Source organism: Musca domestica, unplaced genomic scaffold, assembly GCF_030504385.1.
Source record: "Musca domestica strain aabys unplaced genomic scaffold, Musca_domestica.polishedcontigs.V.1.1 38, whole genome shotgun sequence".
Taxonomy (NCBI): domain Eukaryota; kingdom Metazoa; phylum Arthropoda; class Insecta; order Diptera; family Muscidae; genus Musca; species Musca domestica.
The window spans coordinates 1379654-1440601 of record NW_026712324.1 but is presented as its reverse complement, the minus strand read 5'-3'; the positions used below and the strand labels follow the sequence as shown (position 1 = coordinate 1440601).

At 34.9% G+C, this 60948-nt stretch overlaps 2 protein-coding genes across 3 annotated transcripts; one reads left to right on the top strand and one right to left on the bottom strand.

Moving 5' to 3' along the window:
• Window positions 1-5700: 5700 nt before the first annotated feature.
• On the bottom strand, window positions 5701-8346 carry LOC131804076 (uncharacterized). The gene is made up of 6 exons (XM_059126387.1): window positions 7578-8346; window positions 7380-7520; window positions 7108-7320; window positions 6686-7036; window positions 6473-6632; window positions 5701-6406 (listed from the first exon to the last, which is right to left on the bottom strand). The coding sequence occupies exons 2-6, from the start codon at window positions 7497-7499 to the stop codon at window positions 5934-5936; spliced, it is 1317 nt and encodes a 438-aa protein (XP_058982370.1). The 5' UTR covers window positions 7500-7520; window positions 7578-8346; the 3' UTR covers window positions 5701-5933.
• A 9326-nt stretch (window positions 8347-17672) lies between these two features.
• On the top strand, window positions 17673-50546 carry LOC101896058 (ras-related and estrogen-regulated growth inhibitor). 2 transcript variants are annotated; one of them, XM_005180744.3, is made up of 4 exons: window positions 17677-18912; window positions 39013-39069; window positions 39742-39815; window positions 50058-50542. In XM_005180744.3, the coding sequence occupies exons 1-4, from the start codon at window positions 18825-18827 to the stop codon at window positions 50460-50462; spliced, it is 624 nt and encodes a 207-aa protein (XP_005180801.1). In that variant the 5' UTR covers window positions 17677-18824; the 3' UTR covers window positions 50463-50542. The 2 variants fall into 2 exon arrangements, with proteins under 2 accessions (XP_019891348.1, XP_005180801.1); XM_020035789.2 differs by lacking the exon at window positions 39013-39069 and having other exon boundaries at window positions 17673-18912; window positions 50058-50546.
• Window positions 50547-60948: the final 10402 nt, after the last annotated feature.

The window sequence follows — 60948 nt, the reverse complement described above, 5'->3', positions numbered from 1 at the left end:
AGGAAGGACGACCCACCATCGAAACAATTTCCTCCCCTGCAAAACAATGGGAAACAAACAAATTTTAATTGTAGACATGAATATGTAAATGCAAATATATTTGAATTGATGTCGATATGTATGCACATATTTGTTGTCTAGCGTCAGAGGTAAAATGCAAAATGAACTAAGTAGATTTTTAATAAATTATTTATTATAATATGTCTAAGCTCTCATCAAAACAAAACTCTCCGGAATAGCAATCATTTTGAAGTATCCTTCCAAATTATGAAAAAATTAAGTTATCCTCTTCTGCATTTCATCAGGTATTCCAATTCATTTTGTTTTCTATATTTAAATACATTTTTGTGTGCTTTAGTTGTCTTCGTTTCATTTTCATTGATTTCATTAACATTTTTTTCTTTAATCTTTTTTTAAATATCAATTTTAATTTTCAATATTGCCCCGATATGGAGAAAAGTCCGAAATTGATATTTAAATTTCAAAATTATTGTTAAAATAAATATTTTGAAAATAGTGGATAATGACCATATAATCTTTATGTGGCTAGAATGGCAATGGAAAGTGAAATAATCTAAAACAAAATATCGAAATACATCCTCCCAAAATAGATTTTAATGTCCTTTTCTACCATTATATTTTTAAATATTCGATTATTAATTATTTCTCAACGTTTTATTTGTTCTTGTAGTTGTAAATATAACTCAAGTGGTGGGTGGGTCTGTTTGACAAATGTCCAGTCATAAATTATTTTTCCATGGACAAACTACTTCAGTCCATCAGGTGGCCCCTGATAATTGTTGGAAATTTGTTATTGGCGTCGGTTGATATGGCAACAAATTGATAGTTTTTAATCAATTTTCTATTTGCTAGAAAATTATGAAGATTTATTAACTAAGGAGGAGAAATAATATTTGTTGGAAATTAACAAATTCGGAAAACATTCATACTTTTTTTTCAGAATGACATTTTTAACTCCTCTCTAGAACATTTTTTCTTAAATAATGTAGAAGGTCCGACAAAAAAAAAACTTGGTTTTGAAAATCGAATGAACCTTTAGTATCAAAATGTATATTATGTCTGCAGAATATTTGATTATTTTAGTTACATTATTCGCCGTTTTTTTTTTTGTTCGTTTCGCATTTGAATATTGTAATGGCTTATGACAAAGGTTGTCTATGCAGCTCCACTTTCCCGTATAGACCCTCATGTAACGGCTACATTCGGTATATTTAAGATTTTAACAGAATTTTTAACGCATATTATTTTTTTGAAAATCGCCAAATTTTTTCCAAATGGTGGAGGGTATTCAAAGTTCGGCCCGGCCGAGTTTACAGCTTTTTTACTTGTTTATTATACCTTCCACTATATTATGGAGGGTATATTAAGTTTGCCATTCCGTTTGTTATTATTTTATATTTTATTTTAGACCTCACAAAATATATACAGGGTGAGATAAAAAACTGCAACACAGCCAAACGCCATAATTTTTACATTTTTTTTTAATTTTATTGAATGAATGCAAAAAATGTCGGAAATAGCATCAAATTTTAGAATAAGTTTAGATATGTTCGAATCGGTCACATTTGGCACGAATTATGGCCTTCAAACGGCCAATGAAACCGCCACACACTGCCCTAATGTTGCTCTGCGGTATTTTGGCCCATTCCCGGCGAAGTGCTTGCTTGAGTTGATCGATACTTTGGTATTTTTTAGTGTCAACCTTGCTTTCCAAAATACTCCGGACACAATAGTCCAACGGATTGGTATCTGGAGATTTTTGTGGCCATTGTGCACTGGAAATGAAGCGAGGAACCTCATTTTGTAAACATTCTTTTGTGGCGCGTGCTGAGTGCGATGCTGCTGAGTCCTGTTGGAATGTCTAAGGTCTGCGGCCAAAATGTTTGCGTGTCCAAGGCTTTAATACATCCTCCAGAATATTTTCGCTATAATATTCGGCATTTATTCTGATGCCACGGTCGATTAATACGAGCGGAGAGTGACCATCGGCTGTTGTGGCAGCCCACACTATCACCATGGCCGGCGCTTGAGTTCTGGTGGCCAACCGAAGGTGCACATTTTCAGCTGACCTCATTGGCAAGTAAATACGATCGTTTTTTTGTTTACAAACTGCTGGACAACGAATGTTTTCTCATCGGAGAAAACCAAATTCTGCAGTTCACCACTTTCGGCCAAGCGAAGTAACTATTTTGCTCTTTTGAGTCTATTTTCTTTTTGTTGTGGTGTAAGTTCTTGCCCTTTTTGGAATTTCAATGGCTATACCCAGAGCTAATTTTTCAATATTCGCCGAATGAAATATTGCGATATTTTCAGCTCACGAGCCATTTTTCGGCAACTGCGACGCGGGTTTCGATCAATTTGCTTTCTTACTTTTCGAATCATTTCTGCTGATGTTGCTGTTTTCTTCCGTCCACTTCCTTGACGTCGGGCTACGCTACCAGTATCACGGTAACCCAGCGATGGTACGAGACACAAAAGATTTATTCACATTTAAATGCTGGAGTGCTCTAACGATAGCCACTTGTGGTCTTCCAGCCACGCTTGAATTCCATCACGGATAACTTTTTTTCTGGAAAATTCTCAGTGCTTTTGTACGCTTGTAAACAATATAATGAGCTCTCACTAGAATAATTTTAACAGCTATCGAACGAGTTGCTTAGAAATGACAGCTGTCTGAAGTTGGTTGAAGTTTTTTCATCTCACCCAGTATAGATAGATTAATTCCTGGCGTTTAGGCAAGATTCAGACTTTTGATGTCTTACATATAGTAGAATTTCATTATAAATAATTTTGTGAAATATATTGACTTGAAACTTTCTGATTAAGAAAAAAAGTATCATAAAGATCTCTATGGTCACTAAATAATCCTCGTATTGTTATCTAAGTAACTTGCAAGGACTATAAAGTGTCACAGTAAAAAATTCCAAGGATTCTTAATCCGAAAATTTCAAGAAATGTGGAAAAAGGAAGGATCTCTTGTCCCTCTGTTTGCAATAATTTGCGTTCTAAAATTTTAAAAATGCCGATACACGTGCATTCATATTTTATACACCCAGAGAAAAAATGACAACATCCGTGTATGAAATGACCACATCCGTGTATGATAGTGTATCAACCACGTTTGGTGTCAAAATGAGCACGCTGTTGTCATTTTGACACCGAGATTTTGGCAACGATTTCAACAACAGATGTGCATGAAATGAGCACATACGTGGTCATTTCGAGCACGCCCCGTTGTCAGATTGTCAACGCTTCGTTGTCAGATCGTCAACGCTTCGTTGTCAGATTGTCAACGCTCCGTTGTCGGATTGTCAACGCCCGTTGTCAGATTGAAATCAATGGTGGTCATTTTTTGATATCCGTTCCTTTTCCATTTTATACCCTTAGTAGAAGAAACGACATTTTTTGAAAAGTATTTTATTGAACGAAACCAATTACATAAATTCAATATAAATACATATTTGATTTAACAAAACAATTCGAATTACATATATTCAATGTATAGAAACAAATTAAATTAACTTAAATCTGAAATAAACTTTTCCATTATTCATAGGATATAAGTGAAATGGGTAAGTAATAAAATCTAAAATTGGTATTAAAAAAATTGTATCCTCATTCAGAGAACCAACTTCATACGATTGTAAATGGTAATCAAAGTTTTTAACTTTTACTTGGTTACATAAAATGTAAACATTTTCATTTTCAATTATTAAATGTTTAATTTTGAAAAGTTCAATTGCGGCATTATTTGTTGCTAAATAATAGTTTTTTTTATACCTAGTTCCCTTAAAAAAATGTCATCAGACACTTTGCAATTTTGGTAATTTAAAACTGGCTTACTTTTTTTGTAACAATATTCCTCTTTTGCCAAATCTTCGATGGTATGCGTATTAATGATAACATTTGGTTCTAAGTTATCTTCGTGTTTTAATAAAAAATTGGAAAATTTCAATCCAGACTTAATAGATAATGAACGACAGGGATTTACTCTTGATGTAGTATTTCCTAAATAGGCTTTTGCTTCCTTGTGTTTAGCTTCGAATCTCATGCTCCAGAGATATTTAAGGGGACCACATTTTCGGATAGCTGTGGGATAGTGGACAAGAAAGTGGTGTTTCGGTTTTAACGAACCGTATAATGTTATATAAAGTGAATGGTGATCTCTAATTAATTCTTCCAATTTTATTAAATCGTCTTCTATATAACTTGGTCTTAAAAGTAAATCGATTATTTGTAATAATATTATAAAAACTTTCCAGTGATCGTTGGAGAAAGGAATTAAATCGCCTACCATTAAAGGTAAAAAATTAGTAAAACACATAGTTTCACTAGCTGTCATTTTTAAGTTATAGTTTTTCAATCTACATAAATCTAGTGGTCCAGATTTATTTCCCACTTCAATTTCTCCAAATTGGAATAAAGATTTTCTGCTGTTAATACAATCTAACGTAACAATATTTTCTTGAATCAGCCCGAGAATTACATTAGACATATCGTAGACACATATGCCCTCGAAAATGTCATGCATAATATCAAAACAAAAATTTTCAGTGACGTTAAAATTTGGTAAAGATTCGAAGATACACTTGTTTTTAATACCTGTTTCTTGAAAATTATTTTCCAATACATTTGAGTTGTAATTCTCTTGGTTTCTTAAACTATCTAAATGCTGAATTGCGTCGAATTGCATTTGGGACTTTTTTCTTCTACATACCCGGCAAAATCTTTTAGAGTTAAATGATTGCACGTAGCCTAAAATACTATTAACTGCTAAATTATCTCCAATAATTACACCTAAAATAAAATGCACCTTCTGAACACTTTGTTGAACACAAATTTCAACCCCTTCTTCTAGAATTTTTAACTCTTCTACAAGATTGTGAAATGAAACTTCATTTCCACGTTCTTTTAAATCCTTTGATGGTATAAACGCAGCAGTTAATATATAATCAAGTTTTGACAACAAGTGCTGTGGCATTGAAGGAAAGCTAATATAACAACCACATATGGAAAATGTATGGGTTCCAAGAGGATTATTAATTTGAAAATCATCCATGTAAAGGACATAGGGAATAACTAAATTGTACTGATATTTTAATAATTTAGTTTTATATAACTCACCGTTTGTAAAATTTTGTAAAACAGGTGAATTTAGGAATTTTTTGGAGTTTTCTAATGTCAAATCTAAGAGATTTGGAATTTTAAAAAGGGCACTTATCATGAATTTCAGTGGCATTATATAAATATTGGATAACTTTGGACCTAAACTGGGATTTCCGCTGATAACAATTTCCGAGACTTGATTGCTAATTACATAAACCTTTGGATCATCATAAAAGTTTAGTTCTTTTAAAATTTTTAAAAGTCTATATTCCGTTCTAGTTTCTTCGAAAGGATTTTTACAAAAGTTTAGTAAGTACCTTAAGTCTTCATAATTTGGATGATCAGTTATATATTTTTCAATTGTACATGAAATGGATGAAAGCAGAATTGAAACAGAATGTTGTATTTCTATAACATGATTTCTAGGCATATAGCTTTGACCATGTAATTGTAAAGACAGATATAAGGTTTTCTTTTTCAAAACATTTAAATCCTTTTCTATTGTATTGTTGTTAATAACAGTTTCACTGTTTGTATAATCATTTTCTTTTGATGATGACATTTCAACTGGCACATTAATGGCTTTAACCATTGGTGGAGCTTTTGTGTGATTCTTGTGAAGTTTTTCTAAATGAATTCTGAATGACGTAAATTTTGTAAATGTTTGCTTACAGTTGTCCTGAACGCATTGTACTTTTAAAAATTTAGTGGACATTAAATGGTCTGTTTTCAAATGAGCTATTAAAAGATTTGCCTTATCAAAATGCTTACGGCAACGAAAGCAAATATACATTTTGAATTGTACTTTAATTATTGTTGCAGAAATTAATAAGTGAAGTCAAATTAACTGATTTTATATCATATACAGTATTAATTTCATAAAAATATTTTTGGATAAAAATCCATGGAATTTGGCAGGCATTTGGATATTTTAAAGAAAGTGCATGAAAAATTTTAAAACATGTATCTAAACATTCGAGGAACGATTGAAATTTTAACAAATTGTGGTTAAAAAAAACATAAAAACCTTTTATATTGAAATCGGACAAACCCTCCACAATTATAAATGGCTGTATAGTTAATCCAGCATTGTAATACTTTTCAGTGACTGTATCAATTTGCCTTTTATAATCGTTAATTGTCGGTAGTCGCAGTACGAAACTTTCCTGCGAATCAGCTATTGTTACTTTTTTTCGTAATTTACCGTTTCCACATTTAAACCTAGCAGGTGATGGTAAAACTGAATTCAACAGTATTGCGTATATATAATCTTGAGCATCTGCAACCGAAATATAAAATAAATATTACTTTTAATGTTTATGATAAATCAGGAATTAAAATTTACCTATGCTGCTTGCCGTCAAAACATTTGCGAAGAGTTGTTTGCAATGTTCGTTATGAATATTTTTCCCATAATAATTGTAAATTTTTTTCTTAAATTGGTCCCATTTAGAAAGTAGAAGATTGCCTTTCTGTGGATACATAATATCGAAATCAATGTTGACCTAAAACGAAACATTAGTATCCATATACAAATAAATAGCTCATGGCTACTTACCAATTCTGAAGCTCTTGCATCGGACAACTTCGTCCATTCAAGGAGAAATGTATGGCTACTTAAATTTTTTATATCTCTTTGCCGTATGTTAAAAGATCTTTTCCATTTTTCGCAGATCGATCCCCAATCATTACATTCTCTTAGTAAGGAAGCTTTCAATGAATTTTCAACTGATTCATCAATTTCGGGAACATCTTTGTTACAAAAATTAGGAGATGTGTGAGTTGCTGCTTTGCTTGTGCTAGGCTCGGAAATCAAAAGCTTTATTCTTTTGGACTTCTTGTTTCTATACTTGGCATAAAGTTTTCCGCTTGCGTTGTTCTTTCCTTTTCTTGAAATGTAATAATAATCCTAAAAATAAAGACATATTATAAGTTAAGAAACTACATAATCAGATACGTTGTTTATATTGTTAATCTTACCCTCATTTCGTTTTCAAGAGGAAAAACGGAACAAATTTCATCCAATATGCGCATATAGTCTTGAGTGTAAAGAGTAACATTGTTGGTTAAAATATCTTCAATAATTATATTAATTATATCATCTCTTTGCTCGTCACTTAATTTCTTATTAACGCTACTACATTCAAGCGCTAGTTTCCCCTTCGAGGTATGTGTTAACAATTCCGTTAGATCCTATATTAAATAAAAAAACTACATTAACTATGCTTACACAAATATTACTCTTACCTTACCTCTGACAAAATTCCTTTGGCTTTTGAGCAGTTCGAACCTGTAGTGTCGGGAGTACCAGGAGTACTTGCAGGTGTCTCGTTGCGTTTCCACCATTCACCTATTTTAGATGGAACTGACATAGTTTCGTCATCAATCCCGAGCTATTGTTATGACAATATTAATACTGAGTTCAACTCTGTAAAACAAATAATACGTACCTTTCGTTTTTTCCAAGCAAAGAGCTTTTCTCTGAATTCAACACGCAGTCCCAATGGTGGCACTGCTTCCTTTAAATCTTCTTTTTTCAAGTACTGCAAGCTGCGAAATGTTACATGTGATGCTAAAAGAACAAAAAAGAAAATTCTTTGTTAATTACACTGATTAACTGAAAAATTCATTTTTATTTACTTACCTTTTAATTGTTCAAAAAGCGACTCCATATTTATTCCTTTTAAGAACTCCCTTAACATATAATCGTCCTCATTGTTTTCCGCATCTTGACTGCTGCAATGGTTTGTATCGCGAACCACAACAATATTGCCATCGATTTCTAACAACTCACCAATGATATTTTGAGGATCTTGCGAATTATTATTCATTTTCAATAAATTTTTTGCACAATGCGTCCTTTCTCTTTCAATAACACGGAAAAAATGGTAAATATGCAGCCGATTGCACACGAGTAAAAAAAATGACAACGGTGGTGCATGATTCATACACGGTAGTTGCTAAAATGGCAACGATCGTGTACGATTCATGCACGTCGGTGTACAAAGTAACAACGGTGGTGCATCATTATGCAGGTGGTGGTGCATAATTCATACACGACCGGTGTCATATTGACAACGACCGTGTGTGAATCATGCACCACCGTTGTCATTTTTTACTCGTGTGTAATCGGCTGCAATTACCAATATTACAAATGGACAAATTAAGCACGGCTGTTGTTGGTACCGAAAGTTGACCACGTCTCGGTGTCAATTTGAGCACGTTCGTGCACAATTCACCAAAAATATAACAACGGGTCGTTGCGAAAATGACAACATACGTGCTTGATTTCGCAACGGGATTTTTCCCTCAGTGTACCCTCCACCATAAATAGTATGGTGGGTATATTAAGTCCGTCATTTCGTTTGTAACTCATCGAATTAATCATTTTAGACATAACAAACCACATATATTCTTGATCAGCGTAAAATTCTAAGACGATTTAGCCCTGTCTGTCCGTCTGTTGTAATCACGCTAGAGCCAAATCGAATAAATATAGGAATCTAAAATTTTGCACCGATCTGTCTTTTGTATGCAGATTTGTTAAGTTGGAAAATGGGCTATATCGGTCCACGATATCGTAACTTTTTTTATATATGGAGGGTATATTAGCTTTATCATCCCATTTGTAACTCCTCGAAATATTCATAATAGACCCTGCAAAGTAAAATTCGACGACCTAGCGATGTCCTTCTGTCCTTTCGATCAAATCGAACAAATTTTGCATATATGTATAGTTTGCCAGTAGGCAGGTTAAGTTCGTAAATGGGCCATGTCGGTTTACGTTTTCGTATAGCCACCACATAACTGTACCTCCCGATATTCTGTATTTTTACGATATTAGCGACATTATTTAGCGGAATCGTTTCAAATTTCGTATTGGAAGATCTTAATGGGTACTACAACGTACGGCAAAAAATGTTGTATGCAGGTTCACGTCTTCGGTATAACGGTACCTCCCTATAGTCGGTATTTTGATGATTTCAGCAACATTATTTACCGGAATCGTTTTAAATTTCGTATTGGAAGATCTTTATGAGTACTACAACCTATGGCAAAAAATTTCGTATGCGAAGACATGAACCTTCGTATAGCCCCCATATAACGGTACCTCCCGATACTCGGTATTTTCATGATATTAGTGACATTATTCACCGGAATTGTAACAAATTTCGTATTTAAAGTTCGGAATGGGTACAACAGCCTTTAACAAAAAATTTCTTATGCAGGTTAACGTTTTCGTGTATCCCCATATAATAGTAACATCCGATATTCGATATTTTACTGATTTTAGCAACATTATTCACTGGAACTGTTTTAAATGACAAAAATTTTCGTTCACGTCCCCATATAACCCCATTAAGTGGTAGTTTTCGATTTTTTTATTTGTTTATCTCTAATTTCCTAATCTTCTGCATTTTTCCTGTAAGTATTACAGTAAATATTTTTTATAGCACAGTGTAATGTTAGTGTTCACTCCCCCCACGTTTTGTAGGATATTGATTTTATTTCGTATTTTGTTACCTATTCAATTGGAATTCCAACCTACCTTAAATTTCGAAAACTTAATAATGATAAATATTGTACTTTTTAAAATAAATAAAAACTCAAATTGTTTTATATCATTTACACAATTTCATCATTGGAGAGAAAACACCCGCCGAGATTGCTCACGAATTATTAACGTGAAAAATCATACAGCGGATCATAAAGAAATCATTTAATTGTCAATAAATAGTGAAATTTTCCACATTAGTTTGGGATACGAGAAAAAAAATAATAATAATTTGAGTATTTTAATAAAAAATTATAAGGAAATAATATATATTATAATTGAGGTTCTTTTAAAATTGGCGAATTTTACATATCAGAGAAAAAACTTAATACAACAGTGGGACCATATTTGGTACCTTTAATTTATTTTTCCAAAAACTATTTTATTGTATCAATGACCTAGCCATATACAGGGTGAGATGAAAAAACTGCAACCAACTACAGATTGCTGTCAATTCGATGGTTCGAAAAGTAAAGAAGCGACTTGATCGAAACCCGCGTCGCAGTGGCGGAAAAATGACTCGTGAGCTGAACGTATCGCAATATTCCATTCGGCAAATATTTAAAAATAAGCTCGGGATAAAGCCATTGAAAACCCAAAAAGTGCAAGAACTTACACCGCAGTAGAAAGAAAATAGACTCAAAAGAGCTAAAGAGTTGCTTGGCTTGGTCGCAATTTGTGAACTGCCGAATATGGTTTTCTCCGATCTCCGATGGGAAAACATTCGTTGTCCAGCAGTTTGTACAAAAAAAAAAAAAAAAAAACGGATGTTCGTGTTTACTTGCCAAAGAGATCAGCTGAAAATGTGCATCTTCGATTGGCCACCAGAACTCTAGCGCCGGCCATGGTGATGGCGTGGGCTGCTATAACAGCCGATGGGTCTCCGCTCGTACTAATCGACCGTGGCATCAGAATAAATGCCGAATATTATCGCGAAAATATTCTGTAGAGTGTATTAAAGCCTTTGGCATGCAAACATTTTGGCCGCAGACCTGGGACATTCCAACAGGACTCAGCAGCATCGCACTCAGCACGCGCCACCCAAGAAATTAGGTTCCTCGCTACATTTCCAGCCCACAATGGCCACCAAAACCTCCGGATACCAATCCGTTGGACTATTGTGTCTGGAGTATTTTGGAAAACAAGGTTGGCACTAAAAAATTCCAAAGTGTCGATCACCTCAAGCAATCGCTTCGCCGGGCATGGGCCAAAGTGCCGCAGAGCAAGAGTCGGGCAGCATGTGACGGTTTCATTGGTCGTTTGAAGGCCATAATTCGTGCCAAAGGTAACCAATTCGAACAAATCTAAACTTATTCTAAAATTTTGAAAATAAGTATGCCAAATTTGATCGAAATAGGTTCACATATAGCTATAGCTCCCATATATATTGTTCATCCGATTTGTTATTTTAGTCCTCCGCAGCCGTACTATGCACTCTGTAACAACAATATTTGGGGACATATATCAAATACAGCTCAGAAATACATTTCCTAAATTTTATCGAGATCGGTTCAGATTTGGATATAGCTCCCATACATAACTTTGTCCGATTTAACTTTTATTGTGCACCAAACGTGTAATATTTGTCCAAATGGGATGGAATTTGGCACTTACGACCGAATTGAGTCTAGAAGCTAGAATGTCAAATTTGATCGAAATCGGTTCAGATATAGCTATAGCTCCCATATATATTGTTCATCCGATTTGTTATCTTTGTTATCCGCTGCCGCAATATGAACTCTGTAACAACGATATTCAGGGAAATAAAGGGTGATTTTTTTGAGGTTTGGATTTTCATGCATTAGTATTTGACAGATCACGTGGGATTTCAGACATGGTGTCAAAGAGAAAGATGCTCAGTATGATTTGACATTTCATCATGAATAGACTTACTAACGAGAAAAGTTGGCAGAAAATCTGCTTTTTTATCGACAAATTTTGTTCAGCGATGAGGCTCATTTCTGGTTGAATGGCTACGTAAATAAGCAAAATTGCCGCATTTGGAGTGAAGAGCAACCAGAAGCCGTTCAAGAACTGCCCATGCATCCCGAAAAATGCACTGTTTGGTGTGGTTTGTACGCTGGTGGAATCATTGGACGGTATTTTTTCAAAGATGCTGTTGGACGCAACGTAACGGTGAATGGCGATCGCTATCGTTCGATGCTAACAAACTTTTTGTTGCCAAAAATGGAAGAACTGAACTTGGTTGACATGTGGTTTCAACAAGATGGCGCTACATGCCACACAGCTCGCGATTCTATGGCCATTTTGAGGGAAAACTTCGGAGAACAATTCATCTCAAGAAATGGACCGGTAAGTTGGCCACCAAGATCAAGCGATTTGACGCCTTTAGACTATTTTTGTGGGGATACGTCAAGTCTAAAGTCTACAGAAATAAGCCAGCAACTATTCCAGCTTTGGAAGACAACATTTCCGAAGAAATTCGGGCTATTCCGGCCGAAATGCTCGAAAAAGTTGCCCAAAATTGGACTTTCCGAATGGACCACCTAAGACGTAGCCGCGGTCAACATTTAAATGAAATTATCTTCAAAAAGTAAATGTCATGGACCAATCTAACGTTCCAAATAAAGAACCGATGAGATTTTGCAAATTTTATGCGTTTTTTAAAAAAAAAAAGTTATCACTCTTTATATCAAATACAGCTCAGAAATATATTTGCCAAATATTATCGAGATTGGTTCAGATTTGGATATAGCTCCCCCATATAAATTCGTCCGATTTACCTTTTATTGTACATCAAACGTCTAATATTTGTCCAAATGGGATGAAATTTGGCACTTACGACCGCATTGAGTCTTGAAGCTAGTACGTCAAATTCGGTGAAGATCGGTTCAGATATAGCTATAGCTCCCATATATATTGTTCATCCGATTTGTTATATTTGTTACCCACAGCCGTGATATGCACTCTGTAACAACGATATTCAGGGAAATATATCAAATACAGCTCAAAAATATCTTTGCCAAATTTTATCGAGATCGGTTCCGATTTGGATATAGCTCCCATATATATTTTTATCCGATTTCAAATTAATTGTGCACCAAATGGGCAAAACAAGTCCGAATTTAAAAGGTACAAATGCTTCGGCATATTTAGTCCTTTGTACTTTAAATTCTAATTATAATCATAGCGTGTATGATTGAATTCTCGCCATAAAAACTTTTAATTGTTATGCGGAACTCTACTAAATTAGCAGTAGTGGTGTAGGGTATCATAAAGTCGGTCCCGCCCGACTTTAAGACTTTCTTTACTTGTTTTTACCTGATTTAGTACGTTTTTACAGGAATCTTCTTTACATACCATTTTATTTTATTTTCTAATACAAATTTTTTAGTACTTTCTTTCCAATATTTATATCTTTTGATTGCACAAAAATTCCCATGTTGGCAGCCCTAGTCGGAAAAAATGTAAACAATTTCTAGCAAGTACCAAGATCTCTCTCTTAACAAACGTGAGAGAGAACCTGTGTCAATAAAAATATGCTAATACCACGAAATGTATCTGTGTGCGTGTGTTTTGAGAACGAAAATTCTCAACATAAAATATGTTGTAAATGAAATGTTTATTTATTTGTTATTCGAAATGCATTCACCACTGCCTTGTAAATTCTCATAAATTGCCCGATTTGCAATTCAAAAAATGATGGAATGCGAGAAATGAAATAAAAGAGAATGTCGGCCCCAACAAGACAGATAGATACATAGATATATTCATCAGATACGGTGTGAGATAAACACGATTTGCATTCTCTTAAAACGTAAATCTATTTTTAATGGATTTTATATTGAAAATAGCTGAAATGATAAAACAGCGCAGCGAATAACAACAGCAAAAAAACAATGATAGCAACAACGAGGAAAAACACAGTATCGCGAAACGAGACTTTTTACGATCTTCGCTTAAATGAAATTAAAACCAGAAAAGAAAGTCTTAAAGTCGGGCGGGGCCGATTTTATGATACCCTACACCACTTTGCTAATTTAGTAGAGCTCCACATAACAATTAAAAGTTTTTATGGGAAAATTCAATCATACAAGCTGTGATTATAATTATAATTTAAAGTTCAAAAGACTAAATATGCCGAAGCATTTGCATCTCTTAAATTCGGACTTGTATTGCCCATTTGGTGCACAATTAATTTGAAATCGGATAAAAGTCATATATAGGAGCTATACCCAAATCTGAACCGATCTTGATAAAATTTGACAAACATATTTCTGAGCTGTATTTGATATATTTTCCTGAATGTCGTTGTTACGGAGTGCATATTACGGCTGTGGGTAACAAATATAACAAACAGTATAGAACAGTATATATGGGAGCTATAGCTATATCTGAACCGATCTTCACCAAATTTGACATAATAGCTTCCAGACTCAATTCGGTCGTAAGTGCCAAATTCCATCCCATTCGGACAAATATTAGACGTTTGGTGCACAATAAAAGGTAAATCGGACGAAGTTATATATGGGAGCTATATCCAAATATGAACCGATCTCGATAAAATTTAGCAAATGTATTTCTGAGTTGTATTTGATATATTTCCCCAAATATTGTTGTTACAGAGTGCATATTACGGCAGCGGAGGACAAAAATAACAAATCGGATGAACAATATATATGGGAGCTATAGCTATATCTGAACCGATTTCGATCAAATTTAGCATACTTATTTGGCTGTATGTGCAAAATTCCATACTATTCGGGCTGATATTGGACGAAGATATATATGGGAGCTATATCTAAATTTTTACCGATTATCTCCAATTTCAATAGGGTTCGTCCTTGGTCCAAACAAATGATTTGTGCAAAATTTCATCAGGATAGGGCGATAAATCCGATCTGTACTTTGTTTACAAAAATGGTGTACTTAGTGTGCGAAATGTCCTAAATGGTACTAAATTTGGTTCAGTTTGGTTTGGGGTTGAACGGATGAAGCTAAAATTTTGTATTTGGGTCCCTGTTGGTGATTGATTTGTGGTAAAGAGGTGGTTTCGGAAATGTGTACAACAAGTGCACGAAAATAACTAAATAGTACTGTATTTGGTACAATTTGATATTGGGTGAACAGAAAGTGCTTGAAATCTGAAATTTAGTATTAAAGATGCTTTTTATGTATATCCTGAACATATGGAGATGACTTCGAAAATGTGTTCTATAATTGGCCGTAATATTGTACTATTGGTATAGGTTGAAGGAATAGTGATGACATCCTGAAATTTGTTATGGATGTCACTGTTGGTGTCTGTTGATTAGAAATGGAGGTGGTGTTGGAAATATGTACTAAACTTGCTCGAAAAGTACCAAGTTGTACTAAATTGGTTATTGGACACTAGATGGTACTAAATTGGGTATTGAAGGGATAGACCTGGATTCCCGAAATTTGACATAGATGGAGGTAATTCTGCAAATACGTACCATATTTGTACGAAAAGTACTAAATTATATAAAATTTGGTATCTGGTGAAGAGATATGGCTGAAATGAAATTGAAGTCTCTGTTGGTATCTGGAATTTAGATGTGGTGGTTTTCAAAATGTGTACTTTAATTGTACGAAAAATACTAGTGCTACTAAATTAGGTACTGCATAAAGGGATAGAGGTAAAATTCTAATATTTGAAATTTAAATAACTAAAGTCCTGAAATTTGGTATGGATGTCACTATTGGTATCTGGAATTAAGAAACCTATTTCGCTTTCTTTGAGCGTTTTGCTTTTCCAAAGAAATGTTCCGATCTCTACCATCTTTATAACATATCTTGTGTCGATGGAAATAATGAGATGTACCAAGTTTGGAGTGGAATCGAAGGTTAATTTTGGTTTTAAGAGCTTTGTGAATATTCAAAATTTTGATCCTTTTTGGGAGGGGAGGTATCAGAAGGAGTGAACCGATGTATCCCATATTTAAAGCAGATCTTGTGTTAGTAGAAATAATGGGATGTGGGAAATATAAAGAGAACCGTATGCATATTTCGGATTTTATGACCGTTTTGGTTATTCAAAACGTTAACCCTTTGTGGGGGGAGGTACCAGAAGGAATTATCCGAGTTTAATAATCTTTATAACAGATTATATGTTTATAGAAATATTGAGATGTGCCAAGTCTGAATTGGAATCGAATGATAAATTCGCGTTTTATGAGCTTCATGGATATCCAAAATGTTGCGCATTTGTAGGGGAGGTACCAGAAGAAGTGGACCGATATATTCCATCTTTACACCCGACATCAAAAAAATAAAAATAAAAAAATAAATGCCGAATATTATCGCGAAAATATTCTGGATGGCGTATTAAAGCCTTGGGCACTCAAACATTTTGGCCGCAGACCTTGGACATTCCAACAGGATTCAGCACCATCGTACTCAGCACGCGCCACCCAAGAATGGTTACAAAATAAGGTACCTCGCTTCATTTCCAGCGCACCAAAATGGCCACCAATATCTCCGGATACCAATCCGTTGGATAATTGTGTAGTATTTTGGAATGCAAGGTTGGCACTAAAAAATACCAAAGTGTCGATCACCTCAAGCAAGCGCTTCGCCGGGAATGGATCAAAATACCGCAGAGCAACATTTGGGCGGCGTGTGACGGTTTCATTGGGCATTTGTAGGCCATAATTAGTGCCAAAGGTGACCAATTCGAACAAATCTAAACTTATTCTAAAATTTGATCCTATTTCCGAAATTTTTTGCTTTCCTTCAATAAAATTTAGAAAAAATGTAAAAATTATGGCGTTTGATTTTGTTGCGGATTTTTTTTATCTCACCCTGTAGGTCCACGATATCGTATAGCCCACATTCAACGGTACCCCCCGATATCCGATATTTTGAGGATTTTAGTCACCGGAGTTATTTCAAATTTCGTACCAACAACAAAAATTGCTTATGCAGGCCCACGACTCCGTATAGCCTCCATATAGTGGTACATCCCAATATTCGGCATTTTGGTGATTTTAAATTGCTTATTTAGAGTTCGTAATGGGAGCTACAGTCTATGACAGAAAATTGTCTATGCAGGTCCAGGCCCCATATATCTGTACCACTCAATATTCGGTATTTTGAAGATTTTAGCTACATTATTCACCGGATTTTTTTAAAGTTTCGTATTTGAATATTGTAATGATTTATGACAAAAGTTGCCTATGCAGGTTCGCGTCGTCGGGTATATTCGGTATTTATAAGATTTGAACAGAATTTTTGGCGAATGTTATTTTTTCTGAAAATTTCCAAATTCGTTCCAAATGTATATATATATATATATTATTTTTTCTAAAATCTTATCAATATACGGATTTATATATTATATATATATATTTTTTTTAAATCCGTATATTGATTTACTTAAAAAATCCTCAAATTATTTTAGTTACAAAAAAAAATAATTCTCAAAAATCTACGTATTGATATAGTTTGAAATATTATTTTTTTGTTAAAAAAAAATAATTTTTAGAAAATATTTTAAAAAAATAAACACCTTTCTTTAAAGCATTTTTTAGTATTAATTTTATTTGAGTTCAAAAGATTTCGATTTCATGCCACTGTGCCTTGTTCTAGCCACCTAAAGAGCAACTACAATGGAAATCAATGTTGTTTTCTTTTGCTGCCGATCCAATTGGTACCTTTGGCGAGCGAACTGAGTCTATGAGTGGGTATGTGTGTGATTTTCATAAAACGTTTTTTTCTTAAATAAAATATCTTCAACGATCAGTTTTAGTACAAATCTGCAAACGGTGAAATACAAACACAACACAGAGAAGAATAGCGTTGTTTCAAATACGAATTTCTTTTCGAGTGGAAAAAATAAGAAAAATATTGGAATTGAATTTTTATGGAATTGAAGAAAACGGGTTTTTAGAAAAATTAGAAAAATATATAAAAAGTTTTTAATTAAAAAAAATTAAATAAAAGAAATAAAAATTTTGAAAAAAAAAACAGAAAAAAAATAAAAAATTGTTTAAAAAAAAATCCATTGTTAGCCATTTCCAAACTAATTGTTGTCAAAAACTATTTAAACAAAAATCAATTAAAAATTTGGAAAATTTGTTTGTGAAAATATTTGAAAATTGTGTTTTCAGAAAAAAAGAAAAACATCAACATCTCAAAAAAACGAAGATGAATTGAAAATTGTTCAATTGTCGCCACCTTCTTCACGTTTTCGTTTGCTCTGTCTGTCCATCTCGCTGTCTGTCTGGCATTCACATTTTGTCGGCCTGCCATTTTTTCCACAACATATTTTGACATTGAAAATTTTGAAACAAAAGACTGAAAAAATAGAAAAGAAAAAACCCCATCCCCATCAGTGTTGTGTTTTCAATTCGATGGCATTTATTTTAAATGGTTTTCTGTTTTTTTTTTGCTTCTGTGTCGTCTTCCCGATACCAAGATCCATGAGTTCGTAGCCAGTAGCCGGGGTGTTGGTGGCGGTACATTTTAAGTGTCGGAAAGTGTCAGTGTGCGTGTCTGCATTTGTTTTCCCAACAAAAATAAAAAAAAAACAATTAAAATTATTTAACAACGATTTTGAAATGTTATTTTTTGTTGTTTGGCAAGCATCAGCTGTAGTTAAAGAAAAGTTGTTTTTCATAAACAAATAACAAAACGAATTGATAAATAAAATATCTCCAAGTGTTTACAAACAATAAAATCATAAAAAATTCCAAAAAAAAAAAGGAAAAACAAATTAATTTCCTCAAAACTAGCAGGGAGTTTTGGAAAAGTGCGTGCCATAATCTAACTTATCATTCAGGAAAATACCTAGCCACAGAATATTCAAAATATTCAGCCGGAACATATCTACCACAAACGTCTCAATTTTGGCTAGTTGGGCTGCTTTGCTGGCTGGCACACACACACCAAATAACTAAATTAAAATAAATAATCCCCAACCAATAAACAAAATAAAATTTGAACATATTTCGCATAGTTTTCTACCGCATTTATTACTGGCAGCTATCTCCCACTTCGTCTACACCTCCCCCTCGCCGTTGCCAAAAAACAAAAAAATAATCCAAACACAGATAAAATCAACAACAGCAAAAACAAGAGTAGCCACAACAACATCATCAAAATCGAATAATTTTCATTCCTCACCCGCCGCCGCCGCCATCCTGCCGCCACAACAACAATGACGACCCGTGGCATTCGACGCAAGAAATCCACTTTAACCGAATTGAAAATTGCGGTCGTTGGAGCGCCTGGTGTTGGCAAAAGCGGTATGTATCGTCGTTCTTGTTGTAGAATTGTTATTTTTGTTGTTTTTCCTTCTTTGATTTTATGATGGACCTGCCATAGGTGTACAATAATGACCGACAGAAACACATGACATGGCGTTCCGCAATGGCCCATGTGTGGACCACCCCTATTCGAAATATCATTTGATTTGATTAACATGAAAAATTATCTCTTCTCACATGACATTGAAATTCCAGTATGGATTTGAAAATATTTTTTTAAAACTTAAAACTTCAAAACGTGAACATTTTTTTAAATACTCTGATAGAGAACTCTCAGAGTTATAAGCATGGATATTTAGAAAATTTCTTCAAAGAAAATTATACATATTTTTTAAAGACGGTACAAGGTGGTCAGGATCATTTGTTAGTAACAGGCAAAAGGAAACGAGATAGACCCACAGGTCCTTAAGATGATCTGAATAAAATCGCATTCTGATTAGATTCATGCATGTCAGTCCGTCCGCCCGTCTGTCCATGTATTTTTGTAAACAAAGTACAAGTCGCATTTATGGCCCAATCCAGATGGAATTTTGCACAAATCATTTGTTTCGCCCAAGGACGAACCCTATTGAAATTGGAGATAATCGGTTAAAATTTAGATATAGCTCCCATATATATCACCGTCCGATTTGCCTTAATTGTGCACCAAACGTCTAATATCAGTCCGAATAGTATGGAATTTTGCACGTACGATCAGATTGGACCTGAAAATAAATATGCCAAATTTGATCGAAATCGGTTCAGATATAGCTATAGCTCCCATATATATTGTTCATTCGATTTGTTATGTTTGTCCTCCGCAGCCGTAACATGCACTCTGTAACAACAATATTTGTGGAAATATATTAAATACAGCCCAGAAATACCTTTTCTAAATTTTATCGGGATCGGGTCATATTTGGATATAGCTCCCATACATAACCTCGTCCGATTTACCTTTTATTGTGCACCAAACGTCTAATATCAGTCCGAATAGTATGGAATTTTGCACGTACGATCAGATTGAACCTGAAAATAATTATGCCAAATCGAAATCGGTTCAGATATAGCTATAGCACCCATATATATTGTTCATCCGATTTGTTATTTTTGTCCTCCGCAGCCGTAATATGCACTCTGTAACAACAATATTTGGGGAAATATGTCAAATACCGCCCAAAATTACATTTGCCAAATTTTATAGAGATCGGTTCAGATTTGGATATAGCTCCCATATATAACTTCGTCCGATTTACCTTATATTGTGCACCAAACGTCTAATATTTGTCCAAATGGGATGGAATTTGGCACTTACGACCGAATTTCTAGTCTAGAAGCTAGTACGTCAAATTTCATGAAGATCGGTTCAGATATAGCTATAGCTTCCATATATATTGTTCATCTGATTTGTTATATTTGTTCCCCACAACCGTAATATGCACTCCGTAACAACGATATTCAGGGAAATATATCAAATATAGGTCAGAAATATATTTGCCAAATTTTATCAATCGCTTCAGATTTCGATATAGCTTTCATAATGTTTAGATTATAAATCAAAAATTCTTTCAAATGTTTCATTTTGAAGTTTATCGAGGAAGATATTAGTAACATCATTAAACAATGTAGCCACATAACATTTTTCCATATGTATATCCTAAAAGCGAACAGTGAACTCAATTCCTTTAACCAATACGAAATTTACTAACATTAGGTACGCACACCCAAAACAATTTACATCACTCCATCCTAGACACCAAATTTGGTACTATATAGCACTTTTTGTACAATTTTAGTACGCATGTCCAAAACCACCACCACATATCAACATCAGATACCTAAAGGTACCTCAAAAATCAAATTTCGGAATTTCAGCTCTATCCCTTTACCAAATACCCAATAAAGTGCCATTTAGTACTTTTCGTACAATTATGGTGCACGTTTCCAAAAACACCCCCACACCTCAATTTCAGGTACCAATAGAGACCTCAATTTCAGATTCGAGGATTTCAGCTGCATTCCTTCACCCAATTCCAAATTTAGTACAATTTCGTACTTTTCGTAGAATTATAGTTCTCATTTCCAAAACTACCTCTATATCTCAATTCTAGATACCAACAAAGGCCCCAATATCTAATTCGAGGATTTCAGCTCTGTCCTTTCACCCAATACCCGATTCAGTACCATTTAGTGCTTTTTGTACATAGATAGGACGTATTTTCAAAAACACTTCCATATCTTAACCACAGACATCAACCAAAGCATCAATATCAAATTTAAGGATTTCAGTATTTTTTTTTCACCCAACACCAAATTTAGTACTATTTAGTATTTTACAATTATATTATACATTTTCAAAACCACCTTCATATCTTAACCACAGGCACCAATAGTGACATCCATATCATATTTCGGAAATTTAGATCTTATCTTCAGCCAATACCAAATTTAGTACTATTTAGTACTTTTCTTACAAATATAGGACGTATTTCCAAAACCCACCTATATATCTCAATTCCAGATACCGACAGAGATCTTAATATAAAATTTGAGGATTCCACCCTTATTCTCTCACTCAATACCAAATTTAGTACCATTTAGTACTTTTTTATTACCATTTAGTACTATCTCTATTCCAGATACCAGCAGAAATCACAACATCAAATTTGAGGATTCTAGCCTTACCCTAAATATGAGCAGCCACCCTAATAACAAATTTCACATTTCATATGTCCACCCAAATCAAAATTGTACCAAATTTAGTACCATTTAGTACTTTTCGTGCACATAAGTATAAATTTCGAAAATTTCCTCCATATCGCAATATCAAATCGGTTCTAACCATTCACATGATACGATGTGGTACATTTTAGTACTTTTCGTAAACCCTTTTATACATCTATTATACATCCTATTTGTGACCCTCACAAATGATACCATATTTAGTACCTTTTTTCTAACACGAATTTCCAAAAACTCTGCCTTATCTGATCTCTTCGGACGAAGAGTGACACTCACCCGAAATTTAAAGATTCTAGCTTCAGCTAGCTTATTAATATAGATTAATTTTCCCCCCGAACAAAATATGTTTCGAAGCCACTCTTGGGCTTTTTTTGGTCGCTGAAAGTGTACTCTTACAATCTCGATTATGGATCAATCAGCAACTCTCATGACTATAAACATAGGTTTAAAAAATTAACAAGTAAAGAGGATTTTAAATTAGGCTAGGCCGAAATTTGCATACCCTCCAATACTATGTTCATCCAAGTAAAATCTTCAAAATACCCAAAATCTATACCTAATCGTGGACCAATATAGTCCGTTTTAAATACCAATTAGCCTGTATATATTATAAACCTTTCAGCCAAATTTCTAAGCTCTCGATTAAAAAATCTGGCCTCTATCGTGATCTCAACAGACGGATATCGCCAAATCGCCTTTTAATTTTATTCTGATCAGAAATATATATATACTTTTTTAAATTTTGTAAGACTCTAAGTTTATAACTCCTGAGAAAATATTTTCGAAAAATCAGCGTTTGAAGCTCTGCAGTTATCTGGCAAACTATTTAAAAAAATCTTTGTGTTCTATAGTCATAAAAAATATTTTTAAAAAATTCGCGTTTGTGTGTCTGCTGGACTCTAAATTCCTAAAATCCGCATTTGTGCTTTTTTCAAAAACCATAATTGGAATTTAAATACTTCTTCAGAAAATGTTTGAAATTGAAGTCATATAAAAAGTCAAATGTAGTGCTCCAAATGGTCTAACTTTCCCAACTATTGACAATTCCACATGTCTTGGTTTTTGGATTGATGTTTAAATGACCACAGAAACCAAAAAAACACCAAGGCATATGTTTTTTTATTAATCGCTTAATAATATTAATAATTTTAATGTGTTGTTTATTAGGGTGTCCCGTACAAGATTTTCCTCTAAATACCATAAACTAATATTTTGATCTTATAAATTCTTCACAACATTTGATAATTAGGACACCCTATTGAATACGGCTCTGCCCTGCCACAAGAAAGAATGTTTGATGCCTGTGATTTGTGTCCATCATTTTCGCCAAGGCAATGAAAATTGTATTTTTCCCAATCATTTTCTTTTTTTAATATGTTTAATGACTTTTCGACAAATGTCTTTGATAACCGCAACACCCACATTTGTGTGTTTTGCCAAATGTATGGAAAATATGTTTCTATTAATTAAATTAAAGGTAATAGGTTTGAGAATTTTAACAAATGAGGCCGAGCGAAAATCGTGAATTTTCAAAAATGATTTTTTATGAAATTGAATCATTTAATGAATAAAAAAAATCATATATACATAATTGTTTATTTGTTTTAGGAATATTTCTCATGTACCAGTCCTGTAATTGTCGTAGATTTTTCAAAATGTATTATTTTACAAAAATCTCATTAACTTTTGGAGGTATAGTTTGGAGGCAGTTTTGAAGATATAGTTGAGGTATAGACCATCAGAAAAACAAGAGTGAATTTTTAATATTTTTTTCCATGGATTTGCCTAGCCGACAAACCGGGACTTTTTAAGAATATTTTGTAACCGGATCAATATACCTTTTTCAAAAAAATATTTTTTTAAGGATTTTTCAATTTTTGAAAGTGGATTTTTTAAAAATATTTTTTTAAAGACATCAGTGTTATCAAAGTGGGTTTTCAAAGAACAGTTTTCCAATAATTTTTCATCAAACCTGGATTTCTTTAAGGAATATTTTTTCAAGGACCACCAGTTCTACCAAACGTGGATTTTTAAGGAATATTTTTAGAAGAACCATCAGACCTATGTTACGAAATTTATACATTTTTTCAAACAATATTTTCCCGAGGATTTTTTTTTAAGCCAATGAACCTGGATTTTTTTTGAAAATATTTTTTTGGCTGCAAATCACGATTTTTAAAAAATATTTGTTCACGAACATCAGAGCAACAAACGTATATTTTAAAAAAATATTTTCCAAGGAATTTTATGGCCAACAACCCAGATTTTGTTTAGAATAGTTTGTCACCGGACCTACATACCCATAAAACGTGTATTTTTTGAATATTTTTTCAAGGGCTACAATAATTTTTAAAGTATACATTTTCAAGGACAATAGGAGCTACAGACGTGGTTTTTTAATTTTTTTTTAAAGACCATCAGAGTTGCCAATGTGTATTTTTAAAGAATATTTTTCCAAGAACCAACAGATCTACTAAATGTGGATTTTTAAGGCATATTTTTAGAAGGGCCATCAGAGCTATATTATGGGTTTTGTACGTATTTTACAAGGACCAACAAAGCCACCGAAAGTAGATTTGTAGAGAATATTATCCCCAAGGGTTTTTAAACCCAACGAACATGCATTTTTTAATAATATTGTTAAGGGCTAACAGACCCACCCATTGTAAATTTTAAGAATATTTGTTCTAGGACCAATAAAGCCAAAATCATGAATTATTTTAATAAATTTTCTTTACGTACCCTCTTAGCCACACACGTGGATTTTTAAAGCATAATTTTTTCCAGGGCAATCAAAACCAAATCCCAGGGCTTTTAAAGAATATTATTTTACTACCAGGACCACAAACCACGATTTTTAAAGAATAAAGAATGGATTAAAAAAAAATATATTCCAAGGATTTTTATGGCCAACAACCCAGATCTTTTTCAGAATATTTTGTCACCGGTCCAACATACCCACAGAACGTGAAGTTTTTTCTTAATATTTTTAATGACTACCAAAGCTACAATAATTTTTGAAATATACTTTTGCAAGTCCCGTTAGCGCTACAAACGATTTTTTGAAAATATTTTTTTACAATGACCATCAGAGGATTTGACCGAAGAGGATTTATAAAAAAATTTTTTCAAGCATTATCCATTAAACCAGTATTTTTTCCATAGAATGTGTATTTTTGGAGAATATTTTTTCAAGGACTGACCGAACTACCATAATTTTTGAATTATACTTGATCAAGTACCATCAGAACTAAAAACGTGGATTTATTGAAAATATTTTTTTAAAAGACCATCGGAGTTACCATAGTTGATTTTGAAAGAACATTTTTCCAAACAACGAATTTAAAAAAAAATATTTTCACAAGGATTTTGACGGCTAACTAAAGTGTATTTTTAAAAAAATATTTTCACAGGGACTTTTGGGCCCAAGCACTCAGATATTTTTAGATATTCGGCCCACTCCATCAAGTACCTCCCCCATAAAGGGTCAACATTTTAATAAATTATAACTCTCATCAAATGTGATGAAATAGTCAGATTGTCTTCAAATTACACACGTCCCATTATTTCTACTACCACAAGATCTGCTGTGAAGATGGAATATATCGGTTCACTCCTTCTGGTACCTCCACCACAAAGGTTAAAAATGTTGAATATTCATGAAGCTCATGAAATACGAAATTAACATCCGATTCCATTCAGACTTGGTTCATCTCAATATTTCCATCAAAACAAGATCTGTTTTAAAGATGGTAGATTGGCTCATCTCAATATTTCTATCAACACAAGATCTATTAAAACTAGGGAGGAGATCGGATTTTTCCTTTTGCTACCTCCCCCACAAAGAGTCAATGTTTTGATTAACCAAAAAAATATATATAAAATTCGAAATAAGCATCCAGTTCTCTTCATATATTGAACATCCCTTTATTTCTACTAACACAAGGTCTGGGATGAAGATGGGATATATCGGTCCACTCCTTCTGGTACCTTCCCTAGAAGGGGTCAACATTTTGAATATCCATGATTCCATTCAAAATTCGAACATCTGAATTTTTCTATCAACTCTGTTGGCAGAGATCGGACTTTTCCTGCTGGTACCTGCTTCACCAAGGATCAAAGTTTTGATTAACCAAAACGATCATCAATTCCGAAATAAGCATCCGGTTCACTTCATCTGGTGTGAGGTTGCGATATATCGGTCTACTTTTTCTGGCACCTTCCCACAAAGGTTCAAAATTTTGAATATCCATAAAGCTCATAAAACGCGAAATTAACCTCCAATCTCATTCAGGCTTGGTACATCGCAATATATCTATCAGCACAAGATATCTTATAAATATAGTAGAGATCGGAACATTCCTTCTGGCACCTCCCACACATAGGATTCAAGATTTTGAAAACCAAAACGCTCAAAAAAAGCGAAATAAGCATCCAAATCTCTTCAACTTTCACGCGTAGAAACATTTTTGCTAGCACAAGATCTGTGGTGAATATGATATATATCTGCGAACCCCTTCTGGTACCTCATCCACAAAGGGTCCAAATTTTCAATACTGTTATCTGTCATAACTTGTGGAACAAGTCAGCGATTTTTTTTCAATTTGCTATATCCAAATATTTTACTCCACCAGAAATCTGAGATGAATATGGAACTTATGATTTCGCATCAAATTCGATATAAATGTCCGATTTTCTTGTAATTTTGCCCATACCAATATTTTTATCTGTATTAGATGAAGTATGAGAATGAAATACTTCGGTCGACTATATCTGGTACCTCACGCACGCATTTTAACATTTTCTAAAAATTATCACATATCTCATATGAAGTGAAGGAAGTAGTCCAAACCTGGCACGTCGCAATATTTATATCATATTTATTTAGGTCCGATACGAAATAAACAATATTGGCCCAGTCCTTTGGAACCTACTGCATAGAGGGTCAACAATTTTAATAATCATAACAGAAGTCAAAATATATTTAAATATTCGAACATTGGCTGAGGGTATACATCTGTAGGCTAAATCGACAGATATTTCAAAGAATCTACAAATCCATACAAATTGGAGTATTACAACGGTTTTCCTAAAACTTTCCGCAAACCGATTTCTTCCTGAAACACTTGTGTTTGGGTTTTCGAAATTACGCTAACAAAACGTTAAGAAGGAAAAAAACTGAACAGCATGAAACGAAATCAAAACAAAAAACATGTGTTCATTTTAAAAATGTATATATGTATAATTCATATACATACATACATACATACATACATACACATGTAAACCAAAAAAGATAAACAAACGGAATGTAAGAAGAACACAGACAGAAGTGAGAAATATAGCCAAAAAACCAAACAAACGTGTAATTATTGCGATAATCATTACACACAGAGAGGGGGCAGACAGACAAACAGACATACCGACAGCCAGGCAATGTTTATTATTCGAACGATCGGCCACCCGCTAGCCAGCCAATTGCCTTGAAATTTGGCAGTGAAACATAAATGATGTTGTAATCCTCAAGATACTTAACAAATAATTTTGAAGAGGGGGGAGGAGGGCAAGGAAAAGATCAGACAACTAGAATTTAAGTTGCTCGAAATTGTTGTCAGAAATTTATGATATTTTCAAGAATGCCGGCGGCAGCGGCCAGCATGTGCAGGCGAATAAATCACAGCGCCAATGCTTGGAATTATCGGCGAGGTGAAGTGTCACAATTTTTCTCATTTTCTGTTAGCTGGTGTTTCTTTTTGGTATTACTCCGACTATTTTGTGGTGCATGAATGCACGGATTGAAAGATTAATCGCAAAGGTGGCGTAATAGCGCCATTCAAGAGCGTAATGTAGGTGTAATAAATTTCTCGAATTTGAAAAGTGGCATTTTATTGGCTTGGGTGTGTAAACAGAAAGTGAGTAAAGATTACTTTTGAAAAAAAAAACAAATGTGTGTAGAGATGCATCGAGAGAGATATATAGGGGACATGGAAGAACATCTGGGAGAATAGTAAGAATTTTTTCTTTATAAAAAACTATTTTCTAAAAATTCACGATTGCAGATTTATTATATAGATAGTTTTCCAAAAAATCCGCGATCATAATCCATGCTAACAGATATTTGTTGAAAAAACAAGTAAAAAAGCTGTAAGTTCGGCAGGGCCGAACTTGAATACCCTCCACCATCTAGAACGAACTTGGCAATTCTGAAAAACAATAAAATCCGTTAAAAATTCTGTTAAAATCTTAAAAACACCAAATGTGGCTGTTATATTAGGGTCCATACGACGACATGGACCTGCATAGGTAATTTTTGGCATAAGCCATTACAATATTCAAATGCGAAACTTTAAAAAAAAAAACGATGAATAATGTAGATAAAATCAACAAAATATCGAATATCGGGAGGTACCGTTATATGGGGGCTATCAGAAGACATGAATCTGCACAGACAGTTTGCTGTCTTAGGCTGTAGAATTTTTACAACCTTTAAATACCAAATTTGAAACAATTCCGGGGAATAATGTTGCTAAACTCATCAAAATACCGAATATCAGGACTTACCGTCATATGAGGGCTATACGAAGACGTGGACCTGCACAGACAATTTGCTGTCTCAGCCTGTATTATTCATTACGAACTTCAAATACAAAATTTGAAACAATTCCGGTGAATAGTGCCGCTAAAATCATCAAAATACTGAATATCGGGAGGTACCGTTATATGGGGGCTATACCAAAGCTTGGACCTACATGGCCCATTTTCAATACCAAAAGTCCTGCAGACATAATATACATTTGAGTAAAATTTTATCAATCTACTTCATTTCGTTCGGAAGCTAGAGTGATTTCTACAGACGGACATCGAAAAATCGATATAGAATTTCATGCTGATCAAGAATATATATACTTTGTGGGGTCTAAAATGCATATTTCGAGGTATTACAAACCGAATGACAAACTTAATATACCCTCCATACTATGGCGGAGGGCATAATTTTTTTTTAATATTCACGATGATAGATCAAAATCCATAACCGTATTAAGGTCATAAATACAATCCACACTTATAGATAGGCAGTGAAAATAGTATCAGTCGGGTTTTCCGACAGATGTATACTCTCAGCCTTGACTTATGATTATTCAAACTCTTAGAGGTTCCGAAGCAGTTAGCCAATATTGACCAATTCGTATCTGACCTAAGACTGATAAAAATATTACAACGTGCCAAATTCGGACTATAACGTCTACTTCCTAAACTTTAATTAAGATATGTGCAATTTTTTGGAAAATGTGGAAATATGCGTGAGGTAACAGATATAGCGGACCGAAGTATTCATCTAATTCAGATACAACTATTGGTATGTGCAAAATTTGAAGGAAATCGAACATTTATATCCAATTATAGCGAAATCATAAATTTCGATATAACACATGTTCATATCAGATTTCTGATTAAGATAAATATTTAGATATAGCAAGTTGGAAAGAATAGCCGACTTGTTTCGCAAGTTATGAGAGATTTAAGTATGGGAAATTGTTACCCTTTGTGTGTGAGGTACCAGAAGGAGTTCGCAGATATATATCTTCATAACAGATCTTGCGGTGGCAAAAATGTTTTGATGTGGGAAATTTGAAGAGAGGAGGATGCTTATTTGAGCATTTTGTTTTTCAAAATCGTGAACACTATGTGGGGTGGGTACCAGAAGAAATGGTCCGATCTCTACCATATTTATAACGGATCTTGTGTAGAAGAAAATATAGAGATGTACCAGTCTGAAAAAAAAATATTCAAAATGTTGAATTTCGTAAGGGAAGTACAAGAAGGAGTGGATCGATTAATTCCTTCATTCCAACATATCTTGTGTTAGTAGAAATAATGTGATGTGTGAAATATGAAGGGAACTGGATGCTTATTTCGAATATTATGCTCGTTTCGGTTAATCAAAATATTGACCCTATGTGGGGGTGGTACCAGAAGGAATGGTCCGATCTCTACCATCTTTATGAAATTTCTTGTGTTGATAGAAATATTGCGATGTACCAAGTCTGAATGGAATCGGATGTTAATTTTATGAGGTTCGTGGATATTCAAAATTTTTAACTTTTGTGATAGAGGTAAATTTGCCTTCAGGCAACTGGATATTTACATGTTGTTTTAGGAAACAGGTGCCAAAAAAGTATGAAAAGTACTAAATGGGTTTGGAATATGTCCTAAAAAGTAATAAAAGGTTCATATGTTCTCAAAATATTAAAAAAAAAACACGTAAAAAATCTGTAAGTTAGGCTGAGCCGATTTTGCAACACCCTCTATCATTTGGAACGATTTTGACAATTTTCCAAAAAATTAAATTCTTTAAAAATTCTGTTAAAATCTTAAAAATACCGAATGTAGCCGTTATATTAGGGTCCATACGACAACGTGGACCTGTATAAGCAACTTTTGTCTTAAGCCATTACAATATTCAAATGCGAAACTTGAATAAAAAAAATCTGTGAATAATGTAGCTTAATTCATCAAAATACCGAATATAGGGAGGTACCATTATATGGGGGCTATACGTAGACCAGCATGGAAAATTTTCTGTCATAGGCTGTAGTATCCATTACGAAAGTCAAATAAAAAATTTGAAACAATTCCTGTAAATAATGCCGCTCAAATCACCAAAATCGCGAATATCGGGAGGTACCGTTATATGGGGCCTATACCAAAACGTGGACCTACATGACCCATCTTCAACAGTCCTGCGGACATAATATACATTTGAGTAAAATTTTGTCAACCTACTTTATTTCGTTCGGAAGCTAGAGTGATTTCCACAGACGGACGGACATCACTAAATCGACATAGAATTTTCTGCTCAACAAGAATATACAGGGTGAGATAAAAAAACTGCAACAAAGTCAAATGTCATAATTCTTACATTTTTTAAATATTATTGAATGAAAGCTAAAAATGTCGGAAATGACATCACATTTTAGAGTAAGTTTAGATTTGTTCGAATTGGTCACCTTTGGCACGAATTATGGCCTTCAAACGACCAATAAGACAGTCACACGCTGCCCGAATGTTGCTCTGCGGTATTTTGGCCCATTCCCGGCGAAGCACTTGCTTGAGGTGATCGACACTTTGGTATTTTTAGTGCCAGACTTTCCAAAATAATTCAGACACAATAGTTCAACGGATTGGTGAGCTGGAAATGAAGCGAAGAACCTCTTTTTGTAACCATTCTTGGGTCGCACGTCGCACTCAGCGATGGTGCTGAGTCCTGTTGGTATGTCCAAGGTCTGCGGCCAAAATGTTTGCGTGCCCAAGGCTTTAATACACCCTTCAGAATATTTTCGCAATAACATTCGGCATTTATTCTGATGACACGGTCGATTAATACGAGAGGAGAGCGACCATCGGCTGTTATGGCGGCCCACACCGCACCATCACCATGGCCGGCACTTGAATTTTGGTGGGCAACCGAAGGTGCACATTTTCAACTGACCTCTTTGGCAAGCAAACACGATCATTTTGTTTGTTTACAAACTGCTGGACAACGAATGTTTTCTCATCGGAGATCGGAGAAACCCAAATTCGGCAGCTCACCACATTCGGCCAAGCGAAGCAACTCTTTAGCTCTTTTGAGTCTATTTTCTTTCTGTTGCGATGTAAATTCTTGCACTTTTTGGAATTTCAATGGCTTTACTCCGAGTTCAATTTTCAATATTTGCCGAATGGAATATTGCGATATTTTCAACTCACGAGCCATTTTTCGGCCACTGCGACGCGGGTTACGATCAAGTCGCTTCTTTATTTTTGGAACCATTTCTGCTGATGTTGCTGTTTTCTGCCGTCCACTTCCTTGACGTCGGGCTACGCTACCAGTATCACGGTAACGAGCGATGGTACGAGACACAAACGATTTATTGACATTTGACATTTAAATGTTCGTCTGTCCGTCTGTCCATGTATTCTTGTGAACAAAATGCAGGTCGCATTTATTATCCGATTGAGATGAAATTTTCCAAACAAAATTTGTTTGGCCCAAGGACGAACCCTATTGAAATTGGAGATAGTCGGTAAAAAATTTGATATAGCTCCCATATATGTCTTCGTCCGATTTGCCTTTTATTGTGCACCAAACGTGTAATATCAACCCGAATAATATGGAATTTTGCACATACAACCAAATTATGCCTGAAAATAAGTATGCAAAATTTGATCGAAATCGGTTCAGATATAGCTATAGCTCCCATATATATTGTTCATCCGATTTGTTATTTTTGTCCTCCGCAGCCGTAATATGCACTCTGGGAACAATGTTTGGGGAAATATATCAAATAAAGCTCAGAAATACCTATGCTAAATTTTATCGAGATCAGCTAAGATTTGGAGCTCCCATATATAACTTCGTCCGATTTACCTTTTATTGTGCACCAAACGTCTAATATTTGCCCAAATGGGATGGAATTAGGCACATACGACCGAATTGAGTCTAGAAGCTAGTACGCCAAATTTGGTGAAGATCGGTTCAGATGTAGCTATAGCTCCCATATATTCTGTTCATCCGATTTGTTATATTTGTTACCCACAGCCGTAATATGCACTCCGTAACAACGATATTCAATATATCAAATACAGCTAAGAAATATCTTTTCCAAATTTTATCAAGATCGGTTCAGATTTGGATATAGCTCCCATATATATCTTTATCCGATTCCAAATTAATTGTGCACCAAATGGGCAATACAATTCCGAATTTAAAAGATACAAATGCTTCGGCATATTTAGTCCGTCGAACTTTAAGTTATAATTATAATCATAGCGTGTGTCATTGAATTCTCCCATAAAAACTTTTATTGTTATGTGGAGCTCTACTAAATTAGCAAAGTGGTGTAGGGTATCATAAAGTCGGCCCCGAACGACTTTAAGACTTTCTTTACTGGTTTTTTATTAACTCTTTGGACTCTTTTATAAAAATATATATACAAAATTCAAAAATTTGAAAATTTTGTAAATTAAAAATATACCTATTTTTGGCTCTGACTTTGATAAAAAAGAAAAGTAGGTCGCAATTTTTTACAACTGTCCACAGAAATTCAATTTCAACTAGACATTTATGCATTTAAAACAAACAAAACAAAAAATACCTGACAACTTTTTTCCTCGAATGCATTCATTTTTTTGTGTTTCATGTTGACCTAAATTCTTGCAGTGGCCGGGCCCACCCCACCCGGTGACCCTCGTAAGCGTATAAATTAACAGCAAAAAAAATGAGGTCAACCAAATGGCGGGTAATAAAGGAGTAATTCGAACAAAGCAATACCAACGACAAAGTAATGGCAGCCGGCGACGTCTGGTTGTTTGAAAAAATAAAAAATTAGAAAAAAAAGTGAAAAATGCATATTGCCAAGTCCAAAACTCACAAACACACACTCACACCCACAATGCAAGTCATGCCCACACGACAATCCCACACACACACACACATGTCAAGCAGAAAAATAACAACCGTAGTTAGCCTTATCCAGGTGAGAGTCTTAAAACTTTGCTTCGAAACAATAATGTTAACAATATTGAAGTTTCCCATGAGACCATTTATTCACAAAGCCCCCATGACCACCCCCTCTTTAGGTGGTGGGCCATCCTCTATGCACCCTAATGTTGCGTGTTTATGGTGGCAACATTGTGTGTTTACACGCTACATTGTTTCATGTTATTGTCGGTTTTTTTCTGTTTTTGTGTGAGGGGTTGTTGCAATAACCGGCCACCGGTCAAGGCGGGACATTTACCCTCCCGGCCGGCTTGCCTGTGTGCATTCATCCTGAATGCTTTTGTTGGGTGTCACTCTCCAAGCACCGGTCATGTTTGCTTTTCTAAAAAAAAAAAAAAAACATGAAAACAAAGTCCTTGTGTAAAATCGTATGACACCTGATTGCATGGAACGACATGGAGAGCAGTAAAACCTCATGCACTTGCCCGGCCCAGGTTAAAATGTTATTTATGTCCTTTGGTCCTTTTGGGAAATAAAGTGTGAGGCAAAACCACCCTTAGTTTGTGTAGGAGTAAATATTTGTGCAGCTATTTTCCTGAATATTTTTTTTTTGTATTTACATTTTGAGATTTCGTCCCTTATCTCCACCCCCCGAACCACATTGCCTAGCGATTTGTCATTCACATTTGGAATTGCTCTTTATTTTGTTTGACGACGGAAATGTCCATTAAGTTGATGACCAGAACTAATTAAGTCGCATGCGAAATGTATTTGCCATGAATTATTTTTATTACGGATTTATTTGTTTTCTTCTTATCAATTGTGAAAACATATCGTTGATAAATGTGTCCAAAGGATTTACGGGAAGAAAAATCCTGACAGGACTGTGACACACAGGAAAAAGGGATAATATGAGAATTATTTACTTTACAATTTTTTTTTAAAGAATAGTCAAAAAAGAAGATAATTTTTTTATCGAAATATTTTTTTAAGAAATAATTTTCTTGATATAACAGAAAGGGTATTAGTTGGCACTTTAAAAAAGAGATAAAAAAAAAACATTGAATATCCTCCACCATTTGGTACAAATTTAACAATTTTCAAAAAAAAAAAATAAATAAAATAAAATCCGTTAAAAATTCTGTTAAAATCTCAAAAATACCGAATGTAGCCGTATATTAGGGTCTATACGACGACTTGGACCTGCATAGGCAACTTTTGTCACAAGCTATTACAATATTCAAATGCGAAACTTGAAAAAAAAAATCTGTTTATAATGTAGCTAAAATCATCAAAATACCGAATATAGGGAGGTACCATGGGGGTTATAAAACGTGGACCTGCCCAGACAATTTTCTGTCATAGGCTGTAGTATCCATTACGAACTTCAATTACAAAAATTGAAATAATTCCGGTAAATAATGACGCTGAAATCATTAAAATACCGAATATCCGGGGGTACCGTTATATGGGGGCTATACGAAAACGTGGACCTGCACAGGCAACTTTCTGTCATAGGCTGTAGTATTCATTACGAACTTCAAATTCTAAATTTGAAATAGTTCCTGTAAATAACGTCTCTAAAATCATCAAAATACCCAATATCGGGAGGTACCGTTATATGGAGGGTATACGAAGACATGGCTCATTTTTGGTCTTAGGATGTAGTATCCATTACGAACTTCAAATACCAAAATTGAAATAATTCCGATAAATAGTGTCGCTAAAATCATCAAAGTATCGAATATCGGGAGGTACCGTTATATGGGGGCTATACAAAGACGTGGACCTACATGACCCATTTTCAATACCAAAAGTCCTGCAGACATAATACACATTTGAGTAAAATTTTATCAACCTACTTCATTTCGTTCGGAAACTAGACTGATTTCCACAAGCGAACGGACGGATAGACGGACGACATATAATTTTATGCTGATCAAGAATATATATACTTTATGGGGTCTAAAATGTATATTTCGAGGTGTTACAAACGGAATAAATAACTTAATATGCCCTCCATACTATGGTGGAGGGTATAAAAACGACCTGATCGAAACCCGCGTGGCCGAAAATTAGCTCGTCAGCTGAACATATCGCAATATTCCATTCGGCAAATATTGAATGATGAAAAATGAGCTCGGGGTAAAACCATAGAAATTCCAACAAGTGCAAGAACTTACACCGCAATAGAAAGAAAATATACTCAAAAGAGCTAAAAAGTTGCTTCGCTTGGCCGAAAGTGGTGAACTGCCGAATTAGTTTTTCTCCATCTCCGATGAGAAAACATTCGTTGTCGAGCGAGACCTGAGACATTTCAACAGTTCTCAGAACCATCGCTGAGTGGGACGCGCCACCCAAGAATGGTTACAAAATGATTTCCTCGCTTCATTCCCAGCTCACAATGTCCACCAAAATCTCCTAATACCAATCAGTTTGACTATTGTGTCTGGAGTATTTTGGAAAGCAAGGTAGACACTAAAAATACCAAAGTGTCGATCACCTCAAGCAAGCGATTCGCCGGGAGTGGGCCAAATTACCGCAGAGCAACATTCGGGCAGCTTGTGACTGTTCATTGGCCTTTTAAGGCCATAATTCGAGCCAAAGGTGACCAATTCGAACAAATCTAAACTTATTCTAAAATTTGATACTATTTCTCACATTTTTAGCTTTTATTCAATAACATTAAAAAAAAAAAAATGTAAAAATTATGGTGTTTGACTTTGTTGCAGTTTTTTTATCTCACTAGATCCTAAATATTTTGGGATCATCTCCAAACACCATAGGCATCTATTCTGACCAAATCTCTAACCCATTCCAAAATTTCCTGAAAATCGGGACATAATTTCGAAGCTTGCTTAAAATTTAAAATGGACAGACTAACGGACATTCACAAGTAGATCAGCATAACTTGGCGAGACAGGATCCATATGGAACATCCTATATTAAAAAAATTGACTTTTGATTGATTTAAAAAAAAATACTTTGGTAGATCAACAATTCCATGAAAATTGTTTGAAAAAATTTTTTTATAAAAATAATTTTTTTTATAAAAATATTTTTTTATAAAAATTTTTGAACAAAAATATTTTTTTTTTAAAAATTTTTGAATGAAAATATTTATTTTTAAAAAAATTTTGAATGAAAATATTTGTAATAAATTCACTATTGTAGTACTGTTTGCTCTTGGGAAAGTATTTTCAAAAATCCCAGTTTATGGTTCTTCAAAGTTTTAAAAAAATTATTTAAAAAATATCCAAGTTTGTTGGGTTTTGAAAAAATCAATTTTTTTAAGTATTGGAAAAATATTTTAAAAAGCATCCGAGTTTGTTGTTCAGATAACCCTCAAAAATCACTCTGCTAAGCGTTGCAAAAAAACATATTTGAAAAAAAAATAAATATGTGGCTCTTGCTCTGCTATCGCAGAAAAATATTAAAAAACCCAGTAAAGAAAGTCCTAAAGTCGGGCGGGGCCGACTTTATGACACCCTACACCACTTTGCTAATTTAGTAGAGCTCCACATAACAATTAAAAGTTTTTATGGCGAGAATTCAATCATACGCACTATGATTATAATTATAATTCAAAGTTCAAAGGACTAAATATGCCGAAGCATTTGGATCTTTTAAATACGGAATTGTATTGCCCATTTGGTGCACAATTGATTTGAAATCGTATAGATATATATGGGAGCTATATCCAAATCGGAACCGTTCTCGATAAAATTTGGCATGGGTATTTCTGAGCTGTATTTGATATATTTCCCCAAATATTGTTGTTATGGAGTGCATACTACGGCTGCGTAGGACAAAAATAAAAAATCGAATTAACAATATATATGGGAGCTATAGCTACATCTGAACCGATCTTCACGAAATTTGACATAATAGCTTCTAGACCCAATTCGGTCGTAAGTGCCAAATTCCATCCCATTTGGACAAATATTAGACGTTTGGTACACAATTAAAGGTAAATCGGACGAAGTTATATATGGGAGATATATCCAAATCTGAACCGATCTCGAAAAAATTTAGTAAAGGTATTTCTGAGCTGTAGTTGATATATTTCCCTGAATATCGTTGTTATGGAGTGCATATTACGGAGGACAAAAATAACAATTCGGATGAACAATATATATGGGAGCTATAGCTATATCTGAACCGATCTTCACAAAATTTGGCACACTAGCTTATAAACTCAATTCGGTCGTAAGTTCCAAATTTCATTTGGGCAAATATTAGACGTTTGGTGCACAATAAAAGGTAAATCGGACGAAGTTATATATGGGAGCTATATCCAAATCTGAACCGATTTCGATATAATTTGGCAAAAATATTTCTGAGCTGTATTTGATATATTTCCCCAAATATTTTTGTTACAGAGTGCATATTACGGCGCCGGAGGACAAAAATAAAAAATCGGTTGAACAATACAATATATAACTATATCTGAACCGATTTCGATCAAATTTGGCATACTTTTTTCAGGACTAATTTGATTGTATGTGCAAAATTCCATACTATTCGGGCTGATATTACACGTTTGGTGCACAATAAATATCTATATCTAAATTTCGTAATTTTTTCACGAAAATACATGGACGGACGGATGGACAGACGGACGTACATGCATAAACCGACTCAGAATGTGATTCTATGCAGATCATCAAAAGGAACTATGGGTCTATCTCGTTTCCTTTTGCCTGTTACAAACAAATGCACAAAAACATAATAACCTGACTACCAACAAAATTTGTTTTTTTTTTCATTTACCACAAGACTTTGCTTATAGAATATTTAATTCGGAGACCCACAAAACGTGACTCCTTAATTTTTTTAAATAAAACGTGGTCCTATACTGATCATTATTACTAAGCTTTACTTGTGTTTTTAAATTACCAACATTTTCCCAAATTGGTATTAAAATTAGTAATCCAAGGCTATAGTCGTGCAGTGTCGACCACGTGCTACCCTAGGTACACCTAGTTTGCTCTACTTCGGTTTTGAAATAATGCATAACAGTCCTTGTCTTATATGTATTTACTCCCTCTCATATAAAAGTCGAGGTCCCGCTTAATATTATCCGATGATTATACACTAGTGGCTTTGCGGGAAACTGAGTGAAGCATTGAAAATATTCGCATTTCATGGAAATTTTAGTAATATTCACACAAATGTTACACCTAAGACCATGTACAATTTCGTGATTCATATACAAATTCCTATGTGCAGGACCAATATTTCGAGGTGTATAAAAATCTACGTTAAAGATTTGTTAGTTCCGGAAACAACTATTTTTTAAAAATTCTTGTTCATGGCTCTGACAAGTTTTAAAAGATATTTTTAAAATCGAAATCTTTGAAAATATCTGAACAAAACCCATGATTTGGGTTTGTTAGCCTTGAAAAAATACTTAGAAAAAAAAAACAGGAAAGTCGTATTTTTACAAAATCCACTTTCATTGATCAGTTAGGCCTTAAATAAGATTGCCAAAAATATTTGTTATTAATACAGATTTGTAGCCTTGTTAGCCCTTAGGAAAATATGAAAAAAAAAAATCAAAATACTAAAAAAAATCACGTCAGATAACCCTTGAAAATGTTTTTAAAAATTTACTTCTTTTTCTTCTGTCTTAGAAAAATATTTCAAAGCAATCACATTTATAGCTCTTTTTTATTATTATTTAAAGAAAATCCACGCCTTCGGCTACGGGAGGCCTTAAAATATACCTTAAAAAAATGATTAAAGAATCCTCGTTTGTGGCTCTATTTGTCCATGGTATAATTAATCTTGTAATATTTATTTTTATGGCTCTGATATTCACTTCAAAATTTAGATTAATTATCCTCTCATCTCGTACTCTTTCTTTATACTTCCAGCACTAATTGTTCGATTTTTAACAAAACGTTATATAGGAGAATATGATCATCAAACAGGTGGGCAAGTCAATATCAATGTCCTGCATTTTGTTTAATACCTTATTAATTTTTTAACAAAAACACTGAAAATATTTTTGCTAAAAGCTTCTGAATTGCTTAACCCATAAACTTTTTTATGACGCTTGTAAGGCAGCAATAATTGCATTTTTTTTAGTTCATAACAAAGCGTTGTGTTCTCTGCGATTTTGTGTGTTCGCCACTAACCATGCCTTAAATAGAATCCTTTAACTCACCTTCTGTGTGTATGTGTGTGCCTTTATCATGTGGCGAAAATGTCCTTGCCACACACACGTAGCACCAGCAGCAGCTTACGTGACAAATCATATATATTTTTATAATTTCTGTGTGTGTGGCATGTAAAGAGCATTTGAATCCCCCGCTTCGATGGAGAGCAAATATAAGTAACTTATTTTTATGGCAAAGCTCTCCCTATACTATTCACTTTACCTTGTTCTGTGTTCACAAATTAATTCGCATGATTGTGCGACCACCCAGCCCTTGCCCACTAACAACCGCTGTCAGTGTTTGCTAACTTCGTTGTTGATTTTCATTGTTGTCATTGTGCGGATTTTATGTCTTTATCTCTCTGCCTTACCCCCTCCCATTCGCCATTTTATTTTAATAAAATATTTTTATTCCATGACCGGATTGCGTTTCTTCTAATTCCAGAAAATCGATATAAACATGAAGCCATGGTTGATGGAGAACCAGTTCTGTTTGAGTTGCTCGACACATGTCCCAAGGTAAGCAGGATGTGCGTCTGTGTTTGTTTGTTTGTTTGTGTGGCATTCTCAGTCAATATTTTCCCATTTGCGGGGTGAAAATACAAATTGTATGTCAGAGTGTGTGTATGTTTGTGCGTTACTAAATCCCTGTTGCCATGGGTAACCTATTTCGAGGATACATGGGAGGTGAGGAACTATGGGTATACCCTTTTGAGTATTTTTTGCCGAGGTCATAATCCGCTAAATTAGTTCAACTACTCGACCCGCTATGCAAATGTGTTTTTAATTAACTACATGGTTGGGTAAATTGCGGTAATATAAGCGCCAATGTTTAGGAACAGGTGGTTTTAGGAAATTATTTGTTTTTGGAAATTTCATAGGTGGTAGTAACGAGGCTAAGCAGAGAGTTAACAAGGCTATGTTGAGGGGAAATCAGAGGAGCGAGAAGGGAGTCTTTTATAGACCAACTGATCAGCTGAAGGGAGTTTTGTAGACGAGAAGGCGGTCCTCTATTATCGACGAGCTGGAGACAGTCTACTATAGACGAGTTGGAGACAGTCTACTATAGACGAGTTGGAGACTCGTCTACCATAAACGAGCTGGAGGTCGTCTATCGTAGACGAGCTGGAGACTCGTCTATCATAGACGAGCTGGAGACTCGTCTACTAGAGACGAGCTGGAGGCCCGTCTACTATAGACGAGCTGGAGGCCCTTCTACTATAGACGAGCTGGAGGCCCATCTACTATAGACGAGCTGGAGGCCCGTCTACTATAGACGAGCTGGAGGCCCGTCTACTATAGACGAGCTGGAGGCCCGTCTGCTATAGACGAGCTGGAGGCCCGTCGACTATAGACGAGCTGGAGGCCCGTCTACTATAGACGAGCTGGAGGCCCGTCTACTATAGACGAGCTGGAGCCCCGTCTACAAGAGACGAGCTGGAGGCCCGTCTACTATAGACGAGCTGGAGCCCCGTCTACAAGAGACGAGCTGGAGGCCCGTCTACTATAGACGAGCTGAAGGCCCGTCTACTATAGACGAGCTGGAGGCCCGTCTACTGTAGACGAGCTGGAGGCCCGTCTACTATAGACGAGCTGGAAGCCCGTCTACTATAGACGAGCTGGAGGTCCGTCTACTATAGACGAGCTGGATGCCCGTCTACTATAGACGAGCTGGATGCCCGTCTACTATAGACGAGCTGGAGGTCCGTCTACTATAGACGAGCTGGAGGCCCGTCTACTATAGACGAGCTGGAGGCCCGTCTACTATAGGCGAGCTGAAGGCCCGTCTACTATAGGCGAGCTGAAGGCCCGTCTTCTATAGACGAGCTGGAGGCCCGTCTACTATAGGCGAGCTGAAGGCCCGTCTTCTATAGACGAGCTGGAGGCCCGTCTTCTATAGACGAGCTGGAGGCCCGTCTTCTATAGACGAGCTGGAGGCCCGTCTTCTATAGACGATCTGAAGGCCCGTCTTCTATAGACGATCTGAAGGCCCGTCTTCTATAGACGAGCTGAAGGCCCGTCTACTATAGACGAGCTAGAGGCCCGTCTACTAGAGACGAGCTGAAGGCCCGTCTACTAGAGACGAGCTAGAGGCCCATCTACTATAGACGAGCTGGAGGCCCATCTACTATAGACGAGCTGGAGGCCCATCTACTATAGACGAGCTGGAGGCCCGTCTACTATTGACGAGCTGAAGGCCCGTCTACCATAGACGAGCTGGAGGCCCGTCTACCATAGACGAGCTGGAGGCCCGTCTACTATAGACGAGCTGGAGGCCCGTCTACTATAGACGAGCTGGAGGCCCGTCTACCATAGACGAGCTGGAGGCCCGTCTATCATAGACGAGCTGGAGGTTTTTTTTTTTTTTTTTTTTTTTTTTTTTTTTTTTTTTTTTTTTTTTTTTTTTTTTTTTTTTTTTTTTTTTTTTTTTTTCCTTTATTGAAAATAAATAATAAGTAACAATTCATGTGTTCTGCGAAGCTTTGGGCTTGTCTGCAGGATAAACTTAATTATGAGTGAATATGTACAATTTTTTTATATTACAAATGGTATAGTTCAGTTGGGGTTTTTAATATATAACTTTTTTGACAATTTTTTTTTTATTTTTATTTTTTCGAAACTAAAAATAATAAGATAAACTATTGAGAGTTCAGTAGGTGTATTTTAAATACTTTTTTTCTTTTCGGTTTGTTTCTTATACAGAGGTAAGGTACTGGCAGGCTATTGATTACATTTTTTACTTCCTCTTCATTTGTTTCTTCAAGAAACATTGTATTTGGAAGATTAGTTTGTATGCGTGGCAGAATTTTTATTTCACATACGTGAACAATATTCTCCACGTTAGATTTAAATTGTTGTGCGAAGTTTTCGGTAATCTCGGTAATGTTTTGGTTGGGGAAATTGGTTTTGATGGTTTCGTCTATGCTAGAGGTTTTCTTCCCAATGATTTGATTTATTGTTTGCCAGGTCTGGCGTATATTACCCCTATTCTTAGCGAATTCTCTGTAAAAGTACTGATTTTTGGCCGAAATTATTTTTTTATTTAGTTGGTTATTGAACGTTTTATAAATTTTTTCGTTCATTGTATTTTTATTTTTACGATAATTTTTATACAAATTATCTCTGATGTTGCAGCATTGCAGCAATTCATGAGTTAGCCAAGGAAGTCCATTTCTGTTTTTCGTTTGTATTTTTTTTGGCTCAGAGCATTTTTCATAAATTTCGCAAAAGACATTGTATATGTCGTTAAAGAGTTGGTTGGAATCATTATCCCTTTCTACCAAATTTTTCCAATCAGTGTTTTTTATAAGGAAATTTACCTTTTTATTGTTAATTTTAGGCTTTGTTATATCGGACTTTTTTGGTATGGTTTCCGTTTTGATGCATCCGAATATCGTATAATGGTCCGAAATTGTTGTAACGATTATTCCAGAATTGGAGACTTGCCTCCCATTATGCCTGACGAAAATATGATCTATACACGTTCTACTCCCTCCATGTTCATCTTCTCGCGTTATTCCTGTAATGAGGCACTGAAGTCCATGAGTAGCGCACATATCTAAGTAATCTTTGGCGGATCTATTGTCAACGCTTATGTCTATGTTCATGTCACCGACGAGTATAATACCTTGTTTTTTGTTGATTTCATTCAAAGACTGATCTAATTCATCAATAAAAGTTTTTATATTCATGTTGGGAGGTCTGTAGCATGGTACAATGGTTATCACATCATTACTATTGAATATTAATTCCAATTTCATAGATTCGAAAGATGTTGTATTACTGTTTAAGTTTTTAAAATGTATATCTTCATTTATGTATATGGCAATTCCTCCTCCTCTCCCTTCACGGTTTAAAAATACGGAGTTGTACCCGTTAATTTGAAAAAATTGGTTTTCGTTGTCGTTTATATTTGTCTCCGTTAAGACTATAATTTTAATTTTATTAATTATATTTTTGGTCCATATTAGGAATTCAGTAAAATTTTTTCTGATGGACCTAATGTTCATGCATAATATTGAAATGTTTTGGGTTAATTCATTATCATTGATTTCATTAAAATTATTAAAGATTTGGTTTTGAAAATTCATTTTGGTATTTTATATTAATATTCGATTTCGCAAATATAGCGAATTTGAGGCAAAAATTATGTTTTGGCTTATTTTTATCTGATTGTAGATACTGGAAAATTTCGTATTAGAGACCGAAAAACTGAGCAAAGAAAGATATTTTTACTGCGATCTTGTTATTAATTCAATGTCAGCAGCGTTATTGATTACAATTTGATGTGAGTTTTCCTTTCTTCGAGCAAAAATATGACCATTTTTGACCCAAACAAATTTCCAGGCATCTTCTTTAGCCTTAGTTTTAGCCAACCACAACAATCGCCTGTAAGTCGGCGTTAATTCATCATTTACATAGATGTATCTATTTGTGGGCAGAGTACTGTCATTGAGAACATTTTCATCTATCCTATGTCTCTTTAAATTCGCCATTAACTCTTTCTTTTTATTTACTGAAGAGAGCTCCACTATTATTTTACTCTTCGATTTCACAAAATAAGCGTTTTCTATATGGACATCATTAATTTCGACGCCCACTGAAGCAGCAATTTTCTTTACTACCGCAGCAGCATCCATATCCATATTGGCAGCATTAGAACAATTGATTTCGATGTTCCTTTGTATTGTCTTCTGCTCTAGTACATTTATTCTTTTGTCCATCTCAGTTATCTGCTTACTCTTCTCTTCATCTTTCTTTTGCAGTTCATTGACCTGAGATGAGATATTGGATAATGTGTCATTTATTTTACTGAGACTAGTGTTTATACTCTCCATCATATTGCCTAACATTTGCTGCATTGTTGTTTTGAGCTCTGCCATGTCCGACCTGATCTCAGCATAGTGCATATCGCTGTTGTTGTGATATTGCACATCGGTTTTTGAAGCATTGCTGTTGTTGGTGATGTTTACAGCATTTCCCTCCCTAAACCGTTTCACGTTTTTGTTGTTGACAGAGTCAGCATCTGACTCTCTTTGTTTCTTCTGTTGTTGTTGAGTGTTTGGTTGTGCGTTTTCATCTCCTGCAGTCGGGGTTTCGTCTGCTTGTTGATGTTGTTGTTTATGCGAATTTTGCATATCACCAGAATAGAAAAATGTGTGGTAGGTGTTGTTGGGAGACTTTTGCCTTGGTTTGCAGATTTCGCATTTCCATTCTAATTTTCGGTTCGTGCTCATAGTTTTGTAGCTAGCTGGAGGCCCGTCTATCATAGACGAGCTGGAGGCCCGTCTACCATAGACGAGCTGGAGGCCCGTCTATCATAGACGAGCTGGAGGTCGTCTATCATAGACGAGCTGGAGGCCCGTCTACTATAGGCGAGCTGGAGGCCCGTCTACTATAGGCGAGCTGTAGGCCCGTCTACTATAGGCGAGCTGGAGGCCCGTCTGCTATAGACGAGCTGGAGGCCCGTCTACTATAGACGAGCTGGAGGCCCGTCTACTATAGACGAGCTGGAGGCCCGTCGACTATAGACGAGCTGGAGGCCCGTCGACTATAGACGAGCTGGAGGCCCGTCTGCTATAGACGAGCTGGAGGCCCGTCTACTATAGACGAGCTGGAGGCCCGTCTACTATAGACGAGCTGGAGGCCCGTCTGCTATAGACGAGTTGGAGGCCCGTCTACTATAGACGAGCTGGAGGCCCGTCTACTATAGACGAGCTGGAGGCCCGTCTACTATAGACGAGCTGGAGGCCCGTCTACTATAGACGAGCTGGAGGCCCGTCTACTATAGACGAGCTGGAGGCCCGTCTACTATAGACGAGCTGGAGGCCCGTCTACTATAGACGAGCTGGAGGCCCGTCTACTATAGACGAGCTGGAGGCCCGTCTACTATAGACGAGCTGGAGGCCCGTCTACTATAGACGAGCTGGAGGTCCGTCTACTATAGACGAGCTGGAGGTCCGTCTACTATAGACGAGTTGCAGGCCCGTCTACTATAGACGAGCTGCAGGCCCGTCTACTATAGACGAGCTGCAGGCCCGTCTACTATAGACGAGCTGCAGGCCCGTCTACTATAGACGAGCTGCAGGCCCGTCTACTATAGACGAGCTGCAGGCCCGTCTACTATAGACGAGCTGGAGGCCCATCTACTATAGACGAGCTGGAGGCCCATCTACTATAGACGAGCTGGAGGCCCGTCTACTATTGACGAGCTGAAGGCCCGTCTACCATAGACGAGCTGAAGGCCCGTCTACTATAGACGAGCTGGAGGCCCGTCTACCATAGACGAGCTGAAGGCCCGTCTACCATAGACGTGCTGGAGGCCCGTCTACTATAGACGAGCTGGAGGCCCGTCTACTATAGACGAGCTGGAGGTCCGTCTATCATAGACGAGCTAGAGGTCGTCTATCATAGACGAGCTGGAAGTCGTCTATTGTAAACGGGCACCAGCTCCTCTGTAGAAGACGGTCTTTCTGTTCCTTCTCTTCACGTTTTGCTTTCTCTTACCTCTCTTTTAAACATTTCGCAGGTATTCACCATATTTCCTCATTGTTGTATTGTAATTTGGACGTGTTTGCTTATTAGATAATATTCCTCCCTCTCCATCTCCGGTCACTTCATTAAAGTCATGTTCTCCCACACAATAAACATATATCTGTCTGACATCACTTTACTTTTATTTAGTTCATCTGTTTGTTCTTTTTTTTGCAAAACGTTTATCAAGGTTGTTTTGTTGGACAATTAACACTTTTATTATCATCATTATTGTTTCATGTGTCATTGTCTATGTGTCAGAATGACGGTGTTCGTGACAGGACAGGACAATGTTAGGTTGTAGTTTAAACTATGGATGACATACATTCATATTTGCACATACACACCCAAATAGCCATCAACATTTGTAAAAAAACAACACTTCAAACTGGGTCAGACACCACAGAAATTTCAGTTCGAAGGACATGTGGGAACAGGAAAAAGTTGAAGTTATTTATGGCAAAATTATACGTAATTGTAGGGAAGTGTTGAATGATATAAATTTCAATAAAATAACTATTTCAACGTCTCTATATATAAACCCTAGAAATCCATAGTGGACTCAATATCAAATTTCAGAATTTCAGCTCCATTCCTTTACCTAGTACCAAATTTAATATGCATATCCAAAACAGTTTACATCTCTACATCCTAGACGCCAACAGTGATTCAAAATTCATACTATTTGGTACTCTTCGAACAATTATGGCATGCCTATGCCAAACCATCGCCAGATACCCACGGAGAACTCAATATCAAGTTTCGGGATTCCACATCTATACATTCACTCAATACCAAATTTAGTACCATTTAGTGCTTTTCGTAACACGCTTTTAAAAACAATCTTCATATCAATGTCAAATTTCAGAATTTCAGATCTTTAATTATTACTAAAATTTAGTACCATTTAGTAGAATTATAGTACGTTAGCCAGCTACTTCTATAAACCACAGATACCAACTGGGTCATCCATAACGAATTTAGCTCCATGTCTACAACCAATACAAAATTTAGTACCATTCAGTACTTTTCGTACAATCATAGTACACATTTCCGAAACAATATTCATATGTCCAGGCTAAACATGAACAGCCACCCAAATAACAAATTTCAGATGTGAAGCACTCTTTCCCCTCTCCAAATACCAAATATAGCAATATTTAGTACTTTTCGTATAATTTTAGTACTCATTTGAAAAACCGTTCCATATCTCAATGTTAGACACACACACAGTCGTCGCAATATAAAATTTAACGGTTTCAGCTCTATCCTTTTATCCAATACTAAATTTAGTTCAATTTAGCACAACTGTAGTATACATTTTCAAACCCACCTCCAAATCTCAACCTTTTATGCCAACAGTGACATTTATATCATATTTCAGTTCCATTCCTTCAGCAAATACCCAATTTAGTACTATTGAGTACTTTTCGTACAATTATAGAATACATTTCCAAAATCATCTCTATATCTTAATTTCAGATACCCACAGAGATCTCAATATCATATTTGAGGATTCCAGCCCTATTCCCTGACCCGATACCAAATTTAGTACATACTCAGTACTTTTCGTGCTAAATCTCATTGGCCGATACCATCAGTAATATAAATATCAAATGTCGGAATTTTGTCTCCATCCTATCACCCAATGCGAAATGTAGCACTATTTAGTACTTTTTGTACAATTATAGTACGTATTTCCAAACCACCGCCAAATCTCTCCCACAAACACCATCAGTAAAATAAATATCAAATTTCCAAATTTTATCAATTTAGTACTTTTCGTACAATTATAGCACATATGCCCGACACCATTTCCACGCTATCTGTTCACCCAATATCAAATTGTACAAAAAATAGTACAATTTAGTACTATTTGTACACTTGTCGTACACATTTCCAAAACGACCACTTTATCACAGACCTACCCCTACATTTCCAAAATGACCACTCTATCACAGACCTACCCCTAACAGGTACCCCAATACAAAATTTCAAAATTCAAGCAACTTACTTTCAAACTTATAATTTTAGTAAACATTTCAAAAAAAAAAAACAGTAAAGAAAGTCCTAAAGTCGGGCGGGGCCGATTTTGTGATACCCTACACCACTTTGCTAATTTAGTAGAGCTCCACTTAATAATTAAAAGTTTTTATGGGAGAATTCAATCATACACGCTATGATTATAATTATAATTTAAAATTCAAAGGACTAAATATGCCGAAGCAATTTGGCAAACATATTTCTGAGCTGTATTTGATATATTTCCCTGAATATCGTTGTTATGGAGTGCATATTACGGCTGTAGGTAACAAATACAACAAATCGGATGAACAATATATATGGGAGCTATAACTATATCTGAACCGATCTTTACCAAATTTGGCATACTACCTTCTAGACTAAATTCGGTCGTATGTGCCAAATTCCATCCCATTTGGATAAATATTAGACGATTGGTGCACAATAAATGGTACGTCGGACGAAGTTATATATGGGAGCTATATCCAAATCTAAAGCGATCTCGATAAAATTTAGCAAAGGTATTTCTGAGCTGCATTTGATATATTTCCCCAAATATTGTTGTTACAGAGTGCATATTACGGCCGCAGAGGACAAAAATAACAAATCGGATGAACAATATATGTGGGAGCTATAGCTATATCTGAACCGATTTCGATCAAATTTGGCATACTTATTTTCAGGCCTAATTTGGTTGTATGTGCAAAATTCCATACTATTCGGGCTTATATTACACGTTTGGTGCACAATAAAAGGCAAATCGGACGAAGATATATATGGGAGTTATATCTAAATTTTTACCGATTATCTCCAATTTCAATAGGGTTCGTCCTTGGGCCAAACAAATGTTGTTTGCAAAATTTCATCTCAATCGGATAATAAATGCGACCTGCATTTTGTTCACAAAAATACATGGACAGACGGACGGACGGACGGACAGACGGACGGACATGCATAAATCAACTCAGAAAGTGATTCTATGCAGATCATCAGAAGGAACTATGGGTCTATCTCGTTTTCTTTTGCCTGTTACAAACAAATGCACAAAGGCATAATACCCTGACCACCTTGTGGTGTAGGGTATAAAAAACGCCATGTCTCAATTCCAGATACCGACATAGACCTCAATATCGAATTTCAGGATTCCAACACTTAGTTTAAACACTTAGTAAATATTTCCGCAACCACCTTCTTTTAAAACTCGAACTTACTTTCCAACCTTGATTCTAATCCCAAATGGTACATATAGTAATTGGGTTAATATAGTACCAAATTGTATCATTTTAGAAATTTAGTAACATTTTAGATCTTTTTGTAACCTTAAAGTTCGAATTTCCAAAAATCCTTTGATACATCTATCCTGCACTCTATCGGTGACTCTCATTCCAAATTTCAGAATTCTAGCTCATTACGTTTGTCTAATACCAATTATTCAATTTTTGGTACAGTTTAGTACTTTTCGCACCTGTTTAGTACGCACTTCAAAAAACCTGACCTTATTACCAAAACTGGCCCTCATGCAAAATTTCAAGATTCTATCTTTAGCAATTTCGCCTGGGCGTTGATTCCTAGTCAGTCACTTATTTCACCACCTTTTTATATGGTCTTCGGAGACTGAGTGGTTTTTTTTACCAGAATCGCTGAGAGAATCCTTGCCTTTAAGCGGTGGGGGAAGATCCTGTTGTCTTTAATCTACATGCCGACTACGGCTTGCCTTACAGACCCCGACTTCCTTCCCAACTGCAATTCTCTCATTTCGAAACCTTGACCCATAGTGCGTATAATTGTTGTCGTTAAGTATTCGCCGGGTAGTAATAGGTACTCTTTTTGTAATATTTATTGCTCTTCCTATCTTTTGTCATCAACCTAATGAAAAATTGCATCATATACTTAACACTGACGAACTGGCAGAAGTGATGTATTTGTGTCATCATCATATCCTGCTTTCGTGTCTTATGTCCTTTTCAAGGCCGGAAATGTGGACAAAACGAACAAATTGACTCTCGCAATGAAGTAAAAACAAACAGAGCAGAAAAGAGAACAGAACATGACACATTTTTTACGAAGTGGTTGCACATATTTAATTTGCGTGTGTGTGTCTGTGTGAGTTTACACATACAACCTTTAGCCTTAACCCCATTTAGCATCGTCGTGATGTCATGTGAAAATGTAAATGTATTTCATTTTTTCTTTCCTCTTTTTCAGGCTGATGACGAATTTCCCAATGCCGCCGAATTGGTACAATGGGCAGATGGCCTACTCCTCGTCTATTCCATAACCGATCGCAATAGTTTCAATTATATACGTCGTGCCAAATCGGATTTGCAATCGGATACACCGGTCCAATTGGTGGCCAATAAAGTCGATATGGTGCATTTACGTCAAGTCAGCCGAGATGAGGGAGAAATTCTAGCCAAAGATTTTGAGTGTAAATTTAGTGAAGTCTCTGCAGCGGATCATGTCGATCAGGTGGCCGAGGTGTTTATGGATTTGTGCAAAGAAGTTGTCGCCTCAAAACGTAAATCGAAGCAGAGTCTGTTGGAGCGTATGCTGGGCAGTTCACGGCCCTACAGTCGGGGGAAGAGTGACAGTAATTTGCCCAAAGATTAGATACTGATTCAAAACCATTTCCTCACACTCACCCTCTTCGTTCTACTCTTCCCAAAAAAAAAGGCAAAGACTTGATTTGTTACGAATTTAAGAATTTAGAAAAAAAACTTGCTCAGTTAATAAATAAATGAAAATACTTATTGTTGATATTAGTTAATTTTTTGTATTTATAAATTTTTGTTTTTTTATTAATTTTTTGTTTTCTTGTTTTGGTAAAAAATAATAAAAGAAAATATATTTTATAAAAATAGTTAAAATAGTGTTTAATTTTTTTTAATGTAATGTGAAAAGAAATAGCGAAAAAATTATATATTACAAAACTTGTTTATTTATTGTTATTATTTTTTTTAAAAATAATTTAAAAAATTATAAAAAAAATTATAATAAAATAGCTTGAAAAAATATTGAAGAAAAATACTTATGCTGATATTAGTCAATATATTAATATATTTAAATATTTTAAAAACAAAATCGTAGTTGTTCATTTCTATTTATTTTTATACCCTACACCACAAGGTGGTCAGGGTATTATGTCTTTGTGTATTTGTTTGTGACAGGCAAAAGGAAACGAGATAGACCCATAATTCCTTTTGATGATCTGCATAGAATCACATTCTGAGTCGATTTATGCATGTCCGTCCGTCTGTCTGTCCATGTATTTTTGTAAACAAAGTACAGTTTGCATTTATTGCCCTATCCAAATGAAATTTTGCACAGATCATTTGCTTGGTCCAAGGACGAACCTTATTGAAATTGGAGATAATCGGTCAAAATTTAGATATAGCTCCCATATATATCTTCGTCCGATTTGCCTTTTATTGTGCACCAAACGTGTAATATCATCCCGAATAGTATGGAATTTTGCAGATACAACCAAATTAGGCCTGAAAATAAGTATGGCAAATTTGATCGAAATCGGTTCAGATATAGCTATAGCTCCCACATATATTGTTCATCCGATTTGTTATTTTTGTCCTCCGCAGCCGTAATATACACTCTGTAACAACAATATTTGGGGAAATATAACAAATACAGCTCAGAAATATCTTTGCCAAATGTTATGAGGATCGGTTCAGATTTGGATATAGCTCCCACATATAACTTCGTCCGATTTACCTTGTATTGTGCACCAAGCGTCTAATATTTGTCCAAATCGGATGGAATTCGGCACTTACGACCGAATTGTGTCTAGGAGCTAGTATGTCAAATTTAGTGAAGATCGGTTCAGATATGGGCATAGCTCCCATATATATTTTTCATCCGATTTGTTATTTTTGTCCTCCGCAGCCGTAATATGCACTCTGTGACAACAATATTTGGGGAAATATAACAAATACAGCTCAGAAATATCTTTGCCAAATGTTATGAGGATCGGTTCAGATTTGGATATAGCTCCCACATATAACTTCGTCCGATTTACCTTTTATTGTGCACCAAATAATATCCAAATTGGATGAAATTTGGCACTTACGACCGAATTGAGTCTAGAAACTAGCATGTCAAATTTGGTTAAGATCGGTTCAGATATAGCTAAAGCTCCCATATATACCGTTCATCCGATTTGTTATATTAGTTACCCACAGCCGTAATATGCACCCCGTAACAACAATATTCAGGGAAATATATCAAATACTGCTTAGAAATATCTTTGCCAAATTTTATTGAGATCGGTTCAGATTTGGATATAGCTCCCACATATAACTTCGTCCGATTTACCTTGTATTGTGCACCAAGCGTCTAATATTTGTCCAAATGGGATTGAATTTGGCACTTACGACTGAATTGAGTTCTGAAGCTAGTATTTGGTGAAGATCGGTTAAGATATAGCTATAGCTCCCATATATATTGTTCATCCGATTTGTTATTTTTGTCCTCCGCAGCCGTAATATGCACTCTGTGACAACAATATTTGGGGAAATATAACAAATACAGCTCAGAAATATCTTTGCCAAATGTTATGAGGATCGGTTCAGATTTGGATATAGCTCCCACATATAACTTCGTCCGATTTACCTTGTATTGTGCACCAAGCGTCTAATATTTGTCCAAATCGGATGGAATTTGCCACTTACGACCGAATTGTGTCTAGAAGCTAGTATGTCAAATTTAGTGAAGATCGGTTCAGATATGGGCATAGCTCCCATATATATTTTTCATCCGATTTGTTATTTTTGTCCTCGGCAGCCGTAATATGCACTCGTTAACAACAATATTTGGGGAAATATTGCAAATACAGCTCAGAAATACCTTTGCTAAATTTTATCGAGGTCGGTTCCGATTTGGCTATAGCTCCCATATATAACATCGTCCGATTTACCTTGTATTGTGCACCAAGCGTCTAATATTTGTCCAAATCGGATGGAATTCGGCACTTACGACCGAATTGTGTCTAGGAGCTAGTATGTCAAATTTGGTGAAAATCGGTTCAGATAAAGCCATAGCTCCCATATGAACAGTACCATCCGATTTGTTATATTTGTTACCCACAAACGTAATATACACTCCATAGCAACGATATTCAGGGAGATACATCAAATACAGCTCAGAAATACATTTGCTGAATTTTATCGAGATCAGGTTCAGATTTGATATAGCTGCCACATATAACTTCGTCCGATTTACCTTGTATTGTGCACCAAGCATCTAATATTTGTCCAAATGGGATTGGATTTGGCCCTTACGACTGAATTGAGTTCTGAAGCTAGTATGTCAAATTTGGTGAAGATCGGTTCAGATATAGCTATAGCTCCCATATATATTGTTCATCCGATTTGTTATTATTGTCCTCCGCAGCCGTAATATGAACTCTGCAACAACAATATTTAGGGAAATATATGAAATACATTTGCTAAATTTTATCGATATCGGTTCAGATTTGGATATAGCTCCCCTTTATATCTTTATCCGATTTTAAGATAATTGTGCACCAAATGGGCAATACTAGTCCGAATTTAAAAGATACAAATGAATCGGCATATTTAGTCCTTTGAACTTTAAATTAAAATTATAATCATAGCGTGTATGATTGAATTCTCCCATAAAAACTTTTAATTGTTATGTGGAGCTCTACTAAATTAGTAAAGTGGTGTAGGGTATCATAAAATCGGCCCCGCCCGACTTTAAGACTTTCTTTGCTGGTTTATCATTGTTATTATTATTAATATTATCTTTTTTATTAAGAAAAAAATTATATTTTTTTACAAAAATCGAAAACCGGCAATGGGAAAATACAACATTTTTTCTCACATGCTATTTATAGTATATTTGATTTTAACTTATAATTTTTCTACCCATTCATTTCAGCTTTAATATTTCAGACAATTCGTAAAGTAGGCCTAATTTTCTTGTTTTGCTGAAATTTTCTGTCCACTATGAACGTTTGCATGAGTTCCGTATTCAAAACGAAATGTTGAATTCAAATTTCCAATTCATAACGTCCAAAATCGTGAAACAGCTTTCGAAAGTTTTAACATAAATTGGTGGTCTGTCAAAAGTGCGTTTTTTCTAACAGAAAATAAAAGCTTTTTGTGGAACAGCTTTTTGTTTAACAGAAAATGTTATGTTCACATTTTACTTCTACCAACAGCAATACTCTGTTAAAACCATCTGGATGTTTTAACCGCTAAAAATATTTGGAATCATTTATAAAAATTCTGAATATAAAGGATGTTACCAAATTAATTTTAAATCCTTCATCCTTCATCGGGGCGGGAGCAAAAATCAACATTAACTTATTCAATGTGTAACATCTTGGAAAAGTACATTGGAAAAAATTCATGAGAGGAAGAAAAATAGTACTTTCAGAGGTCATGTGTTAATGGAACTGCTCTATAATAATGGGAATTTCTTCGATATATAACGGACAACCCTTAATATTTATGCCTTCAACCCAAGAAAAATTAAAGCTATATATTTACATTTCCCCAAAATATGGCAAGGATATATTTATAACCTCTGCATTATGGCTAGAAAAGCTTTATGGCATTGATGCGGCAAAAATCATGGGTTTTACAAAAAAAAAAAAAAAAAAAAATGATAAAAATAAAAACATCCGAAATAGCAATGCCTTTTGGTCTCCTTGGATGAAATTCTTTATAGGACATTTGAAGTTGCCCCTCTATCCTCCTGTCTGGCCGGCTGGAATGCACGATAACCCTCGAAGAAATATCCAATTTGGTTCAAATATGGAAAATCGTAGTATTTTTACCAAATCTAGATCGAGTTTGTAATGGAGTTTCTTCTGAGTACTTTACTTCCGGAAGAGAACTGTTTACATCCGCCAACTACCCCCAGCTATCGATATTTTTATGATTTTCACGACATTATTAACCGGAATTTAATTTTTAAATTTCGTATTTAAAGTTCGTAATGGGTAGGACAACCTATAATGGAAAATTGTCTATGCAGGTCCACGTCTTTGTATAGCCCACTTAAAACGGCACCTTTCTTTATTCGGTATAACATAAAATTACTTAGGCAGAAACACGTCTTCGCATAGCCCCCATATAACGGTATTACTTTGAGTTATATATTTTCGACGGAATTTTTTGACAATTTACAAGTTCCTCCCGAATGTTGTATAAAAAGTTCGTCCCGGCTGAACTTAGCTGCTTTTTTACTTGTTATAACCTCCACCAAAGTATGGAGTGTATATTAAGTTTGTCATTCCGTTTGTAACACCTCGAAATATACATTTTAGACCCCACAAAGTACATATATTCTTGTCCAGCATAAAATTCTATGTCGATTTAGCAAGGTCCGTCCGTCTGTGCGTCTATCCGTCTGTGGAAATCACTCTACCTTCCGAACGAAATGAAGTAGGTAAATAAAATTTTACTCTAATGTGTATTAGTCTGCAGGACTTTTGGTATTGAAAATGGGCCATGTAGGACCACGTCTTCGTATAGCCCCTATATAACGGTACCTCCCGATATTCGGTATTTTAATGATTTTAGCGACATTGTGTACCGGAATTGTTTCAAAATTGGCATTTGAAGTTCGTAACAGATACTACAGCATAAGTCAGAAAATGGGCCATGTGGGACCACGTCTTCGTATAGCCCCCATATAACGGTACCCCCCAATATTCTGTATTTTAATGGTTTTAGCGACATTATTCACCGGAATTGTTTCAAATTACGCATTTGAATTTCGTAATGGATACAACAGCCAATGACAGAAAATTGTCTGTGCGGGTCCACGTCTTCGTATAACCCCCATATAAAGGAACCCCCGATTTTCGGCATTTTGATGATTTTAGCGACATTATTTACCAATAATTATTTTACATTTTGTAATTGAAGTTCGTAATGGATGCTACAGCCTATACCAGGAAATTGTCTGTGCAGTTCCACGTTTTATAACCTCCATGGTACCACCCTATATTCGGTATTTTGATGATTTGAGCTACATTATAAACTGATTTTTTCAAGGTTCGCTTTTGAATATTGTAATAGCTTGTGACAGGTCCACGTCGTCGTAAAGACCCTAATATACGGCTACATTCGGTATTTTTTTAAGTTTTTAACAAAATTTCTAACGAATTATTTTATTTGAAAATTGCCAAATTTGTACCAAATGGTGGGGGGTATTCAAAGTTCGGCCCGGCTGAACTTAACTGCTTTTTTACTTGTTTTTATTTAATTTTGCGATCAACATTTTAGAAATTGAATTATAATTTCAAAAATGTCACCTTCTGTATTTTTCGCGGCGTTTAAGCTTAAATAGCGGAAATCTATCCATTTTTCGTTTACCTAGAGTGACCTACATGGAAAATCTCTTAATAACCATCATGTACAATTCGGTAACTTGTGGAACCATTTTAGTACGAATTTCGGATTTTCGCCCTATCACAACCAATCAATCGGTATTATTTTCGGCCCTCAAAGTAGGAATTTAAAACCACACACACATTTTTTAAACCTTTGTTCAGAAATTCAAATATTAAGCTCATACTGATTGCTTACTGAACCAAATTGTATTTTTAGTACTTTTCGTAAACATAAAGTACACATTTTGGAAAATCCCAGCTAATCTCACCCAAAGGAGACCTTCTCGCCTAAATTTAGAGTTCTGGCTCTTTCGGATCACTCAAAAGCGATTTAGTAGTATTTTGTATTTTTTTATAGTTTTCGTACCGAGTTGCCAAAAATGCATTTTAAGCATTTCAACCATTTCATTTGTTTTTTTTTCTAGCAGATTAAGAGTATGAGTCGAAGTGGTTTGAAATTTCTCTGAATATCTAAGTTTCCCCTTCTCCACATTCATTCTTAGGCTTCCCAGTAATAGAATATCCAGACTTATTAATTACTTTTTCTTTACAAATCAACAAAAACCAACTATAATCCCTAATGACATTCACCGCCGTCATCTGCATAGTTTTTGTTTTGTTTACACAATTAATAATAATATTCCAGCGAAAAAATCGACTATTAAGTAATTCGAATGCAAATTAATTTTTAAGTGAAAGTCCGACGTCTGAGAGTGCATTTATTTATTTATTTATTTTGCCAGATGCATTTCTAGCAACAACAACAACTGGCAGTTTCAACACCTTGTCACTTGAGATTTGTATTTTTGTGATTTTTTTATTTTTGAGTAACGGAAAGCTACTGACTGTTTTTGATTCAAAATTATTATTATAAATTATTTCACCGAGGCACCCAATTAAATTATTACAATTATAATTGTGGAAATGTAAATGGGAATTCAGAAGTCGATTCCACGTGGCATTTCTCAGGGAGAATAAAATATGGAAATCAATTGGGGAATTAGGTAATTTGAAATGTATCAAGGAGGGGTTAGGTCGAGAGCAATTGTATGGATCTAGATATTTTAAGAAAATATATAATAGTTATGGAAATTATTATGAATATATAACTTTTATTATATTTATAATTATATGATATTATAAATAATAAATAAAAAGAAAAGTAAGGCAAATTATGAAAATGGAGCTAAAAATAGAAGACACGTGTATCGGCGGTATAAATGTTGACATAGCCAAGTAATCTTAATAAAGGGGAAACTTTACTCCTCTTCCAATTTATTTCTATGTTTTATTTATTAATTTATTATTGAAATTGTTTGACTATGATTCCTTGAAACCCGTGCATTTTAGCTATATAAAGTGTCTTCGGCAATATTACTGGTAACAATACGAAGATTATTACGTCCAAAAATGTTAACCCCCAATCTAGACACTAAATGGATCTTTTTTAACCTTTTTCAAAATATGGTTTAAAACTCCATCTAAACTGGATTCTGGATATTCTACAAATTTATTTGTCATAAAATTCTACTATAGCTTCAAGAAGACATCAAGAGTCTTATATGAACGTTAGGAATTCATTAATATTAAACACAGTAGGGTAAAATACGAACTGTATGCAAAATTCCCGAAGAAAACACCATCTCAGAAGTATGACATTTAAGGCAAATTTATTTTTTTTTTATCAAATTTCACTATAAGTCACTAAAGACAAAAAATCTCTATTTCCATTATATCTCAAGAAAATGTTTGCATCAATGTTGCCAAAAAAATCGATTTTTCTTAGTTGATGCACGAAAGTTACGAAAATTTCATTTTAGGCTGAAAGTGTGAAAAGAAAAAATATTCTACACACAATTTAACTATAAATCTCAGAATAAATCGTATGTCTTGGTTTAATAGTTTTGAAGAAAATCACATTCGAAAAATAAATATTACAAGTGACAATTATTTGTTTTCATTTTTTATTGCTAATTCAAAACGTTTCAATACTGAGGCAAGATCTCCAATAACAATTCATTTTTTGGGAAAAGTGTCGGAGGAAGAATAATTCAATATCGAATTTCATTATGAGTCTCTGAACAAAAGATATTTGTATACCTACTGTGGACCCTGAAAAAATTATCACCAAAAATGCCAGGAATTCAGGAAATGTTAAAAACTAATTTGAAAGCTTAAGTAAGTACCTCATTTGAATTTAGGAAAAAATCTCCCACAAAACATCATTTTAGAAGGTTGATGTCAAAGAAAAAAATAATTTTCATCAAATTCCACTGTTCGTCACAAAGGGAAAAAAATTTGTATTACCTATAAATATCAAGAAAATATTTGCACAAATGTTGTAAAAAAAACCGAATATAATTCCTAATTTTTTTCTTCAATTTTTCATCGGCCTATTTTCGATTTGCAGCATGAAAGTAACATAAAATGTCATTTTAGGCAGAAACTGTCAAAGCACGAAATATTTTACACTAAATTTAACTACAAATCTCAGAATAAATCGTATACCTAGGTTTAATAGTTTCTAAAAAAAACAGATTCGAAAAATGAATGTTATAAATGATAATAATGTTTTTACATTTTTACTGCTAATTTGACAAATTTCAATAATAAATCAAAATCTCCTTTAATATTTCATTTTTAGGAAAAAGTGTCAGAGGAAAAATGATTATATATCGAATTTCATTATGAGCCTCTGAACAAAAAAAAAATATATACCTATAAGTGGACCCTGAAAAAATGATCACCAAAAATGCTAGGAATTCAGAAAATGTTAAAAACTAATTTGAAAGCTTAAGTAAGTACATCATTTGAATTTGGGAAAAAATCTCCCACAAAGCATCATTTTAGAGGGATGACGTCAAAGAAAAAAAATATACTTCATGAAATTCCACTGTATGTCACCAAAGGAAAGAAATCTATATTTCTTATAAATATCAAGAAAATATTTAAACCAATGTTGTCAAAAAAATGCGAAAATATTTCCTGGTTTTTGGATAAATTATTCATCTGCATTTTTTGAGTTGATGTATAAAGGTAACAGAAAATTTCATTTTAGGCGGAAATTGTCAAAGCACGAAATATTCTACACAATATTTCATCAAAGATTTCAGAATAAATTACATGTCTAGGTTTAATAGTTTCTGTGAAAAACATATTCGAAAAATGAATACTACAAGTGAATATTATGTGTACTGCTAGTTTAACTCATTTCAATAATAAGTCAAAATCTCCCTAAATACTTGATTTTTGATGAAAATTTCATAGGAAAAAATATTCTAGATCAAATTTCATTGTAAGTCCCTGAATAAAAGAAAGTTGTATACTTAATATTTGCCATAAAAAAATTATCACCAAAATCGCCATGAACTCAGGAAAAGTCAAAAGCACATTTTGGGGCTATAGCTTTTTTTGAAATTTTTTGAATATACAAAAATCCCAAAAATTATTTGAAATTTCTGGAATCCAAAAAAGAAAAAAATTGTCCCTTTTTGGATATTTTTTTAATAATACAAAATTCTGAAATCCCAAAAATATTTTGAAATTTCTGCAATTCTTTATACCAAAAATGAAAAATAATTTTTACCCTTCTGTAAATTGTCCACCTCTCTCTCATTATGCATTATTTCATAAATATTAAATTCCCCAACAAGATAAATAGTCTAATTAATTTTGCAATTCAATTCAAAACGCCCATAAAAATACAAAATCTCTCTATCTTCATTACCAGCCTCCTCGTAATGGCTGCCAGCCACTTTGTTTCGATTTTGCAAATATTTGTATATCTTAATTATGAAAATTTAAAAATAATTTATTTGCTATTCTCCCCCCCGAATTGAAATTCCATTAAATATCGATCAAAACAATAATAAATTAATAAATATTTGACGCAACCGATGAATCGAAACGCAGCTGAGCTGAGCGATTTAAATCGATGGGGAATATTTTTGTTGATATTTACCTGGCGGTTCTTTTTGGTGAGTTGAGCACACGAGCCGGCGATTTTATTTCGAATCTTGGCTTTTTTGTCGGGAATTGTCAACACGGTGTGTTTTGTGGTTAAAACTAAATAAATATTTTGTTTAGAGCTGCGTATTAAGCACATCGGTAGTTTTTTTTTGTTTAGACAGATCGAACAGTGGTTCCACTATTAATGTTTTTTTTTTGAAAGGCATTAATACAGGGTGAGATGAAAAAACTGCGACCAACTTCAGACTGCTGTCATTTCTAAGCCACTCCACTCCGACAGCTGTTAAAATTATACCAGTGACAGCTCATTATATTGTTTGCAAAAGTACAAAAGCATTTTTGTGAGAATTTTCCAGAAAAAAAGTTATTCGTGATGGAATTCAATCGTGATAGTGTGATTTCTTTATATTTGGCTGGAAAACCACAGGTGGCTATCGTTAGAGCACTCCAGCATTTAAATGGGAATTAATCTTTTGTGTCTCGTACCATCGCTCGTTACCGTGATACTGGTAGCGTAGCCCGACGCCAAGGAAGTGGACGGAAGAAAACAGCAACATCAGCAGAAATGGTTCGAAAAGTAAAGAAGCTACTTGATCGAAACCCCCGTTGCAGTGGCCAAAAAATGGCTCGTAAGCCGAACATATCACAATATTCCATTCGGCAAATATTGAAAAATGAGGTTGGGGTAAAGCCATTGAAATTCCAAAAAGTACAAGAACTTACCGCGCAACAATAAGAAAATAGACT

Coding starts and splice junctions, on each gene's coding strand:
- LOC101896058 (XM_005180744.3), top strand. CDS start 18,825: ATGACGACCCGTGGCATTCGACGCAAGAAATCCACTTTAACCGAATTG. Junction 18,913..39,012: donor GCCTGGTGTTGGCAAAAGCG/GTATGTATCGTC, acceptor TTATACTTCCAG/CACTAATTGTTCGATTTTTA. Junction 39,070..39,741: donor AGAATATGATCATCAAACAG/GTGGGCAAGTCA, acceptor TTCTAATTCCAG/AAAATCGATATAAACATGAA.
- LOC131804076 (XM_059126387.1), bottom strand. CDS start 7,499: ATGTCAGTTCCATCTAAAATAGGTGAATGGTGGAAACGCAACGAGACA. Junction 7,321..7,379: donor CCAAAGGAATTTTGTCAGAG/GTAAGGTAAGAG, acceptor TATTTAATATAG/GATCTAACGGAATTGTTAAC. Junction 7,037..7,107: donor CTCTTGAAAACGAAATGAGG/GTAAGATTAACA, acceptor CTTTATTTTTAG/GATTATTATTACATTTCAAG.